This window comes from Homarus americanus, unplaced genomic scaffold (genome assembly GCF_018991925.1).
Source record: "Homarus americanus isolate GMGI-L3 unplaced genomic scaffold, GMGI_Hamer_2.0 scaffold4060, whole genome shotgun sequence".
NCBI lineage: Eukaryota > Metazoa > Arthropoda > Malacostraca > Decapoda > Nephropidae > Homarus > Homarus americanus.
In genome coordinates, this window is record NW_024746161.1 from 4,364,566 (window position 1) to 4,436,654 (window position 72,089).

The following is a 72,089-nucleotide window of genomic DNA, read 5'->3' on the forward strand; positions in this document are numbered from 1 at the left end:
TTGACCAGGTCCTTCCTCTCAAAACTGACGTTAACTCCCCGGGGTTGGGTGTAGTAGATGACAAGTGAATTGATGGATGAGCTATTTGGATGAACACTTGAAAAAGGAGGTGGTGTGGACGTGTCAGTAGGTGGATGAACACTGCGCTTCAACATACAGATAAACTGAATAAGTAACTGGTAACACAAGTGAAATGTAAAGTTTGTATGTCTTTTTCCCTCTGCTCACATTAGTACTAACTCGCATTCTCAAAAAATCATACGTTTATAGTTACTCCTAATATAAAGATAAGAAAACGTAGTCAGTTACTGCAGGGTCTCCGTACAAATTTGACTGTTTGTGTTACTATCTTCGTGACACAGCTTAGGCCCGTCAATTAGATACTGTCTCTCATTTCCCTTTAAGGGAACTCTTAACGAACGAACTTTTAGGAATTCAGGTTGAGATGGGTGTGGCATAAGCAAATAAAAACAAATTCAGATAACCTGTAACACGGTGATAATACTGGCTGGGGTGACAATTATGATCCACACTTGATACAGTAACTGCTCTAACGGTAGTAGGTAGTAGGAAGTTACCAAACAGGGAGGTACTACCGCCTGGGAAGATATTGGAAGCATAATGTATTGTCTAATGGCAGACCCTGCTGCCATATGGCATTACGAAAATTATGACCAAGTCCCAGGTTGCTCATCTGACTTTCTGCCTCATTTACACACAATTGCAGGGTCTCAATTGTCTCTCTTACTATTGACAACACAACAATTATAACCGTACTCATTCTTGATCTGTTTTATTCATTCTATTTTATTCTCCTATGTCAGTTGATATTAATATTGAAGCGGGGCCTTCTCGGATGGGTCCCACTGGTCGGGAATGTTGTGGAACCCAGGGCCGACCTGATCATCATCAAGCTACTGGGGCCTCAACTGACTCCACCGCGGTTGCTGGAGGATCGGCTTTTTTTCACACTAAATTTTTCCAACATTCGCGGCCTGAGATCCAATTTTCCTTCTGTGGAGCACCATCTATTAACCTCTTCCCCCGACCTCTTACTGCTTTCCGAACTTCAGCTGTCCAAAGCAGCTTCACCCAAACCTTTTCAAGTCTCCAACTACAACCTCTATACCTCCTTCCGTTCTAAGGGAGGTGTATGTGGCGCTTACTGCAACACACGTACACCCATAGCTCGACTCACGGATCTTGAATCTTCCCTTTGTGATGTCATCTGGCTCAAAATATCTCTACCAACTGTGACTATTTTTCTTTGTTTCCTATACTGTTCTCCCAACTCTACTAACTATTTCTAACTCTTTGACAATCTCACTTCTTGCCATGAGTCGTTGCTATCCACACCACACACCCCAACACCGGGATCCTCTACCTAGGGGATTTCAATGTACATCACAGAGAGTGGCTTGGCTCTGCAAGGGACGACCCAGGTGGAGCTGAGGCACTCTCTTTTTCCCTACTTAATGATTTGGAACAAATAATCAAACACCCTACACGCGTTCCTGATCGATACGATCAACTTGCTAACATTCTTGATCGTTGTTTTACCTCTAATCCCTCACACTATTCATACTAAATTTCTGCCCCCTTAGGGTCTTCTGATCACAATCTTATTTCTATTAAATCAAACAATGGCACTATTGAAGGGCAAGCTGGCAATCCTTGCGAGAATTCTTCACCCACTTTCCTTGGGATGAATGTTGCTTTTCCACTTGGGACACCTCGGTACGTGCTGACAGAATTGCTGGGGTTATACAGGGTGGTATGAGTGCATTTATCCTATCTTCTACTAAAACTTTCACATTACAATCATGGTTTGATCGCTCCTGCTCTCTTGCATGCAGGGTGAGAGATAGGGCATATCAAGCTATGAAACTATCTCCTCCTGTTACCAACACCTCATTCATTACTTCTCGGAATCGTTGTAAGGCTATTCTTCGTAGGGCCAAACGGAATTTTATAAAAAGAAAGACCGCTGTCCTGACTAATTCTTCCACTAGTAAATCCTTCTGGTCCTTAACCAAAAACATCTGTAATAACTTCTGCACTCCTTCTTTTCCTCCTCTCTTCCGACCTGATAACTCTATAGCCAACTCTCCCCCTGACAAAGCCAATCTCTTTGGCACTTTATTATCCTCTAATTCCACCTTAGACGATTCCCACTCTATCCCTGCAACCCCTGCTCCTCCTACTGAACCTATGCACTTTCCTAAAATCTCCACTCGCAGAGTTGCCGGTGTGTTATCCAGGTTGGATGTGAGCAAGGCGCATGGACCGGATAGAATACCCCCTCGTGTTCTGAGGGAGTGTGCTGAAGCTCTGGCCCCTGTGCTTGCTCGCCTCTTTCGCCTCTGCCTCAAAACCCAAACTTTTCCTTGTTCTTGGAAGCATGCCTTGGTTCAGCCAATCCTAATGAAGGGTGACCATTCTAATCCCTCTAACTATCGCCCCATTGCCCTAACTTCATCCCTCTCTAAGATTTTCGAAACTATCTTGAACTCCCATTTTCTCCGTCACCTTGAACGCCATTCTCTTTTGTCGGATCACCAGTATGCCTTTCGCCAGGCGAGATCTAGTGGTAATCTGCTCTCCTATTTCACCCATCTTTGGTCATCCTCTCTTCGGGATTATGGGGAAACTTTCGTCGTGGCCCTCGACATCTCCAAAGCATTTGACAGGGTATGGCACAAGTCTTTGCTTTCGAAACTTCCCTCTTTTTTTTTTTCTCTCCCCCACTTTGTTTTCTAATCTCTAGCTTCCATGAGAACCGATCCATGGCAGTTGTTGTCGAGGGATCGATCTCTCGCCGTTTCTCTACCAATAATGGTGTCCCACAGGGTTCTGTTCTTTCACCTACTCCCTTCCTTCTTTTTATCAATGATTTACTTCACACTACAACTAATTCTATCCATTCTTACTCTGATGATTCTACTCTTCACTCTTCTTCACATTTTCCCCTTCCCTCTAATTCTCAAACTAAATCTGTTTTTAGAGCTGATATCATTACATCTATCAATGCGGATCTGTGCAGCATCTCCGAATGGGAAGATAGAAACTTGATTGAATTCAATAGTAAACATAACTCAGTATATTTACCTATTGCACTTTCCAAATTAGATGATCTCCCACCAATCACATTTCAGGACGCATTCAGTCTGCCAAATTCTAAAATAGATATGCTAGGCCTCACCATTTCCTGTAATATGTCATGGAAGCCACACATTCACAACATTGATAAAGCTGCCTCCCGAAAGCTGGGAATGCTATACGGATGCCGTAGTTACTTCAGTCCTGAACAAGTTGCTTCAAGTTTTTAAGGGATTCATTGGTCCTAACTTGGAGTATACTGCTCTCATATCTGGGTGGCTCTTCTTCTGTCCATCTGTTAGATAGGGTGGAATCAAAGGCATTTCGTCTTATTAACTCTTCTCTTTTAGTTGATAATCTTTCTTCCCTTTCTCTTCGCCACAAAGTTGCTTCACTTTCTCTCTTTTACAGGTACTTTAACGGGCAATGTTCGGTGGATTTGGCATCCTGTGTACCGCCGGCAAGGCCGTGGGCTCGTAACACGTCTTGCCCGCGGTGCCCACCGTTTCTCTGTGGATGTCGGCCCCACGAGAATAACCCGTTATAATACACCCTTCATTCCTCACACAGCCAAACTGTGGAATGCTCTGCCTTCATCTGTGTTTCCATACTTCTACAATCTGTCTCACTTTAAAAGGCTGGTTTTACGGCAGCCTCGTTGTGTAGATTAATACAGTGTAACCTTTTTCTTCTCTATTTTCAATTTCTTTCTGTTCTTATTTTTTCGCCTCCCAGGCCTCGTTGTGGGTCGTTTGACCTGTGCCCGGGTGGGCTAATTCCCGTAAAAAATTATGCTATGTTCAACCCATGGCGACGTGTGTTAATTAATTTGTTGTATTATCCTTGAAACAGCACAGTATAGTTTATATTTACAGTTCATTATTCAGTTATCAATGAAACCTTATTTATGCTATTATTTTAGTAAACCGTTGCCACCTAAACAACATTTAGTTTACATCCGCTCGGTGTTATTGTAAACAGTAACGGGCACAGTTAATTGTAACTTATTATTGAAACGATAACGTTAATCTTCAGTATTTGCATTGAATTATTATTACCTATTGTCTGTGGTAATAAAGAACCCATCTATATCCAACACCTCGGCTACCGTCTCCACTGACGTAAACATACATGGATACTTTTCCCCTAAGTACAAACAATCAATGTTGTCGACCTAAACAAAAATCAGGTTTTAATGGTAGTCAAAGATGATTAAACTTATGAAAGATATGCGGTATTTTAAAGTTTATATATAAATGTTTAGATCGTACAAAAAACTCCAAATAACTGACACTATAATTGAAACCACATAAACCTTGATAACACAATGGTATACAACATATACCTAGAGAAGGCAACGAAAGCAATAAATGTACTCACTTATTACAGTACTTATCCCCCTCATCCTTGTCAGGCACTGTGTTGGGTGTCCACATTCTATTGTGCCAGTGTCTTTCTATCCTCAACTCAATATAATTCAAATTTGATGCTTATACAAGATACGCTGGTACTGTACGTTATAATATAGTATAAATTGGTTAATGTTCTGTGGGAACGGCATCATGCACAGTAAGGAGCGGTCATCGGCAAATTCTAGATATATTTACACTACAATGAGGCACAAATTAATGAAGTCTCCTCTTTATCTTCCATAGTATGCACTGGGTAGCTGAAAAGAGACTAAGAGACTCCACTAAATACAATGATACTAAATACATCTGTGCTCAGTATTACGCTTAAACAAAAATGGACAAGGAGGTCTGTACACACGACAATGTTTAAAAATTCATACAAAAAGGAATTTGAATAAACTTTAATAATACAACAAATATCGTAGAAAACGGATTTATCCCTAAATCTTGAAGACACTTCTCAGACTCACATAAAGACATACAATAATAATAAATTCACTTGCAACTGTATAAACCAATAAAACAGAGCGCACATGTTTTAACATAAACTCACTGTGGGCAGGATAAACCCAAGGGTATGACACCAATAACCTAATAAACCCACAGAGTGTACAGGTGTTTAGGTTTAGTCAGTGACTAGAGCCATGCTGCCTAATTATAGGGGACAGCCCAGCTAGCCCTTGCGTGCTGCACGACACACCCTCCCTGCCCCCCGCCCACCAACCCCCACCTCCCACCACATCGCTCTTTGCCCTTCCCTCTTCTTCCTTCTTTCCCATTTCCATCCTATCTTCATATATTTCCTCCATCTATCCTATCTTTCCCTCCCTTTCTCTTTCCCTTTCCCATCCACCTCCCTCCCTCTTCATTCTGGTGACCTCTCCATCTTGCTTACTTATTCACCTCTTGCCTTTCGTTTCCTTGCCCTTTCCATTTTCCTTCTTTCCTGTGTCTATTCACCGCTCTTAAATATTATTATAACTTTTTATTTCAGCGTCTTACTCTACTTCTTTCCTTCTTTTAATTACTTCCATATCCACTTCTTCTTCTTCTTCTTTTCCTCCTTCTTGTGTCTCTTCAATTTTCCTGCCTCCACTTCTTCATTTTCTTATTCCTTCCTGCCTTTTTCAACTCCATCCCCTCTTTCCATTCATAAATTGGTGAGACTGGAGGGGTAACCCACCTAGACCTGCAGGAAGACCTGTGACTGAAGGGGTAACACGGCTAGACCTGGAGGGGGACCTGTGACTGAAGAGCTAACACATTTAGGCCTGGAGGCGCACCTGTGACTAGAGGAGTACCTGTGACTGAAAGGGACACAACAATATAATCGTCACAGTGCCACCTTCAGTGGTCTGAACAATAAACAACATGGAACTAGTAGTGTACCAATTACTCGACTCTTTCTCACTTCATTTTTATTACTCCTATGAAAGAGAGATCACCTGAAAAATCTTCACCCAAGTTTAATTCACCTAAAAATTAACTACCTTAACACTATTTTGGGGATGAGTTTAGGTTCGGTTCGGTTAGGGGTTAGGTTAAGTTCGGTTAGGTTCGGGTGGTTAATCATGAGGTGAAAAATTGGGGTTGAAATTTTTGAGCTAATCCAAAAAAAAAAAAGAATAAAAAACCGCGCAAAATCTCAATGAGTAAACAAAATAAAATTAATACCTGTCGTCACAAATGTAGACCTTCTCACAAGAGCCACGTAAAATCCCTAACAACATGGTGTGAAAGGCGTGTGAATACGGAAATGCTGCGAAGACAAACAGAAACAAGATACAATTAGTAAACAATGATACAACCCGAGTCTCACAATGATTAAAGACGTAAATCACAGCAAATTACAGTAATAATCTGAGTCGTAAAACAGCGAGACTAACCAACACTGCAGTCACAAAGTGCTGCTGTGTCACCAAACTGAATATAAAAAAAAAAATATATATATATATACTCTGCATTATGATTTCCATAGGTCGTAAATCATCTTTTATGACGTGTATTTACCATGAAACCTTTAGATGTGAGGGAATGTGTGTTGGTAAGGAAGGTGCGTCTTGGGCCCACAGGTGACACACAGGTAAGTAATTAACAATGCCGTGAAGATCATAATCACGTCAGCTTATAACAAAAACACGTGGACCTGCTGGACACAGTTGACAACACGATAACGAGGAAAAGACACTAAGACGGGGGTACTAGAGCTGGGTGAGTGACGTGTTAGTGAGTGATGTGTTTGTTGGTGAGTGACGTGTTAGTTGGTGAGTGACGTGTTAGTAGGTGACGTGTTAGTGGGTGACGTGTTAATAAGTGATGTGTTAGTGAGTGGCGTGCGAGTAGATGACGAGTGGGTGACGTGTTAGCGGTGTATGGATATAAACTTCATAACTGTACAAAAGCCAGAAGACATTACGTGTGAAGCAGGTGAGTGCACGGGAGGGGTGAGAAGTGACGGTATTGAGGTGGAGGAAGTGTGTGTGGTGGCGAGGATGTCACTAAGCAAAGGGGAAGAGGTTGTAGGTGATCGTACAGTGAGTCTTCAAGATTAAACCACAAGAAGGGATACGACAAATAGCTAAGGAAGAAAAGGGTAAAGTAAGAAGAATAAAAACAAGGGTAATAATAATAATAATAATAATAATAATAATAATAATAATAATAATAATAATAATAATAATAATATTAATAATAATGATAATAATAATAATAATAATAATAATAATAATAATAATAATAACAATAATACTAATAATAATAATAACAATAATAATAATAATAATAATAATAATAATAATAATAATAATAATAATAATAAAACAGTAGTTAAGTGATTCCTGGATAATTCTATCTTAATTTTTTCCCCTTAACATTTCGGTGTTCAATTTTACTATGTTTCCTTATTATCTACTCCCAAGTAAATGGTAATGATAATCAAATTATAATAGGGAAGAAAGACACGGGGAAAGAAAGTGAAAGGAACTCAACATGAAATAATTATCACCAAAACAAGAGACAGAAAACACAAAACATGGCAGAGTAACTGACACATCCGGAGCTGATAATGATGATATGGTAGTGACAAAAGTGACAGTCTTTCACGCTGAGGAGTCTATCTCTCCCCACTACCCTTTTGTTTTTAACTGTGTGATGGACTAATAGAGGTAACAACAGTACACCTCCCTCCCCTGAAGGGCATGACAACAGACCAGTGACCCACATTAAGTTAGGATAACCTTGTACGTCATGAATTAGAATAATGAAGATGCATGATTGAACTATGCAATGAAAGGTGAGAATATGATCTAAATCATGAGCCTTATATTTTGTGTGGATAGGAAGGTGTGAAGGATGAGAATTGCCGTGATGAAGGAAGTGAATAATGATAGAATTGAAGTATATGAAACTTGCAGTGAATATGACAAAGAACTGTTGCTGGAAAGAGGAGGATGTTGCCATTATTTGTACACTGATCCCTGAAGTAGCCGTAGACGAGAAACAGTAGAACGGTCAGATCGTCGGACATGAAGAGCGGTAAGAAGAAAGTAATATAGGATGGTTACGTGAGAGCTGTATTCCACGTGAGGCCTGACGTTGTTTTTATAAGTATAAAGTTGTGTGGGAGTAAAGGGTGGATGATCCCGAGAGATGTGGTGATTCACGAGAAGTTATTGGTTATACCAAGACTAAAGACATTGACATTGGTGGCTGTAATCTATGCTATCTCTTATCAACACTCAATTCTATTTAGCAACCAGTGGCTTCTAGTGGTTAACTTGCCTACAATACATTTTTAGATTTTAATGTCAGTGAAAGGCTAAGAAGCATTTCTGCGGCCGGAAGGAGAGTGAATTCCATTAAGTCATTGGCTGTTTGCACAATATTCACATCATACAAGACGTTTGCCTTATTATACACGACATGAAAAGCTGAAGCCGACATAACATACTTTCCCATGATACTTGTGAATATTCGGGACGAAGGGTTTTGAGATGTCAACCGTCAGTGAATTGGGCGGACTAGTAACGTTACTCCATACGCCCAGAACTCAGAATTACATATTGATCTCCCCAGTGCACGCTCAGTCGTCTCTCAAAAGTTATAGTATAGAGACGTGACCATTTGCCCGAGAATGTTGCTCCGTACGTCAACAACTCACACGAAGAAGTTGTCTTGTTCCACCTTACTCTGTGCACGCGTCTTGTACAGCATGTGATCTCTAGAGGTGCCGATGTGTGGCCTCTGGCTCACTTCATAACACATCCCATACATCATCTTCAAGGTTTTCAGTACGCTTTGAGGTACACCATTGATGGGATATGAAGTTTTCACGGACGGTCATCATTGCTACCCTGAAACTGTTACCCATTTTGTGTCTGGTCGCAAACTAAGCTCATGAATTTGATATCTTCCCCACACAAGTTAGTAAATGACTTGCTATCTTGTTATCATATTAGTGGGTGAAGTGTTAATGAGTGACGTGTTAATGAGTGACGTGTTAGTGAGTTACTGTACATATGTGTGGTAGACTTATAATATTTTAGGTATTTATATGTGATGTTATGAGAATGTTATATATCGACAAGGAAAGTAAAGCAATATTGACTGATTTGTTTAAGCATTATGGTATACGATTCATCCCAGATATATACGATCAGCTGACGCAACACGATTACGTATATATAAAAAAATACTGCAATTAGACGATGACTGCGTTATAAATGCCAGGTGAATATATTGGAAATTGTAGTGATTTTCCTTTAATTGGTTTTATTTGACTTATTTGTAGGTAAATAACTGATGATTATAACAGTAAAGATTATATCATATGTTATATCAAGTAAATTAAGTCGTCCTGAATCTATAACAAATTATGATTGAATTGTTGTGGGTATGAGACTACTGCCCGGGGCGATGGGTTTTTACGAATAAATAAATATATATATTTTGTTTTTCTGACAGTCCTTTCATTCGACAAATACTGATCTGTGTTAATTTCACCAATATCTGGTAGATGATTGGTTCATTACGGCAGGTGCTGCACGAAGCCGGAAAGGGGGTACTCAGAAACAGCTCTGTTTGTTTGTTTTACTTCTTGCCGTCCCGGGCGATACCTCAGGAGTTTTTTGAGCTTGGAAGTGGAAATGTGGACATATTTTTTGTCTTTAAGTGTTTAACTCATAGCTTCTTGATGACTTAGGGGTGGTGTTCCTAACATGGCATGGCAGGGGGCGGTGTTGATGAATGTACACGACAGGTACATATTATTATTTTGTAAATTATTATCATCCAACATGTACGATACGAGTGTTACTATTTTGAGACACCGTCTAATATCCACCCCAGTTTATTTCACTTAAAGAATAACCACTTTAATACTATTTGGGGGAGGTTAGGTTTGGTTAGGTTAGGTTAAACTTTAGGTGAAGTAAGTTGGGATGGAGTTCATCAGGTGATCTGATAAAAATTTAACGAAACAGATTTTAAGTAATAGTTAGTAGTCTTTAGGTCTTTTAATTATCTGTTAAATAAAGCATGCAAGTTATAGAAGTGAGTGAGACAGAATTGTATATTTACTGCATGAGATCTCGGAAACAGAAGACAATTACCATCTATGCTTCTGTTTTTTTTATTGCCAAAGTAATCACTCTTGATATTTTCACTAAATTTTCTAAGTATTTATAAGATAATTTTACCTATCCCAGTGTGATTGTGAGCAGATATGAGAATTCCCCTCTGCGTCAATAATATAAGGAATGATAGGATTACTTTTTTTTAGTATTAGTTCAATATGACCTTTAAACGAGCAGGTAAATAAGCGTTGTTTTAAGTAGTAGTAGTCCATCAAAGACTCAAGTTATTATGCATTAAGAATTGTGATGAACTCTAGTAGAAATGGGAAATCCCTTAGTAAAATAACCTCAGACAACCTGAATGAGGACTTTTCTTCCAACTAATGATTCTACAAGGAACACACCTGTAGACTTCAAGGTATTTTCTGTAGAAATTTGAAGCAATTACCTTTAAGACATTTATAAAAATCATTCCTTAGAAAAAAAAATATAGATACTGAACATAAAATCAAAGAAATTTTGAGATAGATTCTGAAAGTAAGTTTCGTGTTAGTGAGTGACGTGTTAGTGTGTGACGTGTTAGTGATTGACGTGTTAGTGAGTGACCTGTTAGTGTGTGCAACGTGTTAGTGAGTAATATATTAGAGAGTGACGTGTTACTGAGTGACGTGTTAGTGTGTGTGGAGTGTTAGTGAGTGACGTGTGAGTGAGTGTCGTGTTAGTGAGTAACGTATTAGGGAGTGACGTGTTAGTAGGTGATGTGTTAGTAGGTGACGTGTAAGTGTGTGTGACGTGTTAGTGTGCGACTTTTTTGTGAGTGACGTGTTAGTGAGTGACGTGTTAGTGAATGATGTGCTAGTGTGTGTTACGTGTTAGTGTGTGACGTGTTAGTGTGTGTTACTGAGTAACGTGTTAGTGAGTGACGTATTGGAGTGACGTGTTAGTAAGTGACGTGTTAGTAAGTGACGTGTTAGTGAGTGATGTGTTATTAAGTGACGTGTTAGTGAGTGACGTGTTAGTAAGTGACGTGCGAGTGTGTAACGTGTTAGTGAGTGACGTGTTAGTGAGTGATTGTTAGCGAGTGACGTGTTAGTGTGACCTGTTAGTGTGTAACGTGTTTAGTAAGTGACGAGGTAGTGAGTGACGTGTTAGTGTGTGACGTGTTAGTGATTGACGTGTTAGTGAGTGACCTGTTAGTGTGTGCAACGTGTTAGTGAGTAATATATTAGAGAGTGACGTGTTACTGAGTGACGTGTTAGTGTGTGTGGAGTGTTAGTGAGTGACGTGTGAGTGAGTGTCGTGTTAGTGAGTAACGTATTAGGGAGTGACGTGTTAGTAGGTGATGTGTTAGTAGGTGACGTGTAAGTGTGTGTGACGTGTTAGTGTGCGACTTTTTTGTGAGTGACGTGTTAGTGAGTGACGTGTTAGTGAATGATGTGCTAGTGTGTGTTACGTGTTAGTGTGTGACGTGTTAGTGAATGACGTGTTAGTGTTTGACGTGTTACTGAACGACGTGAGAGATTATCAAGGTGTGCAAGATATCAGGTGTGAGAGAAGTAAGGTGTGAAGGGAATCAGGTGTGAGGAGAGTCAAGTATGAGGGTAGTCAAGTATAAGAACATAAGAACGTAAGAATGGAGGAAACTGCAGTGGGCCTATTGGCCCACACTGAGCAGTCCCATTTACACCCAACCCCTATTGCTCATATAAGCATCCAACCTATGTTTGACGCTATCCAGCGTATTCGAGTTAATGATGATATTTGGTAACTTGTTCCACTCATCCACTACTCTATTTCCAAAACAATGTTTACCTATTTCGCGCCTAAATCTAAATTTGTCTAATTAAAAACCATTGTTACGAGTTCGCGCCTGGTTGGATAGTTTGAGTAACTTTGTAATGTCCCCTTTGTTTAGCCCTGACTTCCATTTATACACCTCTATCATGTCGCCCCTCGCACTACGTCTCTCGAGGGAGTGCAAATTAAGATGCTTTAACCTGTCTCTGTACTCAAGGTTCCAAATGCCCGGGATTAGTCTTGTCATTCTCCTCTGAATTATTTCCAAGGATTCTATATCCATTCTGTAGTACGGTGATCAGAATTGAACTGCGTAATCCAAGTGAGGTCTCACACTCGCAAGATATAGTCTTAAGATGACCTCGCTAGTCTTGTAACTAACACTCCTTTGTATGAACCCGAGTACTTAATTAGCCTTGTTTCGAGCAAAAACACATTGTTTACTTGGCTTAAGATTCCTACTTTTCATTACACCTAAATCTCTCTCGCAGTCGGATTTCTCAATAACATCGTTGTTCATCTGGTACCTGGTTTCCCTGTTTACATTTTCTATACTGAGTACTTTACATTTGTCCACATTGAATTTCATCTGCCATTTTTCAGACCATTTTTCCTGTGTATCTTCCTGTAGTTTTGCGGAGTCCTCGTCAGATTTAATTACACGTCCTATTTTAGTGTCATCAGCAAATTTACTTATGTTGCTGTCTATGCCGATATCTATGTCGTTTATGTATATAATAAATAATAATGGTCCAAGTACTGAACCTTGGGGAACTCCACTAGTGACGTTGCTCCAATGGGACTTAGTGCCGTTAATGCTCACTGGCTGTTTCCTGTCCTGTAACCACGCCCTAATCCATTTTAGAATATCACCTTTAATGCCATGAGCCTCTACTTTTCTTATTAGTCTTTCGTGGGGTACTCTGTCGAAGGCTTTGCTAAAGTCAAGATATACCACATCATAATTGTGCCCCTTGTCCACTGATTCGAAAACTGATGAAAAGAATGATAATAGATTAGTTAGACATGAACGCCCGCTTGTGAAGCCATGCTGGGAATCATTGATCAACTTGTGCTTCTCCAGGTGATTTCGAATAGAATTTGAAATGATTGCTTCCAGAAATTTGCCTACAATTGATGTTAGACTGATTGGACGGTAGTTAGAGGATAGTGATCTATCTCCCTTCTTGAAAATCGGTATTACATTCGCTATCCTCCAGGATTCTGGTACTACACCTGTTTTTAAGGACATGTTAAACAACTTTGCTAAGGGCATACTAAGCTCTTCCTTACATTCCTTTAATACTCGTTACTAGTCACTATTATCTCGCTTAATTTGTTTTCTTCACTATCTCTGTATAGAGTCGGTGCCTCGGGTATCATGTTTAAATTTTCAGTGGTGAAAACTGTTGAAAAATATTTATTCAGATTATTGCTCTTTTCTACGTCGTTATCAGTTAGCTCACCGGTACCTGACTGTATTTGTCCAATCTTTTCTCGTGTTTTAGTTTGATACATTTGATAGACTTCCTTGGGATTTGACTTCGCCTCCCTTGCTATCCTCAGCTCATTATTCCTCTTTGCTTTTCTTATCTCGGTCTAAACCCTACGGGCCAATACCTTATAATAATCTCGGAGGTAAACTTCACCACGATTTATCCTACCTATAGCCTTCCTTTGACCAATAATGTTCTTTAAATAATTATTTATCCATTTAGGGTCATTGTTGTTTGATCTGAGTTTTTTGTATGGTATGTTCTGCCTTTGTGCATTAAGTAACTCATTATTTAAATTCTCGTGGAACTCGGCAGCCTCAGATGAACGACGTTAACAGGTCAGTCTCAACCCTCAGGTCTCCTTGTAGGGTGAGGTCGCCCGCTGTGGGTATATTGTAGGTCACATCATATGAGGTCATGTAGTTCACCCCCAAGCGTGATACCCCTTCTCTCAACTGCCTCTTCAAACTATCAATGTTTGCCCTTCTGAAATCTGGGACTTTAGTGGAATTTTCCTTACAGCTGCCCTAAAAATCTACTGGAATCTAATTTCTTTGTGATCGCTGTTTGTAAGTTCGTTCCCTCCTCGACATTACTAATGAGGTTTTCTCTGTTCGACAGAACTAAATCGAGTATATTAATTCCCCGGGTAGGTTCGGTTATATGTTGAGTTAGGAAACAATCCTGGATCGTTTCAAGAAAATCCTCTGATTCTGAATTACCCGTAAGGTCAATCTAATCTATTTGCTAAAGTTAAAGTCGCCTACTACACAGACTTTGCTGTGTATGGAAGCCCTGTGCATTTCATCCCAAATATGTCGCTCATTAACTCAATCAAGATTGGGAGGTCTATATATTACTCCTGTGATTAATTTTTCCTTACCGTCAATTAATTCTATCCAAATTGTTTCTATATTCCGCTCAGTTTTTATTTCCTTATTTATTTCACACTTCAGATTATCCCTGACATAGATTGCTACTCCGCCTCCTTTCCTAATCTACCTATCGGTATGGAATAATTTGTAACCTGCAATTTGGCATTCGACAGATAACTCACGTGAGTCTAGGTTTATCCATGTTTCAGTGAATGTTATTATATCGAGTTTTTCGATACATACCAAGGCCCTAATATCATCCATTTTGTTTCTCATACTTCTACTGTTTGCGTAGTAGACATTTAAGTTAGTCGTGTTCTGAGTCCTCTCTTTGTCGCGTTTAGGTTTTAACTCCCTGTCTAATTAGGTTTTTTCATCATTCCTAACACTATTTTTACTGTAACCTTTCACTTTGTTTACCCGCTCCCACTGCAGTCTCCTCCACCTCCGTACTCATATGTTCCCCTAGCAGTTTAAAAACTTTGATATCTTTTGAACTACCGTCTCGAGAGACCCAGCCAGGGTTGCCACCCCATCCCTAGACAGGTGCACCCCATCCCTAGCATAAAGGTCCCTTCTGCCGTAGAAGTTGTCCCAGTTGTCAATGAATGGGACTGATATTGACTTGCAATATCTGTCAAGACTGCCGTTGACACCAACTGCCATTGACAACCATTCATTGCCAACTCTCCTTCTAGGCAGGACACCACATATGATAGGGATCCCTCCCTTAGTCCTAACACGTTCTATAGCTGCCTTGAACTTATCAAGAAGCTCCTCACTCCTACACCGGCCAATATCATTGCCTCCTGCACTGAGGCAGACTTTGGGTTTGTTCCCATTACCAGATAAAGACATTATCCATCCTGTCAACTATATCCCCCACCCCAGCTCCTGGTAAACACACCCTCATCCTATTTTTATTTTTACAACAAAAAGCTCTGTCCAGGTACCGTACCTGTGAGTCGCCAACAATTAAAGTTTTCGTACCTTCCTTGTCAGTCCTGACCCTGACTATACTAACGTCCAATTCATCTATCAAAGGACTGAAAGACTTGGTACACATAGCTGTTGTTGACGTATCCTTGGTGGGTTTTTTCTCCACCTGGGTGCGTTTTTTCACCACCAGTTTAGGGGAGTCAGGTATGAGGGGAGTCAGGTTTGAGAAGACTCAAGTATGAGGGGAGTCAGGTGTGAGAGGAGTCAGGTGTGAGAGGAGTCAGGTGTGAGAGGAGTCAGGTGTGAGAGGAGTCAGGTGTAAAAGAAGTTAGGTGTGAGGGGAGTCAGGTGTGAAGGGAGTCAGGTGTGAGAGGAGTCAGGTGTGAGGGGAGTCAGGTGTGAGAAGAGTCAAGTATGACGGGAGTCAGGTGTGAGAGACGTAAGGTGTGAAGGGAATCAGTTGTGAGGGGAGTCAGGTATGAGAAGACTCAAGTATGAAGGGATTCAGATGTGAGAGGAGTCAGGTGTGAGAGGAGTCAGGTGTGAGAAGAGTCAGGTGTGAGAGGAGTCAGGTGTGGGAGGAGTTAGGTGTGAGAGGAGTCAGGTGTGAGAGGAGTCAGGTGTAAAAGAAGTTAGCTGTCAAAAGAGTCATATGTTAAGGGAATCAGGTATGAGAGGAGTCAGGTGTGAGAGGAGTCAGATGTGACAGAGAACAGATGTTTGAGACAACAAGTGCTAGAGGGCCAGATGTTACAGATATGTGTATAAATCTGTTACAGTAAATATCCTTCATAGGCGGGGCACTACACACGTCCCGCTGTATACTTACTGTCTGTATACTTTAGCATATTATTCAGCTTGAAATATAATAAAGTCTCTTCTCTGTTTTTGTAGTCTCTTATACAAAAAAATATTATTATTTCCTTTCTTCGTTCAATTATTAATCTATTAAGTTTTATTACTGAGCAGATGCAAGCCTTGGCCGCGAATCGTTGCCATGGCAGGATAAATATCAAATAGTGAAACTATTATTGTGAAATAATGTAGTCATCACTAGAGACTGTCTCATGTCATCGTTTTCTTTAACATTTGGAGACAGCGTATACGTTAACATTGCACAAACCATCACCTTGGCAATACTTGGCTAATTTTAGCATAATTTATACCAAAGGTTTGTCAAAAGGACCTTATCACATATCAATCAAACCCTCCAAATTTGGCGAAGATCTACAAGTCCGCTCTCCAGCTATTTTTGGGACAGACAGACAGACAGACAGACAGCAAGGACCAAAACAATACCGAACACAACAGCTGAGGGTTGGGTAAAGATTAACTCCCCTGTCTGTTTTGATAATGGGGATACGAATGTGCACGAAACTTGGTAGGTTTGTTCAATATGGAATAAACCTGATAATTTTTGGGGTATTAAAGAAAACGATGACACGAGACAGATTCCAGCGGTGACTAAATTAATTTACGGTAAGAGTGTCACCAGTTTCATATTTTGTCATGGTGACTGGTCGCGTGCAGGGATTGCTTCCGATTGAATGATGTTTAATTTTTCTTTTATTTTGGTCCATATGACGGGCTGCTGGGTAGGGCGTTTAACCGAATCAGTATGTGCGTCAGTTTGTGCACACCATAACTTAATAATGAACGGTGTCAGTAAATGCAATATTGGTCCCGTCCCGGCATCAATATTGCATTTACTGACGCTGTTTCAGGTTCAGACAGTGCAAAGTTTTTGAGGCTAAAACACCGGAGGACATGAGCGTTGGGTCCTCTAGTTACCGGGAATAATTATCCAGTACAATGTCACGTCTTAATACAAAAATAATCTTTCATGTAGCAAGGAGTGGGACGGCCAAACAGGGAAGACCATAAATGTCAACTATGGTTTAATATTCTAGTTCTGTGTTGACAATGACATCGTATATATGCCAGCATATTACAGCTGTAAGTTATTGCAAAACTATTCGTATATACTCACGCTTGCTAGTTTTCCATATTCGACCCAGTTAAACTCTTCTGTATAAATGTATGAATTTATGGTGCAAATCTTAATATAATTAATAATTCCTCCACTGATCCAGCGATGACAATGTAATAAATATTAATGTCATCCTGTCTGCCAAACACTGTCTTTTCAGACTGATGAAGTGCATATAATTCTTATAGTCGAGCACAATGAGGAACTTTTATAAAAATGAAAGAGAAACTATGAACTCGAATTTTTAACGACACTTACAGGCTATTTCTTAGTAATAACTTGCAAATTACTTTTCACATACAACAACAAGAAAGGTATATGTCACACTCGAGTCTCAGAACAGATCTAACGAGATGCAATTGATTCCAAACTTCACCATAAGGCCAGGGTATGAGACTCTACAAAAATAAAGTGTTACTTGCCCCACATAGTGATAAGAAACTGTATTATGTGCACATCCTACACTTCCACCATTGTCTCCCTCATCGATAGTGTGTGTCTGCAAAGAGGGTCAAGCCTCATGGTAAGCCCCTACCTAGTGTGCCCAACTATGTGTAATATAAATAATATTCAACTTACACATGTGTGATGAACATAAAGAAATCGCTGCCGCATGTATACCCCATGTGTCAAAAACACTACCATCCTCCAGTGGATCCCAATCCACCTGGGTAACTCCACCTCAACGTGCTAAGCGTCTATGCTCCCTCAGACCAGCTTCAATATACTGATCTCCCAGACTTTGTATATACTGAATCCACTACCCAAATTGGTTACCTGAACACTAGACAAAAATTTATGTGACTTCACCACTAACATCAATAGTAGGAGACTTATCACACTATTAAGGGCCTATGAAGATGTTCAAATTAATGTATAGGTAATGGACGAGTTGTTGCTTCTGAGTAAGCACAAGAAATACACTCTGACACGTTCGTAGAGTGATACGGTATATATAATTTGTAATAAAAGTTTAAAGTCCTGCTAAAATAGTCGAGATAAGTTTATTTCTCTAGAAACAGGGCCGCCATTTGCAATGACGTCACCACTTTCCCTGCAGACGACACGCGGATGGAGATACGAGTCAATTAAGAAGTAATGACATTGTCTGGACTTTGTTTTGAGAATGCCTGATGCTAGGTAAACATGACAACATAGTGTTGTTAATGTTTTGATGATTCACTTATGAACCACTGGGATATATCATCATTTATATTAATTAATGGGTAAAATTTGACTTTAACTTCCATAAGTATTTGGATGTTTAGATTCGAGATAGGCTATACTGGGTAAATTTTAAGTTTCGGTCATCCCTGTAGTTAGACATGCAGACTATGTTATCTGATGGTTTACGATGTGTTATGGACGATTTAGATCTCCATTTCTATCGGAAATCACTAGTTTTGAGTTACTACCCCCCACCCCTTTACCGATGTATGTTAAGCTAACCTTATAACTTATAATGTAAGTTATCATACCTAACCTAACCTAACCTGACATATGACCTGTATTTTCTTATGCGATCGAAAAATGTTTAGCGACAGAAATCCCGTTGTTTTATTATTTAAAGTACTTATTCCCATAATTAGAATCTTAAGGTTCCCCAGATGACCAAAACCAAAATAATATAAATATTGCTTGAAATGATTATACTATGAAATTTGTTGTATGGGCAGCTGATATCCATTGAATTAGTTAATGTGCTTAGTAATATTTGTATTTTCAAAATAGTATTACTGTGTTGCAAAGTAAAGCACAATTAATTATCAAATAATATTTATTTACAGAACCGGTCAGCCGAGAAGGTTGGACAACTACTGTACATCCAGGGTTCATCAATGCAGATGAAAGAAATTTACCAAAAGTAGATGTCCTTATGATTGTAGAGTATTATCAAGAACCCCGGCACCCAGCTATGAAGCACGTTAAATTACATCTGTCATCTGATCATCTCAAGCCCATCTCCTGGCCATGGTCGTCCCTAGTCCTTCCATAACATTGTAGTATATAGACATCAGTGACGTAAATTTATATTTTCCGGACATGAAATAGAGAACAGTGATGAAAACTTCCAAGTTGGAGTTATCGGTCTTTTGCATCATTTTGGCACCCAGCAAGTAAACACATACGATGGTACTTGAGCAGTAATTTATTTTGATTTAAACATAAGGTATGCCTGTGTATATCAACTTAATGCTCACATCAAAATGATCTTCACAACAGTGGGTGCTGGATTCTGACATGGGGAAGTGCCGTCGAGCAGCAAGCCCCCACCTCTTTCTTATCTTCATATTTATCTTTCGGTACTGTGATGAATATTTTGCCTGGTGAGGATTTGTCGGTACTCTTGCACAGTGGCACGAAGCACCAACGACTCTTTACCCTTTCCTTGAACATTGTATATGCCCACAAGTCCTGTATTTCTGCTGGTAAACAGCACATACGCCACAGCTGGCTGCCTCCAGGCTCCCTCTCAGCGGTTCCAGCCAGTCTGTGACGTCACAACCAATCACAGCTTTTCGCAGTCACGCAATTTTTTTAGCAACTTTAACCCTTTTTTTTTTTTTACACTTTTTGGTCCAATTTATTTTAAAATATTACCATAGTGAATTTAAGCATTTTCTTTACCTATTGACCTGCCATCTTACGAAAAAATTCCGACCGACAACTCATCCATTATGAGCCATTCACATCTATGTTGGGGCTACAGATAAGTGTGTGTTTTAATGTATCATACACAACTCATACCTCTGTTGTAGTTACTGATCTTATGTCTTAGCACAAACTAATCCAAGCTAGTATACATGTAGCCAATGACGCCCACACCATTCCCAAGATAAACTTAATACATGTAGACCCACAGTCAAGCAAGAACAGGAAAACCAGTTCATGGACTTCATCTGTGACTGGTACAAGGATTACAAGCCAGACAATTACTAAAGTCTCCATGACGATCTTTTAGCTAGGACTTGTGCATTCTTCCCCAATAATGCCTCCACCAAAAAAAGGAGGAAGCGTGGTCAGCATAACAGGAACAGACCACAGCAGTGTTATGATAACTCCAGACTGGTGAGGGTTAAAAACATCTCAGAACACCTCATATATTAATACTATTTCCAGCTTCCCTAGCTGTACTCCGGGAGCGCGTGAATGAAATAATAATACAAATAATAATAATAATAATGGTGGTGATAATGATGATGATGATGATGTAATAATAATAATAATAATAATAATAATAATAATAATAATAACCAACCCACACTCGTTTCAGGTTACTTCTTAAGTTTTGAACCTGACAAGTGACTGTCAGAGCGCTGATACTACTACAGGTACTTATTACTACTATGAGATGTACTTATTACTACCATGCTATTGTACTATTCCAGATGATACTAAATGTTACATAATACTTCCTTGAGATAAATGTATAGTATACATCAGGTGCCTACAGGAGAGCTCAGGTTCTCAACTGGCTCAGCCATGTTAATATTGTTATTATTACCCACTCTGTATCTGTGTTTTTCTGGCTAAATAAACTGTTTCAATTCAATTCAATTCTTATTGAAGACTGGCCAGCACTAGACCACCAAGACGTGAGTATGTGTTGGTATTATGGTGTAGAACCTGTCGCCAACCCAATCTCACCCTGAATTAGCAAGTTGCATAACCGAGTGTCCAAAAGAAATGACCGGGCGTCTCACCTACTGCACTGGTTAACTTTTTCCTTTTAAGACTTGAAAATCCACCACCAATCGTTTACCATACAGTGTAGTGTAGTGTAGTGTAGTGTAATGTAGTGTAGTGTAGCCAACTCTCCCTGTAGCATATAGTAATGGGAGAACAGGGGGTGCTAAGACGCCTCCAATACTTAGGAAAGTGAGGCAAAGAGGATGGGAGAGGAGGGATTATTACAGGTACACCCACTACAAAATTATTCGGCACCCTTACGGCGTGATACAATATGACACGGGTGCCGAATAATATTTTTGTGGGTGTACATCATCTTTCCCTCCCCTCACACACCTCCAAACCTCCCCACTCCCTCCTCCCTCCTCCAGCACTTCGGGGAGGAGAGTAGGAACATTGTGTAATATTTCTCTCTCTCTCTCTCTCTCTCTCTCTCTCTCTCTCTCTCTCTCTCTCTCTCTCCATAATGTATTAACAAAACCTAATTGTTAAGCGTGAGATTCAACTAAAAGTTTCTATATACTCAATTATGGTAGAGGATCTTGTTTACCTGACCACATTAACCTTGCTGATACAGGTGTGTGTGCTTATTATACAATGCACGTCCAAACTTTATATCTCAATAAAAAAAAAATTGCCATAGATGATGTTCATGAGAGAGAGGTTGACGTCACTCATGAGAATTATTCACGTTTGGTGATTTTCAGAAGTCATTTCAATTTTTTTTCTTACATTAAAAGAACTCTACATTGGCTCTAGTAACATCATAATTCATGTTTACTGTTATCGCATTATATTAAAAAGTGTTCTATCAACTTTTATTAAGAAATGCACCTGACATCCTTAATACTTTAGTCTATTAAAAGTTCCAAACATCTTCCTCGTCCCTAAAATTCTACATATCCCACACACACTCTACTCGTCCCACACACTCTACATTTCCTATATACCCAACTCATTCTTCACACTCGACACATCCCTCACATTACATGTCCTACACACCCTAATTCCCCATCTCACATGACAGTACATATCCCACATAGCCTTCTTGTTCTACATCCACCCTCATACCCCATGCTTCCCACATCCCAGATTACCCTTACACCTGAAAACTTCCCTGACACCTGACACGTTTCTTCCACTCTTCTGTATATAGCTCCTCACCTTGCACGTGCCTCACTCCTCATATCTGCCCTTCTCATGACAGTGGATAATAACTTTCCTCGTACATAACAATCTACCTTTTTCTTACGAGTGTTTTGAGTCGTAAACACGAGCCAAGATATTAATTACGCGTTGGCAACAAAATTACACAACTGGGATTAAGGCCACAAGTTATAACCAAAAGAAATATTGCTGGGAGCTGACGCCTGCATACCATGAGACCCTCTAAGTTATTAATAAGATTAGTTGCTTAAATTATGGAATTCCTCTTAAGTAACATTATTAAGGGATTATGCAAAGAACTGGATAATTAATAAAGGGAATTTATGTGTGATACTTGCAGACGTTTGTTGTGGAATTGTTCACTGATGTTGTCAGATGTTTTCCACCAACTATTTCATTTGGTGTCAGTTATTTACAACCGTGCGTGTCGTGACACCGTGACGAAACTGGAGATGAAGAACAATCATTTAGTTTACCTGACAAGACTCAGTGACAACACAGTGTAATGTATAGCTGATAACAGCGGCAGAAAGCACCATGTTAATTCTTAATGATAACAGACAATAATAACTTACAACACTTGACTAATTATATTGAGCACAAAAATATTATCACTGGTCATCATCAAACAGTAGCAACACCACACACTAACACACACTGATCGACAATATCCACTAATATATTAGCAACACCTATCAGCGACACACTGTAAGTTAATCACACTATGAAGAAGAAGAATAACAGTTAAGTAGCAGCGGTCTACCACAATAGTGACCTCGTTATTAATTGCATTACATTGAAAATAGTCCCATTGACAAGAGGAGCTGGGCGGTGCTACAGACAACTTACCCATGATAATGTTAGTATTCCTTGATCTGGGTGGGGATTTTTTTCGGTTTCGAGATCGTCAAAGGATTCAAAAAACAAATTAGGTTTCCATTTGTATTGCATTTTAGTGGAAATAAAGACTGTGAATAAGTAATTCAGTGACATCTCCATTTAACGGACGATATGAAAGTGAAAGTCAGTTAGTTCGAGGTTCCGTTAGATGTGAAACCTCCATCTAACGGATTTTATGGAAAAGAAAGTCCGTTAGATCGAGGTCTTGTTAGATATGAAACCTCCATTTAACGGATTATAACCATTAGATCGAGGTTTGTTATATGAAGGTTTCACTGTACATGTGGAGATAGATTATCCCAAAAGTAACCCAGCCTGAATATTTGACAGATTTTAATTTCTTATACTTGACTGTGTTAGCGCAAAGTTGAGGTCACCAGCAAGTTATGCAATTAACAGGAAATTTAGAACTTTAAAAATCAGTAGGAATAAAGACTGATTTTTAGGTTCCTATATGATGGATATTTTATAAAACAAATAAAACGCGTTACAGAAAGAATTATATGACATTGATTTAAGATTACTTGTATATTAATAATATACCACAGAGGAATGGCGCATTGTCCATATATAAATTAATATAAACTAATTCGTAATCAAACATTAATATGATAGTGATAATGGCTAGAGAAGGTTTATGTGTTTCGATTCATAAAAACTTAACTGATACTTGACAAGCCTTTACATTGTAGACACCCGCACATTGAACTTGAATGCAGTTTATCACTCCTTATAAAGCCACCACAATCCGCACTCGCCACCACAACCAGCACTCACCACCACCACCACTACAACCTGCACTCGCCACCACCACCCGCACTAGCCATCACCACCTCCCGCAGTCGCCACCACAAATCCGCAGTCGCCACCACAACCAGCACTCGCCACCACCACCACTGCAACCCGCACTCGTCGCCACCACCCGCACTCGCCACCACCACCACCCGCCACCACCACCTCCACCATTATAACCCACCACCATCACCACCACCATATTACATCACCATTACTACCCATACTATCTATTATTGCCACCGTCCACAACCCACCTACTCGACCACCGTCCACCACCCACCTACTCGACCACCGTCCACCACCCACCTACTCGACCACCGTCCACCACCCACCTACTCGACCACTGTCCACCACCCACCGACTCGACCACTGTCCACCACCCACCTACTCGACCACCGTCCACCACCCACCTACTCGACCACCATCACTACCCATATCACCCACACTACCACCACTACTCATAAACACCACCTATGACAATCGTTTCCACTCCCCTCTACCACTCCCCTCTACCACTCCCCTCTGCCACTCCCCTCTACCACTCCCCTCTACCACTCCCCTCTACCACTCCCCTCTACCACTCCCATCTGCCACTCCCCTATACCACTCCCCTCTACCACTCCCCTCTACCACTCCCCTCTGCCGCACTATACACAAGAGTAGAAGCCTAAATATTGATTCTGATTCCTTCTCTTTGAGTGTAACTATTATGCTAAATCACAGTGGCAGTTCTCCCGCAGGCTGTGTTAAGAGAGTCGTCGGTATAGATAATCTGGGTAATAAATAGTCTTTTCAGTCTGAACGTCGTGTTTTGGCGTCTCTTCAAGAGAACTTATTGTATTTTGACACTGTTGAAAATAAGGACCATGGGTTGTTGTAGGTGGGTATGTTAGTGTAGAGGCATTAAAAGGGACATCTGCTCGGGTGGAAGGCAGTGCCGTTGTGCATCTTTTTACTAGCAAGTTTATCTGTGTTCCAACAAATTTATGGATATTGTCACTATATATTGAAGATTCATTGTAATACTCACTGTCATAATAACCTGACCATTAGGGTCTGATAAACACCCTTGTGGCCTATGCTCTGTAATTCAGTCCACCTGCAGTACTCATTATTATCAACAGAAACAACATCATCTATTTGCCCATTGTTCGCCGCCGCCGCCGTCGCCACCACCCATCATTTAATCAGGTCATCCTGAGATTACAAATAAAAACACAATTTTTATCTAGAGATGAGCATTAGAGTTGTCATCGAAGTAAGAGGAATTCGAAACGTTCTTGAAGAAAAACATGCGAGATGATATGGTTTATCCGCTAAGAACTTGTAAAAAAAAAAGTACAAACTGCAATAAATAAAACAGGACACCTATAGCAAAAAAAAAAAAAATGCGATAAAAAGAAAGAAAAGAACAAGCAGCAGGAGAATCGTATTTTCACAGTTGAAAACATCCATTTCTTTTCCCTGGAGCGCCGTCCCCTCAATCAGAATCCTCTCTGATATGTGAGGATTTGTCCAGTGTTGTGAGGATGTTTTAGGTTGTGTTTCTCCCCACACTGGGGAGTTGGGCCAGTGTTGTGACGGTACAGCGGTGTACTGTACATGACTTGGACACCGGTAGCGGTGCTTGTGGCGTGGGTGATTTATATAACGAGTATATTTTAACACATTCTAAAGTAGATAGTTGATTATCGTGTATATATATTTGGACGTAAAAGTTATTATATTTTGTTATAATATTTATTTGTATAATATCAAATATCATGTTTAATTGCTATGATATATAGTACAATATTACAGAGAGTTGAAGTTTCCCTCATACACATTATATAATAAAGGAATAACGTAAAGACTAAGGAGTGAAGCAGGGGTTGATTCCTAAGGTTAATGTACTCCTTGGCTAATAAACAACTAGATTAATGGCTATTCTTTTACCTTAAGTCCGCTATACGGAAAGTTCACTGCCTGATCTTCTTTCAAAGTTCTCCGTGGCACGAGCATCAAGACATTATATTATCGTTGAAAACCAGAGCATCACATTATGGTTCAGTATTATTGTTTACTTGAACCGCTGCCTGTGTGAACTTATAATATACTCGTGGTTGACAAAGTCATGTTGTACTCCATCTTCCGTTGTGTGTTACCTAGCCTGGATCATTATACAGTAATGAGACAATGCTCGGGATGTACAGTCACATGCTAAACGACGTAATTGTTTTAAATTCTGGAGAAGCGATCATATATCTCTACAGAATAAGATATATTGAAAAAAAGAGAGTTGTATAATACTGATCTATGAGCCTTTCATGGGTACATTACACTACGGCGGACAGCCATAAGCGAGTGTGTGTGTGTGTGTGTGTGTGTGTGTGTGTGTGTGTGTATGTCCTGACTTCCCAGCAGGTCCGTCAGCATCCACAGCCGAGGTGTATAAAGCAGGAGGACCCCTGTTTACTAGCCGTCTCCACTCACTCCTGGAGCATATATGGGAAAAGGAGGAAATCCCCCAAGCTCTTAAGGATCTCGCTACTGTCCGTAGCTGACAAGATTATCGCCCGAGTCCTCCGAAACAGACTTCTTCCTGAGGCGGAAAAATTCCTCCCAGAATCTCAGTGTGGCTTTAGACCAGCACGTGGCACCACTGACATGATCTTTGCTGCCCGCCAGATACAGGAAAAGTACAGAGAACAGCGTCGTGACCTGTACATGGACTTCATCGACCTAACCAAGGCCTTCGACTCGGTCAACAGGGAAGCCCTCTGGTGGATCCTCAGCCGGTTTGACTGCCCACCAAAATTCATCGCCACTGTGAGGCAACACCACGACGGCATGAACGGCAGGGTTCTGCACAATTCCACTAAGTCTGAGTTCTTCCCCATCCAAACGGTGAAAAAACAAGGATGTGTACTGGCACCAACTCTCTTTTCCATCTTCTTGGCTGCCTTCCTTACTCGTGCTAGTGCCAATTTAGCCGGCGGGGTGAACATAGAGTACAGAATGAAGGATCTTTTCAAAATAAGACAACTCCAGGCAGGAAAAAAAGGTCATCAGCTTCTATTACTGAACTTCAGTATGCAGACGACCTCACCCTTGTCGCTCACACTGAACGCGACCTACAGGAGATCCTGAACACCTATGCAGATGCGTATACACACTTCGGCCTTGAGATGAATCAGCGTGGGACTCAGATTCTCTTTCAGCCTGTCCCCGGTTCAGCCACACCTCTACCATCCATCCAGCTTAATGGTACTACCCTCTCTAATGTTACCCACTTTCAGTACCTCGGCTCCCACGTGTCCACCACCGCAGACATCGATGAAGAGATTCAACATCGGATCAGATGTGCATCTCAAGCTTTTGGCAGACTCCGTACCCGTGTCTTCAGCTGCAGGGAGCTGAAATTACCTACAAAGTTGCACGTATATCTAACAGTGGTCCTCCCCACCCTGTTATATGGCAGTAAGACATAGGTTACATACAGGAGGCACCTCAAGGCACTTGAAATTTTTCACCATCGTAGTCTATGTTCCATCCTCCGAGTTCCTGGGAAGACAAGAGAACAAATGCCAGTATTCTCGCTGATACCAACTGCAGGAGCATCGAGGCTACCATTATCCATGAACAACTACGTTGGACTGGCCATGTTACCGGCATAGACGACAGTAGACTGCCTCTGCAGCTACTACAGTCACCTAACGAATAGTAAACGTAACTCTGGCGGGCAACTGAAAAGATATAAGGATAGTCTTAAGACAAATCTGAAAAAGTGCCAAATTGACCCCCTCACCTGGGAGACGATCACTCCACACCGTAACGCTTGGAGGATCACCACACGAGAAGGTGCCAATACTTTCGAATTAGCCCGACTGTAAGCCGAGGCAGACAAGCGCCAGCGCCGGAAACACGCTGTCACCGCCCCTCCCGCACTAGATGGAGCCATCCACATGTGCAACATCTGTGAACGACCCTGCCGGTCCCGTATCGGCCTCTTTAGTCACCTTAAAACTCACCAACTTAAGTGACATCCTTAATAACTCATATAATTGTATCATAGCTGGATGATCGTCATACTCGATTCCGAGTGACAGCAAAGAAGTAGTAGTAGTAGTGTGTGTGTGTTACACATATTTAAATATTGACTAGGTCAGGGCTCCTGTTATGCCTTAGATTACAGGTAGTGAGCCGCTGAGTGTTTATCATGTTAAGATATTCTGCTATAAACTGGTCATTATCACTCGGAAGAATCACCTGAGTGAGTCAAGTAACTGCCTTAACCCACAAAAACTTAAATCATACTTTTAGATAAAAAAGTTGTGTCCATAACCGAGAGATTTTCTCAGACAATAGACCAGAGAGAGAGACTGGTGAAACATAAATCTGAGAGCTTTGTCCTGCCAAATCCTTAATGTGGTTTACTATTATCATCATCGCAATTATTTCCTCGTGTCGTCAAATGACTCTGTTTTACGTAACACTGGTCTTTTAAATATTGTAGTTGCCGACCAGGTTTAGCAAGTTTTGTGCTACTGAAAAGATCAGCTGCTTTTTGTGTGTCCATCAGATAACTGGTTATTTTATGTGGGAGCTGACACGTACACGTTTCAAATCTATTACGTAATGGTAAATGAATAATATATGTTTTAAAATCAAACAAATATATCTCAAGATAGATTAAATCGTATGAAGGTCAACTAAAAATTCTTCAAAAATTTTAAATAATCTTAAAATTTAGCAAATCATATTTTTTTAACATTGACTGAAACATATTCTCTTAAAACCGACTAGATATTTTGAAGGAACAATTTTAGACGCTACCCTGCTGGCCAAGTGGCCATACCTAACATCAACTCGAGAAAAATTAGAAATAGTTAAGTCGACGATATATGATTGACATTAACAGGATTTGTTTTAAAAGACTAAACAAATATATAATTAAGATTAATTAAATATCACTAAATTTATTATGGAATGCAATTATGATATGATAATAACACATGGCGACACAAGGTGAGAAGAAGCCATATAGAGCTGGGTGGTGGAGCAGCGGACAGTAGTGAAACATTTACTGACATGTGAGGAAAAGTTGGTGCTGGGCGCGTGTGTCTGGCGGCGGCTGTCCTGAATATTGTAGGCTACAGCGGTCACTCTCCCTCACTCATACCTCGCCCTCACTCACACTGTCCTTATATCTTGCCTTTACTCAAGCCCTTACTAACGCTCTCCTCATATATCGCCCCCACTCACAACCCTCACTCACACTGCCCTCATACCTCACCCTCACCCACAGCTCTCATACTATCTACACTACTATACCTCACTCACAGCCCCTCACACTTTCCTCATAATTTTTTCTCACTCACACTGTCCACAAGGCACTCACTAACACTATTAAACTCTCCTAAGACTTTCCCACACGCACATTACTCTCTCAACTCTGTCACTCATAAGACTCATAAATTCTTGATCTCTCCCTCTTTCACAATCCTCATTCTTTCCTCACAACTTTTCTTCACATTCGCCTCACACCCAATAGGTCTTCTACACCTCATTGTCCTCAGTACTATTCCTCATTCACAACCATTATGATTCTCGATCTTCTACTACACTTACTCTCTCCTCACAACTCTCCGTCACAATCTCCCATAAAGAAAGGGGGAAATTGAGAGAGGGAGAGAGAGAGAGAGAGAGAGAGAGAGGCAGTGTGGTCAGTATTCCCGCGTGTGTACTCAGTAATAACACGGTGTTTTACACAATGTCTCCAGGGACCATGACGGCCACCACACAGGGAGGCACTACGCCCCCCTCCCCATGCGGCCACCACGTCACACAGGCTGATACTAGGATTTTTTTCTTCTCACTTTTAATGGACTAGAAGAGGTCGACATGAGGTTGTGCACCCAATATGTGACTTAAGCTTGTCTTGACTAGTACTCACAAGTGGGATTTACGAGTCTTCTATTATCTGGATATTTGTGACCCAGTTATGTTTTTACGAGGAGCCGTTGAAGGCATTGTTGTACTACCAGCCGGAATATAAATCACGCATTGACTCCTCCTTGGGGATTCGAACCTACGACAATTGGACTGTAGACAGACAATAATTTTATCTACATATTTAGAAACCTTATATACTAAAAAGTCACATGTTAATAATGACCAAATTTGGAATAAGTGTTTTGGTTGCAGTAGACTTAACACAAGATACATATAGCTATAAGGTTGACATTACTAGTCTGGTTGGTTCTGAGTGCAAGAAACATCAGCTGTATCTTTCGCTCTTATTACTGACGCACTTATCATATTCATAAATTAGCTTTTTAATTTTCAATACATTTCTAATGTGTGTCTTAGGTAATTTTGTATAATCATTACCAAACAAGACAAAATACACCTAAAGACATATTCAATATTATTTACATTTTCAGTAAGAATTCGACATTTATATATATATATATATATATATATATATATATATATATATATATATATATATATATATATATATTGTTACCAGGATATGGAGAAGGGAAACCCCGGAGTGGTAACTAAGACTAGTCATACTCGGGTTTCGTCCCTAGATGGCGTTGCTTGTGGTGCTGGGTAGGTAGATCATGACAATAGATGGCGTGGTTCGTAGTGCTGGGTAGGTAGATCATGACAATTGATGGCGTGGTTCGTAACACACCCCCCCCCCTCCAAAGACCTCCGTAGCGCGGACGCAAAAGGAGGTGATCACCTGGTGCGTCTGGAGAGTAGCTGCTGCATTTCCACTGGAGCTCGGGATAAGGAGTCCGCAATCAGGTTGTCCACCCCCTTTATGTGCCGGACTTGTAGATTATAGGGCTGGGTGAGGAGAGCCCAGCAGAGGATTCACTGATTGGAGGTCTTGTTGGTTTGGATGAACGTGAGCGGGTTATGGTCGGTGAAGACTGGGGTTGTTTGTGGGCGAGATTGGAGGTAACATTCAAACTTCTTTATTGCTAACACCAGAGCCAGGGCCTCCTTCTCTATGGTCGAGTAGTTGGTCTGATGTTTTTTCAACTTGGCGGAGTAGTATGCCACAGGGTGAAGGACATCAGTGGTTGGACCGGGTTGTAGGAGCACAGCCCCCACTCCGACACAGCTAGCGTCGATTTGCAGATGGAAGGGCAAGGTGTAGTCAGGGGGGTGGACTACAGGCTTGGAGGCAAGGAAGGCTTTGAGGCGGTGGAAAGACTGGTCGCACCTCTGGTTCCAGATGTAAGGGACCGCAGAACTGGTAAGGTCTGTGAGGGGTCCGGCCACGCTGGAGAAGTTACTGCAGAACCGACGGTAGTAGCCGCACATCCCCAGGAAGCGCATGAGTTCCTTCCTCGTCCTTGGAGTGGGGAAGGACAAGATGGCTTTAACGTTTGCGTCCTTGGGTCTCACCATACCATGCCCAACGATAAGTCCCAGGTAAGTCACTGAGGCCCGGCCAAAAGCAGATTTAGCCAGGTTTATGGTGAATCCAGTCTCTTGCAGTCGTGCGAACAGTATCTCCAAACGCACCAGATGTTCGTCCCAGCCGTCCGACACCACCACCAGGTCATCCAGGTAGGCGAACGTCCCATCTAGGTCCTGAATCAGGTAATTGATTTCCCTTCTTAGTCTTTGGTAATGGGCCCACACAATCCACAACAATCTTTTCAAATGGTGTAGAATATACTGGGATGGGCTTAATGGGAGCTGCTGGTATACTTTCATTTGGTTTTCCTACCATTTGACAAATATGACAAGATTTTAGGTACTTTGACACATCCTTTCTAAGTCCAGGCCAGTAATAGTGTTGGAGGAGCTTTTTATATGTTTTCAGGATTCCCAAATGTCCTGAAATGCCATCATGGGCAAGGGCAATTAATGCTGGTCTGACTGAGGAGGGAATTACCACTTGATGTATTTCAGACCACGTGTTTAGATGGGTAAGCTCAGGGGGTCTATAGGCCCTTAACAAAACCCCTTCCTGATAATAAAAACACGGAAGGGTGTTAAAATCTTTACCCTCAACTGCTGCATGATGAAGTTTATTCAAAGATGGATCAGATTGTTGGGCTTTAATGAGCTCATCCTTACTAATGGTCTTATTGTACAGATCTTCTGTGGGTAGGAAGATATTGGAGGTGGTTTTAGATGAAGAGGGCCCATTTCGCACACTCTGTGACCGGGTGACAGCACAAGATGGGAAAAGGTGAGGAATAGTTTCTTCAAGGTCAGTGGTGGAGTTGACAGGTAAGGGAGAGTCGACTGTCTTTATGTTGGGAACCACTAGATCTCCAACCAAGTCATTACCCAATAATAAATGAATGCCGCTCACAGGCATTGGATCTTTCCTAATGGCTACTTGCACCTCCCCAGTAATGAAGGGACATTGGAGGTGCACTTTAGCTAAGGGATAGGAAGAATGGGATGAGAGATCTGAAATTAGAACACTCTCATTAGTAAATGCGGTAGATATATCAGGAATGACGTTAAACAGGAGGATAGATTGTGCTGCGCCCGTATCACGTAGTATACGAATAGGGAAAGAACGAGACCCCTCTATGATTGAAATTTTTCCCTCATAGGTGAATGAAGAGAAGAGATCCTGATGGGGCCTTTCCACATTGGTGGTTGCCATTGGTTTGAATTTGGGATCCAGGGAACTACTTTTAGAAGTTCGACACTTTGGGTGTTTACAAGACTGGATCGTATGGCCTGGTTTTTTACAGTAAGAACAATAAAACTTGGTTGCATCAGGGGGGGGGGTAGGTGTGGGACCTTTAGACCTACCACTCACGCCCCCAAGGTTATCATCAGAGGAGGACCTAACATGCCGGAAAGTACCACGTTCCCTACTGCCCAGTGACTCCACCAGCAAGGCGTACGCATCAGCCAGCTCAGCCGCACGCCCTAAATTAACCTCTCCACGCTCCTCCACATGCTTCAAGATGTGAAATGGTATCTTGCTCTTCCACTCCTCCAGGACTACCAAGTTTAACAAATCCTGAAATGTGGAGGTCTCTGTAGCCTCTAACCACTTCTTGAAAAACCTAAGCTTTTCTTGAGCAAACTCAACAAAGGTGTGTGAAAATGGTTTGGTTAGTTTACGAAACTTCTGCCGGTATCCATCTGGCGTGATAGCATAAGAGGTGAGGATATTCTTTTTTACGTTATCATAGTCATCAGTCTGGTCTAAACAGTTATAAACTCTACGAGCCTTACCACATAATTTAGGAACTAACACCGACACCCACTGGTCCTTAGGCCACTCATTCTTCCCGGCTATTTTCTCAAAAGTCCTAAATGACCCGTCCATATCGGATTCATCAAACCCGGGAACAAGGGAAGAAGCATTAGCAGGGTTAAAAGCAGCTAGTTTCTCTTTTAATGCCACTTCTTTTGATTTAAACTCCGATGTTAAGGTGACTTCTTTCTCTTTCACCTGTAGTTCTTTCAGTCTAACCTCCTGCTCCAACTTGGCCTGTTCCAACCTTCCCTCATGCTCCAAGTTTTGCTCCAACTTGGCCTGTTCCAACATTCCCTCATGCTCCAACTTGGCCTGTTCCAACTTGGCCTCATGCTCCAACTTGGCCTGTTCCAACTTGGCCTGTTCCAACTTTCCCTCATGCTCCAACTTTTGTTCCAACTTGGCCTGTTCCAACCTTCCCTCATGCTCCAACTTGGCCTGTTCCAACTCATGCTCCAACTGGAGTTCTTTCATTTTGATTTGGAACTCGAACCTAGCTCGTTCTAGTTCTAAGGCGTCTATTCTTTGCGTTTCTTCTTGAGGGCTAGCCAGACCTGAGGCAACTTCTGAGTGAGGAGCGGTGGTGGATAGTGGTTGAAGTTTCTTGGACATGGGCGTTAATCGGTCAACAGCGGATTCTTTTAAAACTTCTTGTTGAACCAACATTTCAATTACCTGATTTTTTAACATTTCCTTAGTCAGTTGCTGTGAACATGGGATATTGTAATAGTTGGCTATTTCTTTCCATTCTTTCTTCAGGATATTAACACGTAATTTAGCTACGGAAGGATTTTCAATAAAATCCTGGAGATCAAAACCTGAGGTGGCCATTGTTAAGAAAAACTAGATAAATTAATTAATGGTCAAAAAGATAAGATAAGTGGATTACCCTAGATAATATCATGGCAGTGGATAACCAGAAAGTCCCGGAAACTACCCAAGTATACCTAGGGAAATTACACTTATGAATATTGTTCTTCTGATAAGATCCTTAGATAAGGATAAGAGACTTGGAATAGGAAGGGCGTATTACGGCATTAATATACAGATCAGGATAAACAACCCTTGAGTAAACAGGAAGGGTGTATTACGGCATTAATATAAAGATCCGGATTAACAACCCTTGAGTACTTGATTATTGACCCCGAATGAGATAATGAGAAGAACAATAATTGAGGCTTTATAATTATGGGGTCCTGGTAGAGCGGGGCGTCCCAAGATATCACTTCACCCTAAACTAGTGACTATGGAACAGCCTACTATGGAGCGAGGGTACGGCATTAAACAGATCCGGATTCTTCCCTACACTCGATAAGACTTACTACACAACTGCCACATGTAATAACAGGTAAGCCTTATGACACTTGGAACCTAATATCCTATGTCTGTCACTCTTACTGTACGATAATACCAATATATGCACACACATATGAAGGAACTTTAAACCACCGTAAAGCAATTGTGAACAGACGTGACTGGGAGGAATAATTAACAAGGAGTAACAAGGGGGGAAGAAATATGGCACTTAAGGTCGGGTCCTGTCACGGTCGCCATTTGTTACGAGTTGGGGATTTAGAATATAGTTAAAAGTCTACCCAGATCCCAACAGGCAACAACAATAAAAAAACAAAGACAATCGGACTATAAAAGGGTAGACAAAGGATGCGAGTTTTTGTTGTGTATAATAAAGTACCATAAATTTCTTAGCAAAATATTCAGCTTTCTATAATTTACCCTCAACCATACTTAACCTAAACATACGCAACATTGGCTTAACAGTATATACATATTTACACAACATACAACAATCTGAAGCAAGGTGGAGGTGGGGAGGCAATATAAGATTACAAAATACTCAAGTGCAGTGCTGAGATGGCTGACGAGTAAGGCTGAGTATTGAAGAAGATGGTAGGTAGTCACTGTGCCGTAGGTTTCCAGGATAGGTGATCCTAGTGTGGTCACTTCCCAGAGTGAACTGAACTCTCCTCGAACTGGAGCTGATGAGGAAGACTTGGAGGAGGTGACGCAACAACCAGGATATGGAGAAGGGAAACCCCGGAGTGGTAACTAAGACTAGTCATACTCGGGTTTCGTCCCTAGATGGCGTTGCTCGTGGTGCTGGGTAGGTAGATCATGACAATAGATGGCGTGGTTCGTAGTGCTGGGTAGGTAGATCATGACAATTGATGGCGTGGTTCGTAACAATATATATATATATATATATATATATATATATATATATATATATATATATATATATATATATATATATATATATATATATATATATATATATATATATATATATATATATATATATATATATATATATATATATATATATATATATATATATATAATATAGGATGTAACATTCTGGAGACACAGGGCAATTAAATAAGTTGTTTTTAGTCAATTGTTGTAATGGCTGTAATCCGCGTGTGTGTATGTGTGTGTTTTGTACCTGCCCTCCCTCATCCTAACCTCCCTTCCTCTCGGTTTTCTTGTTGTAGGTGTGTGTGTGTGTGTGTGTGTGTGTGTGTGCGCGCACAAACACGATGGTGTAATGCGTCTAGTGTGGCAGCTTTATGTTCGTGTTGAGATGCAGGCACTGCTTGCTTCCTCTCTCGCTTTCAGCTACCCCGCTGGCTAGCCTCGTGATGAACAGGGAAGCAGCCTTGCGTAAGTCTTCCCCTGCCAGTACACAGCCTATTCACCATCAGGACTCCTGCTCTGCCTCCTCGTGGCAACATACGGTAACAGGGGACCTCGCGGCCCCAGGCTAGACCAGAAAGGAATCTCCAATCAGCAGTGGGCCCCAAGAGGTATGGCGCAAAGTCCCACCTGCACGTGGACACTCCTTGGCGCCTACCAGCCACTGCCCCGCTGCCTTGCGGATTAACCTTGAGAGGTAAAAGTCTATAGGATAAAACCCCGAACGAAAAATTTGCTGTGGAGCGCCGCATCAGGCAGTCACGCTTACAAAGCTCCAGTAAGACCCCAACGGCGGAATAGGCGGAAGAGGTGACCAACACGAGAACCCAACGACTACAACGGCGGTTAAAAGCAGTACAAGATGGACAGGATATTATTGAGAAACCAAGCAAATTGGGCTATCGGCAGTCAATTGCATCTTTCCCTCTCCCCACTTGGTGCATCTACCTGCACTACTGAATCAGAAAAGGGGAGAGCCAAGACGTGTGGTTGCAACCATCATCCACTTCATCATGCTTCTCATCATCATCCAACCCCTATCCCCCAAAAAGTCCTATGGCGACAGACGAGTGGCGACGGGGAACAGGCTGATACCTTCCACCAGACGAAAGCGATGGCACAGCGCAAACTTCGCGATCTAAAGAATGTGAAACACAAAAGTTTGCAGATCAACACAAAATATATAAATTTTTCAGCTCTACTAAAACGACGTATGGCCCAACTACTCGTGGCGAGGCCCCTCTTCGCTTATCCGACAGTAACTCCCTAATTAAAGACGAAGAAGGCATCTGTCAGTGCTGGAAAGAGCACTACCATTCGCTGCCCAACCGAAACACCGATGTGGATGTCCTGACTACTCAGTAAGTCCCTCAACACCCAGAGCTGACCCACCTCGGCTATCCTCCATCGGATGAAAAATAGCAAAGCCACAGGGCCTGATGGAATCCCAGCCAAGGTGTATAAAGCAGGAGGACTTCTGCTTACCAGCCGTCTCCACTCTCTCCTGGCGAATATATGGGACAAGGAGGGAATCCCCAAGATCTTAAAGACGTCTGAATCGTCAATATTTATAAGAATAGTCTGGTAGATAAATGGGGAAATTCCCCTTGACCCCAAAATTTCGGTAATAAAAATTTTTCTCGTTTGATTCATAGTCTATAGTGTCTCTGTAAATATTTCCAGGTGGGTGTGGAGCTCTCACTCTTGGGGGACTTGAGATATTGATGATTGCTTTGAGGTACCCTTAGTATATTAAAACAAATATATCAATCTTGCTGACTCATGAAATACAAAAATCTAATCATCTTGTTGCATTCGTAATCAAAATCCAGTCAGGCATTATTCAGTCATCATCATTATTGCCATCAACAGTATTAACATTATCATTATCGTCTGTATTATCCATATTCTGCGAATGAAGACCTTCTCTTGTCTTCTGGTTGAAACATCCAGCAACATGTTTTAGATTTGCAGGGAACATCACTGTCACATAAACATTTGATGAGCTTCAGCAGTTCATCAGGAACTAATGTGACGTCGTTTGTTACAGTCACAGGAATCAGTGATTGTTCTTCCCTCTGTCATCCGTATTTCACAGGATCCAATGATGGGGGATGAGCATCTTTAGCGTGCTTCCACACCGCCACCTGTGCCCTGGTTATGTTCTCATGAGCGGCCTCAGTCGTTGGTGGGAGTGCTTGCAGCTTGGGAAACCCTCCTATACTACGAGTTACCTTTGCTGACCAAATCTTTTGACGAGCTTCAGTCATAGTCTTGCATCCTGGATGGCTATAACAAAACCGAAGGAACTTTGTGGCCTGTTCCATGACATCAGGGAAGGGATAGCTGACATCACTAACCCTGACTTGCTAGGAGATACGACTGTATGTGAAGTCTGAAGCAATTAAGGTAATCTTGGACTTTTCCACTGGGTGGCCAAGGGACTGCCCACATCACCGCGCTTCCATCGTGGAACACAACTTGAACTATTTTTTACGTCACGCAGAAACCTCCACCTTCAGGGAGGACTTAGATTTAGCTTGTTTCAATTGACCATTGTTATCAAACATTGAAGGTGAATAAGGGGCCAGCTCGTGAGACAATAGCTTTCGCGCATCATATTCTCGGACATTGTACTGTAGGCTCATTGCCCTGGCATGGTTTCCATAGAACTCAAATGGAACATGCCATACCTGGCATAATTGGAATGACCTGCTGCAAAGAACAGTGGCTTCATTTCTCTGACTGTAACCAGATGCAAAGACCAATCTGTTCCACGTTCCGCCCTTATGTATTTCAAGATGGTGAACATTGGTCTGATAACACATGTGGGCCACAGTTTAGCCGTATGCGAGATTCCATGAGAAGGTGCATCCATCCAAGACGTATATAGAAGTTGCTGAAGAGAGCTTGGCTTACCTATAACAAGTGGACAGTAACTTTATACAATTGCTGATCCACTGTGAATACCACAAAGTTTTGTTCCGTCTTTTCACTTACGCCTTTGCTCTGTTCATTGCAGTCATCACGGTAGATAGGTCAGCTGGAAGATGGTCAAGGAGAGGCAAGTAACTTTTGTCTTTGGCTGCATGGTATGTCCTTGTTCTCTAGACAACCTTGTGTTGTAGTCATTGTAATCGGAGCTATCAGCTGTTTTGATGACATCTTCCATGAAACGGAATCCGAGATCTTTATCTCTATTATCGAATATTGTTTAATATCTGGACAAGTCTGGGATTTACTGGTCGGCTGATCTTGGCATGTTTGGCATAAGAGGCTGCTCTTCTTCGACATAATGATTGAGCTTCATTGTGCCATTGGCCTCATTATAATCATGTTCATGATTCTGTCTAGTACATGTCAAACGAGTTATGGTGTCTTCGTTGGCATAATCTCTTGAGGAGGGCTGAGTTACTATCATTGCTAATGAATGCGTTGGTAGTTTGCCTTTTGGTGACTGAACACCAGTGTCAAAGTTGTCAACAATGACCTAAACAGGTCCATCCTCATGACTACCAATGCCTGAGACGGTGAATTTGGGATGAATCATAGGTGGAATATATTTGAACCCCAATTCAGAGTCATCTCATGCTAGAACATTCACGTAAAATGTTCATCGTTGATAAAATTCAGATAATATTATGGGGGAAACACCATGAAATGGCGCTACCATTTGACTTATGGAGAGCTGTACCTGGAACTACATATGCGAACGGCGGCTATTTTGAAATAAGCCTGTAAAAATTTGCCCAGGGGTTAGAACACCACACTCACCTGGAATCATTTACTGAGGCCCTATAGATTAAAAATTAAGAGAAAAAAACTATTACCGGCGACAAGGGGTTGACCTGTATTTCTGCCAGACTAGAATAACGGAGACCGCGGGATCTCACTGCTGTCCATAGCTGGCAAAATTATTGCCCGAGTCCTCCGAAACAGATTTCTTCTTGAGGAGAAAAACTTCCTTCCAAAATCTCAATGTGGCTTTAAACCATCACGAGGCACCACTTGACATGATCTTTGCTGCCCGCCAGTGCAGAGAACAGCGTCGTGACTTGTACATGGACTTCATTGACCTTACTAAGGCTTTCGACTCGGTCAACAGGGAAGCTCTCTGGCGGACCCACAGTCGATTTGGCATGAACGGCAGTATCCTGCACAATGGCACCCAGTCAGAGTTCTTCCCCATCCAAACGGGGGTGAAACAAGGATGTGTACTGGGGCCAAATCTCTTTTCCGCTTTCTTGGCTGCCTTCCTTACTCGTGCCAATGCCAATTTAGCCGGCGGGGTGGACATCCAGTACCGGATGAAGGGACTTTTCAATATAAGACGACTCCAGGCAGGAACAAAGGTGTTGGCCACTTCCATCACTGAACTGCAGTATGCAGACGACTTCATCCTCGTTGCTCACGCAGAATGCAACTTACAGGAGATCCTAAACACCAATGCAGATGCGTATGCACAATTCGGTCTTGAGGTGAATTCACATAAGACTCAGATTCTCTTTCAGCCTTCCCCTCGTTCAACCACACCTCCTCCATTCATCCAGCTTAATGGTACTACTCTCTCTAATCCTATCCACTTTCACTACCATGGCTCCCACCTGTCCACCACCACGGACATCGATGAAGAAATTCAACATCGGATCAGATGCGCATCTCAAGTCTTTCGCAAACTCCGTACCAGTGTCTTCAGCTGTAGGGAGCTGAAATTATCTATAAAAGTGCATGCGTATCGCGCAGTGGTTTTCCACACCCTGCTGTATGGTAGCGAGACATGAGTCACATACAGGATGCACTTCGAGGCACTTGGAAACTTTCACCTACATAATCTATGTTTCATCCTCCGAGTTCGCTGGGAAGACAAGAGAACAAATGCCAATATTCTTGCTGACACCAACTGTAGGAGCATCGAGGCTATAATTATCCATGAACAACTTCGCTGGACTGGCCATGTTAGCCACATGGACGACAGTAGACTGCCAAAGCAGCTACTTTGCAGTCGCCTAATGAATGGTAAATGTAACGCTGGCGGATAACGGGTAAGGTATAAGGATAGTCTAGACAAACCTGAAAAAGTGCCACATTGACCCCTCACATGTGAGACGATTACTCCACACCATAACGCTTGGAGAAGCACCACACGAGGTGCCAATACTTTCGAATTAGCCCGACTGCATACCGAGGCAGACAAGCGCCAGCCCCGGAAATACGCTGCCACCATCACTCCTGCACAAGATGTAGCTCTCCACACATGCATCATCTGTGGACGGCCCAGCCAATCTTGTATTGGCCTCTCGAGTCACTCCAGAGCTCACCAACAAGGGTGACATCCTTACTAACTCATATCACTGTATAATAGCTGGATGATCGTCATACTTGATTCTAAGGGACAGCAAAGTACAGTGATAGTAGTAGTAGTGTAATACTATTAATCATATGTTTTATTTACCTTTTATTCTTTTATTTATTTCTTATTTTCATTATTTATCTTTTACTTTTTATGCTTTTACTCCTTCTTTTTCTCTACTATCTAATTTTCTTTTCTTCTGTGTTCGTTACTCTGTATACTAGTGAAATGGTGGAGGTAAGCTGAGGGAGAGAGAGAGAGGGAGACTTGTTTATGTTTGAGGCTGGATGAGGGGTGTTAAGGAAGGTGGTGAGAGAACGAGGGGGGGGGGGTTGTGGTCAGTAGTAAGGTCTACAGTTAGCCCTTACACCAAGGGGAGACTGAGGAGGTAGATAGGTAGAGGAAAGCTGATAGCTGGCGAATAGGACTATGTTATTTCTAATGGGTCACTGTATTACTGCATACCACTAAAGACACTTCGAAAAGGACAATACTCTACTCCATACACATGGGAATTAAAAACTAATCATAACGGTTCTTCGTTTATTAACAATGTTACACAAAATGAACAGTTACACTTTCAAAACAATAACCTATCTTCCTAGCTAGCTGATCAGGGGTCACATGAATCACAATACATTTCGTGAAATGGGTAAACCTAAAAGGTACTCACTTTATATCCAGCCATGTGAGAAGATGACACCCACAGGTCCACACTTAGCTCTGTTCAAAACCCGACTGCCTTTTTCAAACTGTGCCGCCCACAAAGGGGGCCACCTCTTCACAGATTCTCTTGTTGGTTCAGGCCAAAGGCCTGCGTGTGTGTGTGTGTGTGTGTGTGTGTGTGTGTGTGTGTTTGTGTGTGTGTGTGATATGGATCAAAACATCTGAGAAGTTTTATGATTATATGTTTCTGAGCATTTGTTTTTTGTCTATGATGTTAGCATGACCAGATAATAGAATCATATTTTTCAGGTTTTCTTGTGGTAGAAAAGTGTGCGTGTTGCAGGACCAGAAACCTGAACAAATTGTGAGTGAATGATGAGAGGGAATTCAATTGGGATTTTACTAAGCTTTCGTCGGCATCCCTTGAAAACGCCGGATTTATACTGACAGGAACTGTCAAGTGAAAACTTCTGCAAGTAGAAAGAAAGACAGCGTCCAATTGGTATGAATATTAGTTAGGCAATGAATTCGACTGTTTTCAGTTCCTCATACTGTATAGTTGGTTAACTATTTACAGTCTTGTGGACTGGGAGTGCCCCGTGATTGAATGAGTGGCCCTAAGGACAGGAGTCCTTGCCATATGACGCAGAGGCAAGGTGGCCTGGAATACGCATCCAGACCTAGGCACGCAGCAGATGGCAAAGACCAGACGAGAGAACGACGTCCCAGGTCGAATGTAAATGACAAGCCTTCACAATTTGTTACGATGGCGCTTTGAACTTGCTGATTACACGGAACATATAAAGGAAGCTCGACGTCCTTGGTGTAATTCTCTTCACGTGTTTCTGCCAAAGTCACTGACGCCCAGCAGTGTGCAGTTGCTTACCACCCAGTCAAATTCAGGGAGGTAAATCAGAGGTGCCTTGGTTGTGGTATCATATATGAATTTGTCATGGCACGTATAAACGTTAAGCATCATAGTGCTTGTTGCATTCCATATGTACAGTTGTGTGGTATGCTACAGAATTCTACTGGGCCTGATACGTAAATGGTAACATAATCTACGTATATCAATATTTTCTGGGTGACACACAGAAAAGTTGACAATATAAAAAATATGATTGGCCCAAAGAAAGTTCCTGTGATGTGCTTTGGGTAGTTGATTGCCAGTCACTCAGGTGTCCAGAAGGCAAGCGTACCTCTGGAGGCAACCCTGATGGAACCAGAGAACCGTCTTGTGAGTGATGGGCAAATCTGGAAATAGATATCAGGACGAAACTTTGCTGAGATTAGACATAATGAATGACAATTATTTACCAGGATTGTCTAGATCGGTACGCATTTTATGAAATCAGACATGATAGAGGGTCGTAGAAGAGTTCTTTATGATGCCATATCGCCGTGGGTCGATATGGGGTAGGGTGTCAAATATGATCTTTGAGACTACAAGACTTTCTAAGATTTTCCTGAAAGTTAGGATGAGACTGGCAGGTCTGAGGTCGTGTACTGCAGTTGCTCGCAGTCAGGTAGCTAGAACATGATCCTCTTGTATACATCTGTAGTAGAAAGCTGTAAATGATACTTTCACCTTTATGGTGATCTCCCAGATGCAAGGGGGTGCCCAATAATCTGAGGTAGTGTTGCTAGATACTTCCCGTGGTGAGAGAGGCGTTGGGGCGTGTCCTAGAGTTGGAAGGAAAGTGCTCTCCTTTCGGCCAGGAGTTATGCAGACAATATAGAGATGTCAAAAGGTGAAATTGTACGGTACACCAGTAAAAAGTGAATTAATCAATTTTCCAATGACTTCTCATGTACTGCATTGTTAACTTTAAGTTTCCAGGATTTGGGCTTGTGGCTCGTGAGGACAGACCCTTCTCGGTGCCAACTCTCCGTTCAATTATTGGAAAAGTTTAGCTTGTGGCGCCGATAGCATTTCTTTTTTTTTTTGCCAAGTTGATGTTTCGCACCAACTGTGACCTCAAATCTGCCAGACGTTTTTGTTCTCTGTAACTGTACAATCTGTCTCGATTGCGAATGAGTCCCTTGATGCACACCGTCATCCAGCCTAGGATGTGACCGCTCTGTTTCCTCATCCTTATCATTGATACCCTGAAAGATACTCCCGCTCGCTGGATATATATCGACGACTACAGCTCTCTCCAGAAAATACTGAACAGAGATCAATTGGGCCATCACCAACCACGTCAACATGAACCATAACAAAACCATGGTTATGTACATTAACTTCTCCACCGACCGTGTCCCACCCCTCTCCATCACATTGGGCCCCAACACACCCCAGGTTGTGGATTCCACCAAACTCCTCGGCGTCACTAAACAGTACATAGCAAAGTGAAATAGAAAGTACGCGTCAGTGCAACCGTCAAATCTTCCAACTGTAGTCGCCACATCCCCTGTCACCTCAAATCCCCCGGAGCTCCCGCGTCTGAGCTTTTGAGTGTTTACACAACTTCCTAAGCTCGCCTATGCTTCCCTGCCTGGTCTTCCTCTTTAAATGCTACACAATGAAGATTCCTAGAAGGAGTGCAGAAGAAGGGGTGCAACTGCAGACCTGCATTCAACTAAGGAGGTTGAACCTCCTTGCATCCAGCCCATAGGACCATGTACTGATCTCTTTAAGAACAACAATTCGCAGACTTGGGTGTTCACTCCTTGTCACTCTCACTTTTGTTCTGTAACTGTTCTGGAATTTCTTGTTAAATTATCTTTTCCCCTTTGTCAACAGACAATATATAGGCAACACTTATGTCATTTACATAGTTTTAGCTTATGGCTGCTGTATTAATAAACCATTAATTATCATTATTTTTATTGTTATTCACACACACACACACACACACACACACACACACACACACACACACACACACACACACACACACACACACACACACACACACACACACACACACACACACACACACACACACACACACACACACACACACACACACACACACACACACACACACACACACACGCGCGCGCGTTAATAAATACACTTAAACCTTTATTTAATCTCTAATACCAAATGGAATAACAAAACTGGAGTAGAGAGGTTGACATATAGAGACTGGTAATAGAATGAGTGTTAAGACCTAAGACCAACACCACCACACCCTCAACACCGTCTCCAGCACACCAATGTTACGCTACACCACAATACCACCGCATCAAAATACCCACATTAACTGTTCTTGACAATCGAATTTCTATTTATCTTTCCTTTGTATTAAGAGTGGTTTCCATCACTAAGCACTTGAGGTGTGGACATTCTTATGCATTTTTCAATACTCGATAACTATAAATCATCTAGGACTCGAGACTATTAATAATGCCAAGGAAAGGGAACTGAATTTTTCGTGTGATAATAATATATACAGGAGACAGGGGGTGGATTTAGGAGGTTGTGACGACTGAAACAGATCTGGTGTATAATGTGTTGTGTGAGAGGTGATGGATGTGTGAGTAGTAGTGGTAGATGTGTGACAGATGGTGGTGGTTACGTGAGAGATAGTGGTATTTGTGTAAGGGATGGTGGTAGTTGTGTGAGTAGTAGTGGTAGATGTGTGACAGATGGTGGTAGATGTGTGACAGATGGTGGTGGTTGCGTGACAGATGGTGGTGATTGTGTTACAGATGGTGATGGTTGTGGGAGGAGGATGTACGAAGAGTGGTCAAAAAGGAAATTCAACAACACAAATGCCCCCTCATATGCCACCGTAATAGGATGTGTTGAGAAATTTAAGCTTTTGCGCAAAGTGTTGAGGGCAGTCTCTGGTCAGGACGGCCTTCAGATGTATCCTTAATCAAAACCTTGGTTATGACGGACCGACATGTCATAGTCAATGAAATAAACATCGAGATTGGCATTTCATATGATAGTGAACGATTTGGGGATGTCTAATGATTCAGCAAGATGGTTCCCCCATCACCTTAGTGCTCTGTATCGACACCAGAGGATGGCTGCAGGTCATAAGCTCCTTGAACTATGACCAAGAGTCAAAGATGTAATCTGTATTATTGAAGCATCTGAATTCTCTGACGTCCCAAAAGCTCAAGAAGTCAACCCTCTACTGGCCTTATCACGATGTCAGTAATTTTCTGTGATGCCAATAGGGATTTTGTTCGTCGATTGCCTGCCCATGAAACAATGATCAGCAGTGAATATTATGTGGCATAATGCAAAAATTGTGAAACATAACCCAGGAGAATCTCTGGAAATACTGACTAGAGGTGGTCTGCTGCTCCATGACAATGAGGCGGTCCACAAGTCTCATGTCCTGCAGATGTCTATTCACAACTGTGGTTTCGAGCAACTCAACCATCCTCCCGACAGCCCTTATAGAATGATCAAGAAGGACTTAATGAAGCGACTGAGATCTGTAGTTTGATGAAAAATTGAAAGTCTTCAATAATAATTGATAGTAAGTTTGAAGGACAAGCGGAAAAGGTGTATTGAAGTCAGGAGAAACTATGGTGAAAGAGTTGTGGGTCTGCCTTTTCATAATACACAAACTGTAGCTTACGAAACTTTCTAGTCTTCCTCGCAATTATAGAAGGTGTTGGTAATTGTAAGGTGAAGGGAGTTGTGGGAATTGGTCATACATTAGTTGTGAGAAGTGAAGGTAATTGTGGGTGGTGGTGGCAGTTGTGGAAGCGGGTGGCGGTTGTAAGAAATGGTGGTAGTTATGAGAGATGGTTGTAATTGTGGAAGATTGTTGGAGGTGGCAGTAGTCGTGTGAAGTGGTGGGAATTATGAGAGGTGGTGGCAGTTGTAGGATGTACTGGTAGTTGAGGTAAGTGGTAGGCTGTGAACTGTGGGAGTTGGTAGGATGTGGCGGGAATTGTGGGAAGTGATGAGGTTACAGGGGTGGGGGGGTTATGATTGTGAGTGAAGTTAGAAGTTGTAAGTGGAGGAAGGAGTGGTGAGATATAGTGGTGGTTGTGGAAAATGGTGGTAGTTCTAGAAAATTATGATAGTTGTAGGAGTGGTGGTGGGTATCAGTTATGTAGGAGTCGGAAGAGGTGTTGTTGGTGTTAGTGTTGGTGTTGTTGCTGGTGGTGGTGTTATTGTTGTTGTTGGTGTTGATGTTGTTGGTGATGTTGCTGGTGGTGGTGTTATTGTTGATGTTGTTGTTGGTGTTGATGTTGTTGGTGTTGTTGCTGGTGGTGGTGTTATTGTTGATGTTGTTGTTGGTGTTGATGTTGTTGGTGTTGTTGCTGGTGGTGGTGTTATTGTTGATGTTGTTGTTGGGGTTGATGCTGTTGGTGTTGTTGCTGGTGGTGGTGTTATTGTTGATGTTGTTGTTGGTGTTGACGTTGTTGGTGTTGTTGCTGGTGGTGGTGTTATTGTTTATGCTGGTGTTGGTGTTGATGTTGTTGGTGTTGTTGCTGGTGGTGGTGTTATTGTTGATGTTGTTGTTGGTGTTGATGTTGTCGGTGTTGTTGCTGGTGGTGGTGTTATTGTTGATGCTGTTGTTGGTGTTGATGTTGTTGGTGTTGTTGCTGGTGGTGGTGATTATTGTTGTTGCTGGTGTTGATGTTGTTGGTGTTGTTGCTGGTGGTGGTGTTATTGATGACGTTGGTGTTGGTGTTGTTTCTGGTGGTGGTGTTATTGTTGATGCTGGTGCTGTTGCTGTTGTTGGTGTTGTTGCTGTTGGTGGTGTTATTGTTGATGTTGTTGTTGGTGTTGATGTTGTTGTGTTGTTGCTGGTGGTGGTGTTATTGTTGATGTTGTTGTTGGTGTTGATGTTGTTGGTGTTGTTGCTGGTGGTGGTGATATTGTTGATGTTGTTGTTGGTGTTTATGTTGTTGTTGGTGTTGATGTTGTTGGTGTTGTTCTGGTGGTGGTGATATTGTTGATGTTGTTGTTGGTGTTGATGTTGTTGGTGTTGTTGCTTGTGGTGGTGATATTGTTGATGTTGTAGTTGGTGTTGATGTTGTTGGTGTTGTTGCTGGTGGTGGTGTTATTGTCGATGTTGTTGTTGGTGTTGATGTTGTTGGTGTTGTTGCTGGTGGTGGTGTTATTGTTGATGTTGTTGTTGGTGCTGATGTTGTTGGTGTTGTTGCTGGTGGTGGTGTTATTGTTGACGTTGTTGTTGATGTTGTTGGTGTTGTTGCTGGTGGTGGTGTTATTGTTGATGTTGTTGTTGGTGTTGACGTTGTTGGTGTTGTTGCTGGTGGTGGTGTTATTGTACTGCTGTTGTAAATATTCACCCGATTACTACCACTATAATGTCTCTTAATACTACTATAGATGCCACTGTTATTATTGTATGTTTCTATAAACGTTGGTACTCTTGAGCAGTAGACACAAAACCGTTCCCCTACCACCCAGTTGTTATAAAGACCAGTGATGTACTTTTGACTACCAGGACCAGCGTTGTGACTCTCATCAATCATAACACTGTGTGTCTTTTTATATGATTGATTGTTTAGATTTAAGAGCGATTGAAAACAGTCTTAAAATGACAAACACTCAGAGACATCGGTAGACGAATAAAGGTACGAACAAGAAAATATTTAGAGTAAAAATACTAAGTTTCTAGTAAATATATAAAACTCTTATGGATGGTTTTGGCGATGAAAATAACATCATAAATTATACAGTAATCGCTGAGGATCATACAAGATTCATGAAATCATCATCACCGCCGTCATTATCGATTTCCCGCGCCACCACCATCATTATCTACGTTAATATCCATCCTCCCTCCCACCATCATAGGACACTTATGGACGCTGACCTCAACACCCTCTTCCTACAGTACACCTCATGATCACAGGACACTTACGGACAATGACTTCAACATCCTCGTCACGCCCGACACTAACACACAAAGGAGTTAAACTACCATCCCCAGGAGCAGTGAACACTGAGCTTTAGATAGCCTCTAAGTGGAGGTTTACGAGTTATAACTATATGAAAATGAAGATGTGGTTAGTGTGAGAGAAATGACTCGGGCTGTGTTTATAGGTCTGGTAACGCTACATTGTAAATAAATATAACAGGACAAATAATAAATCAACAATGAACCATGACTATGAATATGAAACGTTCTTTTTTTCCACTATTCAGTATGTAAACTATAATAATCTTATATTGTGGTTGGCCTAAATGACTCTTTTTAAAACTCAGTGGCTGATGCTTTACAGTCAATAAATCTTGAAAGAGAATTATACAATTCTAAATATCATAAACAGTATTCGTATTCACTTCAAGATCTTCGAGTCCAGGTGATAAGATAAGATAGTCTTCAACACGATATACTCTGGGTGTCTTGCACATTAATATCTTCTACTTCAGTGGTATTTTATGAGCAATAGCCTCAGGTCCTTAATTTAGGATACTAATGATCAGCTACCAGATACTGTGTTATGAGGTTGTTAAGGAATTTAATTTCTGCATTATTGGAAATTTCCAAAAGGCGAACTGGAATTCTTAAAACCTTTGTGATGATCTTTGTTAATGATGAATGACCTGTGTTAGTGATAACCTGTGTTAATGATGAATGACCTGTGTTGTGATGACCTTTGTTAATGATGAATGACCTGTGTTGTGATGACCTTTGTTAATGATGAATGACCTGTGTTGTGATGACCTTTGTTAATGATGAATGACCTGTGTTGTGATGATCTTTGTTAATGATGAATGACCTGTGTTGTGATGACCTGTGTTAATGATGAATGACCTGTGTTGTGATGACCTTTGTTAATGATGAATGACCTGTGTTGTGATGACCTTTGTTAATGATGAATGACCTGTGTTAGTGATGACCTGTGTTAATGATGAATGACCTGTGTTGTGATGACCTTTGTTAATGATGAATGACCTTTTGTTAATGATGAATGACCTGTGTTAGTGATGACCTGTGTTAATGATGAATGACCTGTGTTGTGATGATCTTGTTAATGATGAATGATCTGTGTTGTGATGACCAGTTAATGATGAATGACCTGTGTTAGTGATAACCTGTGTTAATGATGAATGACCGTTGGATGACCTTTGTTAATGATGAATGACCTGTGTTGATGATCTTTGTTAATGATGACCAATGACCTGTGTTAGGATGACCTGTGTTAATGATGAATGACCTGTGTTGTGATGACCTTTGTTAATGATGAATGACCCAGTTGTGATGACCTTGTTAATGATGAATGACCTGTGTTGTGATGACCTTTGTTAATGATGAATGACCTAGTGTGATGACCTTTGTTAATGATGAATGACCTGTGCGATGACCTTTGTTAATGATGAATGACCTGTGCTATCTTTGTTATGATGAATGACCTGTGTTAGATGACCTTGTTAATGATGAATGACCTGTGTTGTGATGATCTTGAAACAATGATGAATGACCTGTGTTAGTGATAACCTGTGTTAATGATGAATGACCTGTGTTAGTGATAACCTGTGTTAATGATGAATGACCTGTGTTGTGATGACCTTTGTTAGTGATGAATTACCTGTGTTAATGATGAATGACCTGTGTTGTGATGACCTTTGTTAATGATGAATGACCTGTGTTGTGATGATCTTTGTTAATGATGAATGACCTGTGTTGTGATGATCTTTGTTAATGATGAATGACCTGTGTTGTGATGACCTTTGTTAGTGATGAATTACCTGTGTTAATGATGAATGACCTGTGTTGTGATGACCTTTGTTAATGATGAATGACCTGTGTTGTGATGATCTTTGTTAATGATGAATGACCTGTGTTGTGATGACCTGTGTTAATGATGAATGACCTGTGTTGTGATGCCCTTAGTTAGTGAAGAATGACCTGTGATAATGGTGAATGATCTGTGTTGTGATGACCTTTGTTAGTGATGAATAAAATGTGTTAGTGATGAATGACCTGTAATAGTGATGACCTTTGTTAGTGATGAATGACCTGTAATGGTGATGACCTTTGTTAGTGATGAATGACCTGTAATAGTGATGATCTTTGTTAGTGATGAATGACCTGTAATAGTTATGACCTCTGTTAGTGATGAATGACCTGTAATAGTGATGGCCTGTGTTAATGATGAATGACCTGTAATAGTAATGACCTTTGTTAGTGATGAATCACCTGTATTAGTGATAAATGACCTTAGTTAGTCAACCTGTGTTAGTGAACCGCGACTCTGTACAAGATGGAAGCATTAAGAGGATAACAGTTTTATTAGATCCAGAACAAGTAAGAGAAGGAATAAGTAAATGAGTTAACATCTACCGCCAGAGGGTTAATTCTCTTTCAATTCTTTAACGTAAATAATCCTGCTGACAACTGGACGTATTGTGGTATAGAAATGTAGTTTGGATGGATGGCCATAAACTTTCCCCAGTCCAAACTAAAAGTCTTGTAAAAATACCGATTTTTTGATGAAATTTCACGTGAATAAACAACACCTACAGTAACTCCATGTAGACGTATAAATATAACTTGTGGGACAATCTTAGGGTTAATGTCACTGATAAGATATGAAGGTAAAAAGTACTTCAATTAATCTGTGTAGTGATGAACACCAAAACACACGCCAGGACACACACACACACACACACACACACACACACACACACACACACACACACACAGACCACACATCCAGTATATATACACGCACGCACGCACGCATGCATTACTTACCACACACACACACACACACACACACACACACACACACACACATATATATATATATACACGCACACACGCACGCATGCACTTACTGCACACACACACACACACACACACACACACTTATATATATACACGCACGCACGTACTGTACACACACACACACACACACACACACACACACACACACACACACACACACACACACACACACACACACACACACACACATATATCTATTACATAAAACTCCTCATACCAATACACAGGTTACCCTCAACACAGTCCCCAAACTTATACTTTTCTATTTTGTCCCACAAGAGGAACCATCTCTCACGCTCTCTCCCTGACTGTAGGTTCGGTGTGAGAGAACGCGCGTGCAGCCAGGCCTCCCCTCCACCATTCCCCCAACACCTCTCTCCATGTCTTGTTCCTCTCCTCCATCTTCCTCCTTCACTCATTACATTTACCCCATCAGTCCCATCTCACACATCTCCCCCCCTCCCTCACCATCCCCATCAACTCGCCTCTTAACCTCCTCTGCCAGCCTTCCCTTAATTTAGCCTCCCTCTCACCCCTTCCCTCCCCAGATTTCTTTTCCCCAGCCTTTTATATCCTTTACCTACTACTCCTTTAACACTGTTCTCCTCCCCAGTTTCCTTCCCCTCCCCATGCCCTCACTTCCCCAGCCTCCCTTCCCCGGCGGCAGCAGGCCACTGCCGCTTATCTGTGGCACTCGGTTTAGGTATGCATAGCCGCGCCCGGCCTCTGTTGACAGTGCAAATTTTGTATCGGGTGGAAGCAACTGATAAAAGAAGGACAAAATGAATGATCCTTCCGGTGCGGCGGGCTGTGGGGAAGCGGAGAGGGGAAGTCTTGTGGTGTGGGGCTGTGGGGAAGCGGAGAGGGGAAGTCTTGTGGTGTGGGGTAGTGGGGAAGGGAAGAGGGGAAGTCTTTTTGCGTGGGGTTGTGGGGAAGCGGAGAGGGGAAGTCTTGTGGTGTGGGGTAGTGGGGAAGGGAGGAGGGTAAGTCTTGTGTGGGGTTGTGGGGAAGGGAGGAGGGGATGTCTTGTGGTGTGAGGTTGTGGGGAAGCCAGGAGGGGGAGTCTTGTGGTGTGGGGCTGTGGGGAAGCGAGGAGAAGGAGTCTTGTGGTAAGGGGTTGTAGGGAAGCCAGTAGGCGGAGTCTTGTGATGTGGGGTTATGGGAAGTTAAGAGAGGGAGTCTTGTGGTGTGGTGTGGTGTGGGGTTGTGGGGGAGCTAGGAGGGGGGAGTCTAGTATTGGTAGTGGGAACGGTATAAGTCAGAGTTTCGAGGTATGAGGAATGAATATATAGGAGGCTTGAGTGGAGCGTTATGGGATAGGCAGGAGGGTGAGGTCTTGTGGTGAGTCTGTCAGTGGGTGTTACTTTATATGGGGAAGTCATGGAGGTTGTGGGCTCTTGTGAGGTCAGTAAGACAGATGGTTGAGTCTTGTTATGGGAAGTGAGGAGGAGATGTCATAATGTGTAGGGAAGGCAAGAGAAGGAGTGTTATAGTATGGAGAGGGCAGGAAAGGGAGTTTTATGGTGCGAAGTGGGCAAGAGAAGGAGTGTTACTGTATAGGGAGGGCAGGAAAAGGAGCGTTATGTTTTGAAGAGGGCAAGGGAAGTAGTGTTATGGTATGAAGTGGGCAAGAGAAAGAGTGTTATGGTGTGGGGACGACAAGAGAAGGAGTGTTATAGTGAGTGTAGGGCAAGAGAAGGAGTGTTATGGTGTAGGGAGGGCAGGAGAAGGAGTGTTATAGTGAGGGAAGGGCAAGAGAAGGAGTGTTATGGTGTAGGGAGGGCAGGAGAAGGAGTGTTATAGTGAGGGAAGGGCAAGAGAAGGAGTGCTATGGTGTAGGGAGGGCAGGAGAAGGAGTGTTATAGTGAGGGAAGGGCAAGAGAAGGAGTGTTATGGTGTAGGGAGGGCAGGAGAAGGAGTGTTATAGTGAGGTAAGGGCAAGAGAAGGAGTGTTATGGTGTAGGGAGGGCAGGAAGGAGGGAGGAGAGTATCATGAAGTCAACAGTACAGTAAAGATGATTAAATAATGTGGGGAAGGATGAATGAGGATGTCTTGTTTGTATAGGGAAGCCAGACAAAGAAATCCTGTGATATGGTGAATGTAAAAACAGAGGCTTGTGTAAATTGGTAGTTGTGGGAAAGGCAAGACGAGGAAATCTGATGTTGAGGGCCTTGATGAATGGATACCTTAGGATGTGGGGGTGTGGAAAATAGATGAGGGAAGGAGTCTTTAAGGTTTAGGGGGTCTTTAATGCTTAGGGGAAGTCCTTAAGGTTTACGGGGAGTCTTTAAGGTTTAGGGGGAGTCTTTAAAGTTTAGAGGGGGGTGGTAAAGGAAGGAGGGAGAGTCATAAGGTGTGAGGGAAATTATATTTAGAAACAATTGTTTTCAGAAGATTGTGGGAAACGCAGGAGAGTGACCTTGGTGGTACAGGGAAAACGGAAAGGGAAGGATTCTTGTGGTGTGGGGAAGAAAGGAGGATGAATCTTCTGGTGTGGGGAAGAAAGGAGGAGGAATCTTCTGGTGTGGGGAAGAAAGAAGATGAATCTTGTGGTGTGGGGAAGAAAGAATGATGAATATTGTGGTGTGGGGAGGAAAGGAGGATGAATATTGTGGTGTGGGGAAGAAAGGAGGATGAATCTTGTGGTGTGGGGAAGAAAGGAGGATGAATCTTGTGGTGTAGGAAAGAAAGGAGGATGAATCTTGTGGTTTGGGGAAGAAAAGAGGGAGAATCATGTGGTGTGGGGGAAGAAAGGAGGATGAATCTTGTGGTGTGGAGAAGCAAAGACAGTGCATGGGATGCCAAAGTGGTGTCAAATGGTGTGGGAAAAGCAGAAAGGTGGAAGAGGAAGTATTATAGTGTGTGTAAGCCAATCAGGGGAGTGTTGTGGCGTGAGAAAAAATCGTTTGGTGTGTGTGGAGTGGGAAAGCCGGGAAGGGGAAACTTCTATTGTGGGAAATGGAGGAATAGGATTGATTCTTGTGGTGTTGGAGATGATGAAGAGGTTAGAATTATAATGGGTGTGTGTGGGAAGGACAAGAGGAGGAAGTCATAGAATGATGAAGTTGTGAAGGAAGGAAGGAAGGAAGGAAGGAAGGAATGGAGGAAGGAAGGGGAGACCTGTAGTGTGGATAGAGTAGGGAAGACAGGAGGGTTAGTCTTATTGTGTTGGGGTAGGAAGAGAAAGGAAGATAAGTCACATAATGTCAGGTAATGGGGTGGTACTTTATGTGGAGAAAGGCAGGAAAGATTAGTCCTGTGGTATGGATAAAGCAGATCTTGTGGAATGGGGTTCTGGCGGGTGCATAGAAGTCTTGTGGTTGTGGGAAGGCAGGAGGGAGAGTATTCTGTTGCCAAGAAGGGAGAAACGTGATTTTGATGGTGTTTGAGTTGATGGAAGGGAGTGGGGAGGGCAGCAGAGGGTGACATATGACTTGGGGAGAGGGGGAAGGTAGGAGGGGTTGTTATAAAAGAAGGTATGAGGAAGAATCTCCTTATGTGAGGGAAAACAGGAGAGGGGGGGGAGGGGGCTTTCTGTTGGGCTGTTGGGGTGAAAAGAGAAAAGGGATTCTTGTGGTGTTGGGGCTAATGGAGGGTGGGTGGGGGGTGGATATATGATGTGGATGAGTGGGAAAGACAGGAGGGGGAAGGTAATGGATTGGGAGAGTGGGGAAGGGAGAGGGTGTGCATTATAGTATAGGGATGGGGAAAACAGGAGGCCGAGACTTGTGGTTTGGGTAAGGGAGGGGGCAGTGAGTGATTTGTGTGGGGAAGGCAGGGGGGGATGGGGAGCCTTTGTTGTAATTTTTTTTTTGGGTGGGGAGAAATTAGGTGACAGGAGGATGAATCTTATGGTGTAGATAGGACAGGTGTGGGTATTGTTATGAACAGATAAGAAGGGAATCGTGTTGAGGGTAATAGTAGAGAGGATGTTTTATAGCGTGGGGATGTGAGAAGGACATAAGGGATTGTTCCCAAAGAAATCTGAGTAATGGTTAATGCAAGATACAGTATATAGTATCTCTCTATTGCTTACTTAGTCAGTGATACAACACTAAGGAGTAATAATATATATGATATGGCGTTCTGAGCAAAAAAATTAGGCAGTTTCACATTATTTACTTTATGTATTCCAGACTATCAACAGGTATGAGTCTACAGTAGATACGATGTCAAGGTTTGGGGTGCAAGTGTCGATGGGATCTTATAAAGGTTAAGGTTAAGGATTAAAACTGTACTATGGTGATGTCCTCAGTAGGTCAGGGTTTCTAAAGCGTCACCTCTCATTCCAGTAATTAACATTCAGACTATTTTCCGATTGTTGGTTTGGTCAGGGAATGCCCGAGACTCGCCATAGTCTCTATTGTCAAGTGAATAATTCAAATATGGCAGACATTTCTTTTAAACTTTCATGTTCAGTAAATGGAGAATGAAATACAGGAAGTCAAATTGTTGTTTATCTATTTTGTGATGACTCCAATCTAAGAGGTCATTAGTATTAAATCAGAGGAATTTTGTGTCATATTCGTGTTGCTCCCTTCCTTATTCCGTCTTTCGGCGCCGCACTAAGCGCGGTACACAATCGTTTGTTTTCTTGCTTACCTTTTGAGCTAGGGAGCTTAAATTTAGACAAAACTAATACTGATGTTTGATGATATTTACGTCTAAATACGTGTAAATAATACTAATATTTTGTTCATCGCATGACACGGGGAGAGAGGAGAGTAAATTAAACTTTGTACTACGTTTTTATGATGTATTTTTCCAATAAACAAGGATCCCGAACCTGGGGAAAATAATATAATTTTTTTTTTGGTAATAATCGGGGTCATTTTATTATTCTCTCTTTACGGGTTTACAAGGAATCTGTGTGTCTGTTAGTGTGTCGGTGAAACTCTTTCTCCGTGCTTCTGCACCACCATCAATAATGTAATTCAAGAAGTCGTGTTGCCCAGAAGTTAATGATAGGCCTATTAAAAGGTGGCGTATAAACAACGAACACTAACATACAATTTAGAAAATTATCGAATCAAACAATGATGGACAAGGATTAAAATTCACATCACCAGACAGCAATAATGAGAACAAACAACCGAGGGTCAATTATGATAACAATATGAAGACGATTTTTATGAGCGGTGAAACGGCGGTCGGTAATATAGTTACGGGACATAAAAAAACAAAAACATAAACATAACTACCCGCTCGGGACAGTGTAGATATATGACACTATACTAAGCCTTCGGTACACAGGGATGCACGTCAATACTTTGACTTGCCCCAGAATTTGCAAAGTCAGGTACCCATTTACACCTGGGGGATGCCTCGGGGTCTAACCAACGATCCTTAAGACAGGAAGCAAGCGATGTATTCACTCGTCAGCTGTACCTCAGTGGACTTGTATAACCTGGATAAGAACCGACTCTAGAGACATGTGTTACGTAAGGGATGATAATATTTTTTGGCAGACTTAGAGACCAACTACTAAATGGTGGCAGCGATGGAAGGTGTGTGGTGCAGCCCGGGTGGAAACATTAGGTAGCTAAGATGGCCTCTCTGACCTCCAGCAAGCTACCAGTGCGAATAATGATAATTAATAACAACAGTAACAACAATAATAATAAGAGTAATAATAATAATAATAATGATAATAACAAAAATAAATAAAATAATAATAATAATAATGATGATAATAATAATAATAACAATAATAATAATAATAAAAATAATAATAATAATAATAATAATAATAATAATAATAATAATAATAATAATAATAATAATAATGATGATAATAATAATAATAACAATAATAATAATAATAAAAATATTGATAATAACAATAATAATAATAATAATAATAATAATAATAATAATAATAATAATAATAATAATAATAATAATAAAAATAATAATAATAATAATAATAATAATAATAATAATAATAAAAATATTGATAATAATAATAATAATAATAATAATAATAATAATAATAATAATAATAATAATAATAATAATAATAATAATAATAATAATAATAATAATAATAATAATAATAATAATAATACCACAATGAGGAAATTACTAAGTAATCAAGTAATTAAAAAAAATCTAAGTAAACTTTAACTTATGAAATTTATCGATTGAAGTAAGATGCAGCGTGAAAAATTATATCATTTATAAAGTAGCCAACATAACTAAAATAGTTGTGAATATGATGACGGGGGAATGCATTAGTAAGGAAAGTAACTGTTTATTTTGTTACGAATATCATCTTTAAATTTTCCGAGGTATTGAACTTACAAGTGACGCTCGTTTACCTTGTGTTCTCACCTCGGTGAATAAAGGTCATGGCGAACCTGAAGGTTGTTTGTGGTAATACATTATCTATAAAGGTAACAAAAAAAAATATCAAATTAACGAACCTGCCGATAATGGTTCAATAAAACTCCCACAGCAAAGTTTAACACTGTACTGGGTGCATTTTATTGATTCATCTTCCAACAATGATTTATTAAAGGAATTTAGATAACTACATTATATGCTACTCACTAATGGGCCATTGTCAAATATATTGATGATATATTTAAATCCTATTAAATACTATGTTTTATAATATTGTTGTATCGCTCAGCCCTCGACACAGAGACCAACTTTGCCTGAACGTCATCCCCAAACACAATACGTGTCGTGCTCTCACAAAACGACCAAACACGCAAATGTATTAACTCTATTATTCCACATGAATTTACCGTTTTCCAGTGTGCAAATTTTCATGAGTGGCAGCAATTTAGCTGCCTAATTTGTTGTTGAAAGATGATTTTCATTAAAGTGGAATAATAACGAGAGATTTTTACCGACAAACAGAGCTGTTGCGGGAAGTAACATGCGAGAGGCAGCACAAATATATATCATATGCTACACCCGGGTAGTGTTGACGGCCCACACCTGCCCATGACCCACCTATTGTTCAGATAATTTGGAGTTTTATAGAAAAACTGAAACAAAAAATATATTCTGTGGATTATTTTGGACTAACCTTAATTCATTTACTGATAACATAAGTATAACAACACCATTTTCGTATCTTGTTAGTATGACTCATTAAGACCAAGTTGCTTTGGTTACTCCTGTGTGCCCATATTTGTACTCCTGTAAACAGTAATTCATCCAGTGCATGCCAACATACGCGCCACTAGTGTATGTATAATAACTAAACGTGACCTCGTATAAGTAAACGTCATCAATAAATGAATATAGAGAAAGGATATAAATATATATATATAAATATATATATATATATATATATATATATATATATATATATATATATATATATATATATATATATATATATATATATATATATATATTAGGTCACCACTTGTCGTTGGTTTAGCTGTTGGACACCTTTCTCTTTAGAGAAGAGAATATAGATTATTTAGCTAAAATTGGGATATTTTCCCCTTAAATCTGAGTAGATATTCTATTCTCCTACTGCGCTGTTTGTTGTGTTTTTTGTTTTTTTTTTCTTTCAATTTTACATTGCCAGTTTTGTATTATTTTTACAAATGCTCTTGTTATATACCATGATTTAGAAATTAATCACCTTTACATAAAACGTATCAATTCAAAGACTATCCTAGGTTCCTTAGGTGAGGGAAACAAGACAAGGATGCGGCAGACATTCCCCTTCTGGACTGCTATAATAAGATGCTAACAATATAACTGGATACCCTGGAGTCTTTGTTTGCCTCAGTAAGTCTGGAGCCCAGCTAATTCAGGAACTCCAGAGCTTTGGTGCCCTGACCTCCCTGAGTCTGACCCTATTGGGTAAAAGTAGTAGTCATGAATCATCGTCTGCATTGTATCTCATTCTGAATTTCATTGAGCTTGCTGCCCTCCTTGCTCTGGATGCACTCTGGGAGAAATAGGTAGACTCATATGAGTATTCCAACAGAAGCTGTTTACAGTCCTTCCAAGGCAGCAATGGGATTCTGTCTGGATACTTGTTGTCAAATCTGTAGATCTACAGTTCCCTGTACACTGTAAAGCCCACGGTGGTCAGGCTCCCTTGATGATGTCCTTAACATCATATAAGCCTCTCATGCCATTCACTGGAGACCCCACAATTGAGAGCATGGCTAACGCGTTCGTCTGCCCACAAGTTGCTGCAGAGCCACTTTTAAATAATATGGCTAGGGGCCATAAGGGGGCCATGGAGGATTGAATCAAGTTGGGTTCCTTAGGATGAGTTTGGAGTGACTAATATGAAGTCCCCAGCCTGTAGACAAAGCCCCTCCACGTGCCCTCTTGAGCATGTTTGAGTCAATTATTTCCACAATGGGCTTCATCCAATGAACTTGCCTGCAGTTCACGGGCGCATTGGTCCGGTCGCTTGGGATGTGATGGCCTCCTACTGTGTAATTAGTTACTCCCTAAAACTCGGTCCTTAATTTCTGCGACCATTGTGAAGTTAAGGTGTTCTAGAATAAAACTTCCAATAAATTTACTGAATGCTATGCAGGAGGATAAGAATGTCCTTAACGCGATTAGGAAGGCTTTTTATATACCGGAATTAAGTGTATGTTTTACAAGATGACCAAGGTGTCTTATTTTTTTATATATATTTTTTTTTACGGAGAATAGCCCACCCAGGCACAGGTCATCAACCCACAACGGGGCCTAGGAGGTGAAAATAAGAGCAAAAGAAATTAAAAATAGAAAAGAAAAGATTATATTAATCTACACCACGAAGATGCCGGAAAACCAGCTTTTTGAAGTGAGACAGATTGTATGAGTATGGAAGCACAGAAGAAGGCAGAGCATTCCACAGTTTGGCTGTGTGAGGAAAGAAGGGTGTACTATAATGGGTTATTCTAGAGTGACCGATATCCACAGAGAAATGGCGGGTACCGCGGGCAAGACGAGTGTTACGAGCCCACGGCCTTGCCGACGGTACACAGGATGCCAGATCCACCGAACATTGCCCGTTAAAGTACCTGAAAAAAAGAGAGAGAGAGTGAAGCAACATTGCGGCGAAGAGAAAGGGAAGAAAGATTATCAACTAAAGGAGAGGAGTTAATAAGACGAAATGCCTTTGATTCCACTCTATCTCACAGTTGGACAGAAGAAGAGCCACCCCAGATATTGCAACCTTCAAGTAGTTAACCTGGGCACTTATGAAGTATTTCCTTATAAACATACTCTGTCACTGTCCCTTCCCGCATCGACCCACGCCTCCATTAGCACCTTCTGTAACCTCCACAATGTACTCAAGTAAATATCTCTCCATCAGTACTCCATTACACCTCCACAACCTGCTCAGACATACTCGACTCATTATAACAACACTACCAGCTTCACTCCCTCATCAACCCTCTAGTATACGCGGTGACCTACGTTATATTAGCGCGGAAAAAATGTATTTAATAAAATGTTAACAATGCCCAACCTAAACACTTACCCGTGTATCTCATCCAACCGACCAGCTGTTCTCTACACCCACACACTACTAGCTGTTCTTCACACCCACACATCACTCCAGTTCTCCACACCCACACATCACTAGCTGTTCTCTACACCCACACATCACTAGCTATTGTTCACACCCACACATCACTCCAGTTCTCCACACCCACACATCACTAGCTGTTCTCTACACCCACACATCACTAGCTGTTGTTCACACCCACACATCACTCCTGTTCTCCACACCCCCACATCACTAGCTGTTCTCCACACCCACACATCACGAGTTGTTCTCCACACCCCCACATCACTAGCTGTTCTCCACACCCACACATCATTAGCTGTTCTCCACACCCACACATCATTAGCTGTTCTCCACACTTACACATTAATAGCCGCTCAGTACACCCACATATGTCCAGCTGTCCTCACTCCCATATACGAATATTTGTTCTTCAAGCACATACCTCCGGGTTTTCTTAATGACAGCACTCCATTAAATGTTCTCTAAGATCACACTTGAATAACTGCTATTACACCCAGAGGCTCACACACTATTAACTGTTCTCGCGTTCATAAACCTTTAGATTTATTGACGTTCACACACCATTCTACATTTTATACAAAACTGAACAAAATACCACAAACGACTGTTATGTAAGTTACCTTATGTATAAACATCCGAATGACTGAACTAAACAATTATCTCTCTAGGTCATTCAGAAACCAAACCCACATGAAAACTCTCAAAATTTTTTGATGATATAAAATCGACTTCGACAATTCAACGTAGCGGGAACAGACGTGGAAAATAGTTTTCAGTATAGTTAAATGTAATACTCTTTAGCAACAAATTCATCCATCATGTGTACGAGTATACTGCTATAAAAATCGGTGTCAAAATGTCTGGCAGATACCGCCAGTAATGTTGGGCGGTGTCACAGCCAGACACTTTGTTAGCGTTTAAAACACTAGAAACAACACTAATTATCTATGATAAGTTAGACTACACCTCGAATATGTTATATATTTCTATTATATCCAACTACATAACCAAAGTAAATTATAAAAGGCACAAACAAGAACGACAACATTATGAATTACATATCTGAGCTTAATTATGCATAATGTACTCACTGTTTTAAAATCTTACTGTTACCTTTATAATGTTTATGTTGATGCTATATATGCTTGAGAAAACACCAACAGGCCGAGATAGAGACCGTCGGCAGGCAGTGAGCGCTCCTCGTGAAGGCATTTTCTCCTGGGTCTTGGTGTTGGAAGAGATCTTCATCTTGCGGCCCCTATCCACACTGTTTACGAGTGTATCTGCTGAAAAGAATGGGCAGACTAACAAGGCAGAAACGCATACGAGGCACAACGAGGAATCTGACAGATGTAGGCTGCCTAGAACACAGGTAACAGCAGGTGTACAGGTCCAATAACAAGCATCCAGACGGAATCACACTGACTCCTTGCAAGGATGTTAAGCAGCTGTTGTAAGATTACACATGTGCTTCCACCTTGGTGTCCATTTACCTTTATTTCAGTACAGCAGGTGCAGGGAGGGCAGCAAGTTCCATGGAAAACCAGAATGAACGAAAGTACACGAATCGAAGACCTAAATATTACTTTGTCCCATTATGATTAGAGACTCTCCATGAGAGCCTGGGGCACGAAAGCGATGAAATTAAAGAATGAAATGGACTCCAGGTTCACTGAAACCACCGGAGACACCAGAACATCGAACTACTTGTTCCAACGCTTGCTGCATAATGGGATCTCGTCCCTCTCAGAGGAACAAGTGGAAATCTTCGAATTAGGATGAGTAAGTCTGTTTGTAAATAAAAATAAGTAAAACAGGAAAATTATTACAAAAGAACCCCAAATTTCCGTGAATGATTCTTATACAGCCATTGGTGCGACCCCATATATATATATATATATATATATATATATATATATATATATATATATATATATATATATATATATATATATATATATATATATATATATATATATATATATATTCTCTGTTGTCTTCTTTCTCCGAAACAAAAAAGATATGTGCAGAGAGAAATTAATATACGCATGCAGTATAATTGAGTAGATATGTATCGATAGATTGAGAGAAAGAGAAACAGTGTCGTGACCAAGGTTACACAGGAGCAGTGAAAAGAAAAGGTGTGTTTTTGCTACAATGTGAGTGTGTATCCATGAGTTTATGGTATATTGTGGGTGTTTTCGTTTGTTTTAGTAATATTGTAAGCGGATTTTCATGTGTTTTTTGTTATCGGTATTGACAATCATGTTTTGGCGTTTGTTTGTGTATTAATAAATTTGATCGTGTGTTTTCTAGTTTTTCGAATGTTTCATACTTAACCCAATAACTCACCTCGTCCGATGACCTTTCTCACTATTGCTTCAAACCACACCATCAGCCATCCCCCTCGAACCTCCAACCATTTTGAATATATAATCATTTAAAATACTATCCGAAAAAAATAAATGTTTTACGCCAGGATGTCTCAAATGCTGTGACCTTGAACTGTTGGCCCAAAATGCATCGCGAGTCTAAACAATGTCATGATAACTATACAGTCTATAGTACCAAGTGTCAGCGTTGTATAAGTGGACAAATTGTACAGTACATATATGTTACGTACTTTTTTTTTTTTGCAGAATCGGTTATTTTGCAAAATGATCGGCATGCATATTGGTAATTTTGAAAATAACTTACAAACAGACACCCTAAACTAACCTAAGATTAGATTAGGTTAGATTAGATTAGATTAGATTAGATTAGATTAGATTAGATTAGATTAGGCTAGGCTAGGTTAGGTTAGGTTAGGTTAGGTTAGGTTAGGTTAGGTTAGGTTAGGATGGCTCGTGTAACTTGATACACAGTTAACTGGTCCTGTTCTTTTTCTTCTTTTTTTTAACTTTGGACTAAGTGCTGTCCAAACCATAAGGTTAGGTTAGTTTAGGTTCTCTGTGTGTAAATTATTTTGCAAAATTACCAATATGTATGCAGGTCAATTTGCAAAATAACCGATTCCGCGGGGAGGTACTACCTACCGCCTAGGAAGATATTGGCATAATGTGTTGTCTAATGGTGGACTCTGCTGCCATATGGCATCACAAAAATCGTGACCAAGTCCCAGGTTGCTGACCTGACTTTCTGCTTCATGTACACACAATTGCAGGGTCTCAGTTGTTTCTCTTACTTGGACAACACAACATACATAATGTATATCGTTTCTCACTCTTGAATTATTTTTTTTTCGTTTTTGTATTTATTATTATTATTATTATTTTTATTATTATTATCATTATTAAATAATTTTTTTTAATTTGCTGTTAATTTTATTAATTGTTGTAATAAAAATAATAGATATTATTATTTATTATTATTATTTATTATTAACATATTTTCGCCCCCCAGGCCCTGATGTGGGTCAGTGACTTGTGCCCGGGTGGGCTAATCCCCGTAAAAAAAAAAAAAAATATGGCATAACAAAAATTGTGACCAAGTCCCAGGTTGTTGATCTGACTTTCTGCCTCATTTACACACAATTGCAGGGTCTCAATTGTTTCTTTTACAATTGACAACACAACATACTTATATTGTTTCTCGCTCTTGATTTATTTTTGTGTATTTTTTGTATTTATTTATGGTTATTATTAATTATTATTATTATTATTATTATTATTATTATTATTATTATTATTATTATTATTATTATTATTATTATTATTATTATTATTATTATTATTATTATTATTATTATTATTATTATTATTATTATTATTATTATTATTATTATTATTATTATTATTAACATTATTATTATTAATATTATTATTATTATTATTATTATTATTATTATTATTATTATTATTATTATTATTATTATTATTATTATTATTATTATTATTATTATTATTATTATTATTATTATTATTATTATTATTATTATTATTATTATATTTTATCGAGTCATTTATTAAGACAATAGTGTATTTTATTTTACTAATTTCATTATGCCGTTGACAAGTACGAAAAACAAAAACGAAGAAAAGATGCACGAGATGCACACCAACGGCTATAGCAGTTCCTATAATACTATAAATAAAGAAAGAATCTGTGATCTGTTACATTTATGTCCAGAGTTTCATATGAAGATTACCAATGTGTTTTAAATCAATTGTGCAAGACAAAACAAGGAGACTAAACAAAACAAAAGAACAAGTAGTAGTACTTTAAATGTACACCGCCCCCCCCCCCTCCCCACGTCATCAACAAAATATGAGTAAAAAATATATAAAAAAGGTAAAATACTTGTCCAAAATTCAGCTTTTAGATAAAACAGTGTCTAATATATCGCCCAGACACAAACAAGAAAGATGAGTACCGAGTATCTCTCAGTATCTGTGGTATTTAGTCATCATGTGTTCAGCAAATCAACCGAACTACACAGATTTAGCATAAAATTAAGAGCTTTCAGAGTTACCCTTGACACTAAAAATTCTTACGTCATAATACAGTTAAAATTATATCATGTGTAGATTTTTCAGTGTCGAATTTTCTTGATGGAAAAGATGGATTACCACCTTGCGGGAGACATTTTCTGGGGCATTAACCTATCACCAGTGTTAATAAAATACTAGAATAGCACATACGACAATAAAAATCTCAATTCTTAGACGAACAGAAGTGATATTCAGAGATGAGAAAAGTTAAATGAAAATAAGATCAACTACATTATATAATTTTCCTGCGGACACCCTGGCGTATGGTTGTCTTAATTACAAAATTTATTTTATTTGGTCCAGTCTCCTGGTCTTTAGTACACAGACATGGTCTCCTGGGTTACAGGCCATGGTCTCCAACAGTCACCAGTATCCTCCCCTTCCTCCCCTTCCCCCCACTCTCCTCCTGCCTCCCTCATAAATTATGAGACAGGATATATTGGTATTTTTTCGTAGGTTATATTGTAGGGTTGAAATCCATAGACTAGCGAGCAATAGCATAAAAAAATGCGTTTTTTCAGTCGGCCAGCGCGATCACCATTTTTCTGGTCGACTTCTCATATATTTGGTAACATTTTTTTTAGATTACTTCGTATATTGGATATATATGGCCGTGTGATGTGTTTTGTTTTTGTAACTAATCTGTCGTATTTTGCAGTTTTGGTGTTTTATTGCGTGTGTGTTGGAGTTGCGGGCGGGCGGGCGGTGTGTGTGTGTGTGTGTGTGTGTAACATTGCAAGTATGACAGGTAAAGGCTAGGGAGGACACCAATAAAAGTGTGTGTATATGTTTGTGCATGAAAAAGAACATGACTGTTGATAGGCGATTTATTGATGTGTGCTGATATATATATATATATATATATATACAATCAACACCTCAACCCGCCAGGAACTCGAACCCACGGCCCACGAGCCCGTGACTGTGACCGGGGAACGCTAACCGCTGGACCACCAGGATACTAAAAGTAGTCCTAGACTCTGTTATATTTCACACAAAGCCTGTTCAACGAGCTTATGGCGCCGTGAACCTCTAATGGGGACTACCCGTATCACGTAGGTGAATTACAGGAAAGCGCTTGGGAACTTCGTGTTTTCCTTTTCCTTGTGGTTATCAGCATATACCTGGATCACGCGCACCTACAGTGATCTACTTGCATATATATATATATATATATATATATATATATATATATATATATATATATATATATATATATATATATATATATATATATATATATATATATATATATATATATAAACTGGAGACCACTCGGTTAATCATACTAAACTACCTATATAGGACTGCCTGCAGACGTTACTAACTAATAGGTTTACCTTTCAGGGAGAGGAACATCTTTGGTGGTTAACAGATGAACTTTTTCCATTGAGACATAACATTGTATTTTGTAGATGGTATAAAGCAGTATTTATCCAATAATGGTGGATATATCATTACTATGTTGTTGGTATGTCCATTACAATACAGGATATACGATCAGTATACTGCTGGTATATCCCTTAAAGTGACACAGTCGTGCAGTATGGGTACTCGTCACACTGACTATTCAATTCATGTCATTACTCTCTTTAAGTGAATAAGCTTTAATTGCCTGGTTAATACCGGAGCTCACTTCACCTGTGACACGGACTTTTAAACTAATGTAAATGGTCAAAATATTAATAAGGTAATCAATCAGCATAGAAATCGCAATTAAATTCTCCGCAACTATCAATCACCGACGGTTTTATGTCCAGCGACATCATTACACATTTACCAGTGTGTCCGCTCGTCCCGTCTGGCGAGTCACTTCACACTCACCCTTGTGGTCACCGTACACATGGTTCATTTTATTACGTTCTAGGTGTTAACATCCAAACTACTAGAAAGACATTTAAATTTGGTTCCTATGAGGAGTATCAAGGAAGTCGATTTAACCATGATAAGGTTTGAGGGTTTTTCAATCTATGTATTAACGAGTGAGTAAGAAAAATAGATAAATATTAGTATTAAAAAATATATTAGTTCCTATCAATAACATTGTCTTGCCCCAGGGTCAGTAAGGCTTCACCACCTTGGCTTATGCTGAATGTGAAGATCTTGCGTGTGTGTTAACTATAGGTACTTATCTGGCTTCTCGTGTATATTTCTGTAGTATAAAATTTGGAATAATAAAGTATTATATCTTATGTATTGTCTCACATCACCTTGAACATCTCCCGAGCACTTAGCGTTATATCTCCTCTGTAGCAGACACTCCTGAGTCAACATTCATCTTTACTAATGTTACTGAATAAAATCTAGATAGCTGAACATCATCATCATCATCATCATCATCATCATCATCATCTAAGTTTCAAGCATTACATTACTAACACAGTTTCACACAAAGAACATCTTGAAATACGCAGCAACACTTTGAAAATATTATTTGTGAAATTTAAAGTCTGAAAAACCCTGATGCCATAAAAAAGACAACTGCCATCATTTTCACTACACAAATTGTTCTCATAATTTCACACTGATTATTATGGTAATAAAACATAATAAAAAGCGTCTTGGCAACTACCAGACTGGGAGGTAGTTCAGTTGCGGCAAGAGGTGTGGACATTGACCTTTGAGCTGTCATGAGTTGAGTGCGATTGAGGTTAATGCCAGGGTATAATGAGGGAGCGTCGGCCACATTAATAATTTATTATTTCTAAATCGTCTGTAATAACATTTCATGTAGATTAACGCCACTGAAAGTTGTTGAAATAAGTTGAATTGTTTCCTACAATGAATCAACTTTACCTGTGTTAGTACAGTTGATGCCAATGTGAACTACCGATGGTTTCTCTCAACAACAAATCGAGAAGTGAAGGTTGTAGATAGTTATTTCTTGAACTAAACTTACGTCTAAAACAAAAGTAAAATTCTTTTACTGCATTGGAAAATTCCAACGATCATAAGAAATGGAAATATAACTGACGTTGACTCCCAGAGTTACAGACAGTGCATTATGCTTCAGGCGTCCCAGTCATGTTCAGTTCAGCTACTTCACATTAATTTCTTCAGGGGTCAGTTGATGTGCTCAGCTGGGGGAGTTGTAGTGAGTATTGGTGCATCCCCGTGACACTACACCATGCTACTACCTTGGCCACCACACCATGACAATACCTTGGCCACCACACCATGACAATACCTTGGCCACCACACCATGACAATACCTTAGCCACCACACAATGACATTACCTTGAACACTAAACCATGACACCACCTTGTCCACCATACAATGACACACTAATGGTTGCCCCTCGTGTAACGAGGAAGGCCGGCCCAAGAGCCACTTAGGCGTGAAGTTGAAGGTGTAGAAGCTGTCGCCAACACAACAACCACAACCTAGGTTAACGAGTTGCATGACCCAGTGTCAAGGTCTAATCCGAGAACACCGGACAACTCGCCAACTGCACTTGCTAACCATTACCCTGGAATACGATCCGCAAATCGCTTAACATCAAGGTTCCCAATTACTGCTGGGTAACTTGCCCATAGTTTCACCCTACCCGAGGAACGAACGCGGGTCCGCTCGCTTGCGAGGCGAGCATGCTGACCATTACACCACAGGTCGCCATCATGACAGTTTACCTTGGCCACCACATCATAACTTTCATGTAGTAGCACCACCTTGGCAGACACTTCTTAACACCATCTTCACAGCCATATTATGACACCATCTTGGCAGTCACACCATAATTTTTATATCATCATACATTAATGTTGTGCCCCGCTGTAAGAGATGAAGTAGAAATTTAAATTTTGTACTTCAAAGAAAATATGGAGTTCCCAGCCATGAATTGGAACGTTTCCAAATATAGTTAATATAGCTGTCAAACACACGCAGAATACTATGGTGGGGTCAGTTGAGTTCTCGTTTACGCTTTTGCCTGAGAAATAAGTACAAAAATAGTTAATGTCTGGATTTTATGGGAACTTTTGAACGTGAGTAAACCAGACCTACACCCTGGCAGGTCAATCATACACCTATCTGTGTGATGTGACAGTTGTGAGGTAAGTCACCGGCCGACGTTAGAAGTAATATGTGGGCAGAAATTAGCGTAGATTTCTTTTTTAAGGTGAGGTGAGATATTTGGAGAAACTTGGGTGTACAGCAGAACATAACCTTGGTCTGGCCACAGCCATATCCGTGTGTGTTTATCTCTGTGGAAGTTTGATGTTTTTTTCTATGTTTAATAATATTGTGTAAAGGTCCCCGATGATAGGGTACTTAATTCACTTCCATTTATGCTATTGGTATAATGATACGATGTGTGTGGCTTTTATATAAATGAATATTAAACAAGGAACTGATGAAACCTTGTTTGTGTGTGTCTCGTGAAGTACTGAGTCGTTGTTGGTGTTCATGTCTTATTGCTCTTGTCTCCTATGTTCTATTCCTTGTTCTCCCATACCCTGTGTGTTTATTCCTCCCCCCCTACCCGAGCTGGTGGTGGTCAGTCACTCATCCTCCCTATGTGTGGTCATGCGGTCAGCGTGGCACGTGTCCTCCCTCACCTCCTCCCTTCTGCCTCACTCACCTTCACTACACACATCACTAATGCCCCCCCCCCCTCCGCTTCCCACTATTCTGCATTCACTACCACTTCCATCAGACACAGCTGTGATTATTTTCATACAATTTTGTCTTGTTTGTCCATCACGCAACCACATTATAGCCTTTACATCATCACATCATCTTGGGAGCAATACATCAAACTCTCACATCAAGAGATCGTAACGGCCAACCTTGGCCACCACAGTGGCCACACCATTACTTCACCTTGATTGGCGCACCATATCATCCAGTCATGGCTACCATCGTGGCCACCAACCATTACAGCTCATCATGGTACCACCATGACAGCAACGTCATAATATTACCATGGTTGACAAAACATGATTACTGTCTTGGCCGCCGCACCATGAAAACACCATGACCGACACAGCATGACGCCACAGCACCGCCACAGCTCTGACACTCACCATTACATCACATTAGTGACGAGGCCGCCTCTCTGCTCACTCTAAAATTCGATGTCTCTTTTTATGGTTTACTTACGTAATTAAGGTTATGACGACACTCCGAGGGCGGGTGATAAGGCGGTTCAAAGTCCCTGTTATATCACCAAGTAATAAAATACTACACATATAACGTAATATTACAGAGCAGTCAAAACTTACAATTGTTTATAGAACTTCTCGGTGAAATATCATTCCCCCAAGTCTCAGCATTTGAAAATCAGTCATTCCTGCGACAGAGGGGACCCCCACCGACCCCTACAACCCCCGCCCCGCCCCACCCCAGGACGTGTTGTGCTCGGCCATGTCAGTTGTCATTAAAGAAAATGTCACCACAAGCAATGATAGATGGTGCGTCAAAATTACTCTTTACATTATTACCACCAACACGAAATATTCACCATTCCGTCCTGTGTTGAATGTCGGGATCCATTAGTTTGTAATGATGATGATGTTGATGATGATGGGATCTGGGGAGGGGGTGAAAGAGGAAGGGGGTCAAGAGAGGGGGAACAGGTTAAGAGAGGGGGGAGGGGTGACCTCGTGATTATGCCAGGAGGTACAAGATCATGACGAGGGTAATAGTACATTAATGATATAGCGGTGAACGTAACAGTGGAGGTGTGGCGGTTTGGTGGTGTGGCGGTGAATATAGCAGTGGTGGTGTGGCGGTGGACAGAGAAAGCAGTGGTGGTGTGGCGGTGAACGTAGCAGTTATATTGTGGTGGTGTGGCAGTGAATGTAGCAGTGGTGGTGTGTTGGTGTGGTGGCGTGGTGTTGTAATGGTGTGGCAGTGAACATAGCAGTTATGTTGTGTTGGTGTGGCGGTGAACGTAGCAGTGGTGGAGTGGTGGTGTGACAGTATGGTGGTGTGGTGGTCTAGGGGTGAACGTAGCAGTGATGTTGTGGTGATGTGGCAGTAAATGTAACAGTAATGGTGTGGTGATGTGGCGTGTAAAATTAGCGATGGTGTTGTGGTGGTTATGGCGATAAATGCAGCAGTTATGCTGTGGTGTTGTGGCGGTGACCGTAGCAGTGGTGGTGTGGTGGTGTGACAGTATGGTGGTGGTGGTGGTGGTGTGGCGGTGGGAGCGTAGTAGTGACGGTGTGGTGTTGTAGCGGTGAACAATAGTCATGTTGTTGTGGTGTGACAGTGAAAAAGTAGTGGTGGTGTGACAGTGAACGTAGCAATGATGGTGTGGCAGTGAACGTAGCAGTTATAGTGTGGCAGTGAACGTAGCAGTGATGGTGTGGCGATGAACGTAGCAGTGTTGGTGTGGCAGTTGAACGTAGCAGTGGTGTGGCGGTGAAAGTAGAAGTGGTGGTGTGGCGATGAAAGCGGTGAACATGTGATGAACAGCAGTGGTGGTGTGTTGGTGGCAGTAGACGTAGCAGTGGTGGTGTTGAATGTAGCAGTGGTGGTGTGGCAGTGGATGTAGCAGTGGTGGTGTGGCGGTGTGGTGTTGTAATGGTGGCATGAACATAGCAAGGTTATGTTGTGTTGGTGTGGCGGTGAACGTAGCAGTGGTGGTGTGGCAGGCAATGCTTGAGTGATGGTGTGGCGATGAACGTAGCAACGGTGTTGGTGTGGCAGTTGACCGTAGCAGTGATGGTGTGGCGATGAACGTAGCAGTGTTGGTGTGGCAGCTGAACATAGCAGTGGTGGTGGTGGTGAACGTAGCAGTGGTGGTGTGACAGTATGGTGGTGTGGTGGTCTGGGGAGAACGTAGCAGTTATATTTGGTGGTGTGGCGGTGAACGTAACAGTCGTGTTGCTGTCGTGTGTCAGTGAACATAGTAGTGGTGGTGTGGTAGTGCGGCAGTGAAAGTAGTAATGGTCGTGTGGTGGTGTGGCGGTAAACACAGTCGCATTATGGTGGTAAGGCAGTGAACGTAGCAATGGTGTGTGGTGGTGAACGGTGAACATAACAATGATGGTGCACGTGGAGTGGCAGTGAACGTAGCAAGAAGTGATGAACGTAAGTTATGGTGTGGCAGCAGTGTTGGTGTGGCGATGAACGTAGCAGTGGTGGTGTGGCAGTTGAATTTATGCAGTGGTAGTGTGGCAGTGAACGTAGCAATGATGGTGTGGCAGTGGGCACGTAGCATGATGGTGTGGCGA